Below are 72,089 nucleotides of genomic sequence, written 5' to 3' on the forward strand. Positions count from 1 at the left end.
GTGGAATGAAGAGGAGGCCTCTGTGCAATTAGGAAACGTCTGACAGGACGTGAGAGGTCAAATGCCACTCACGTCCTGTCAGTGCAATGATGTAATGAGGTCAGAGGTAAAATGGAATGACATTTAACTGTTTGGGCGGCATTCTGCTCCCCTATCCTCCTCTCCAATGTCTGCAGTGTGCACTTGCTCGACTCCATATATTATATTGGTGTAAGGTAAGCTTAAGCTAGTGGGGGTTTACCTTATTTCTTACACCAGACCATTTCAACAATGAGGGGAAATGCAGACCAGGAAGCGGGGTAGAGAATAGGACCTCAGCTTATGGTTTTGGGAGGACTCGGGTTGTGTCCCAATATCTGAGATGGCATATTTTCCTCATCTCCTTTCCTTCATGACCAAAAAGATCAAACTTGATCAATATAAATTCATGGAACATTGAGGACAACATACATTCTGTATTATCACATTTTGTGAGGATCGCAATTATGAGAAGTATAGAAGACGACACATTTCTGTCTAGGAATACAGAGAACTTTACACAGATTCATCTCTGGGACATGATGCTGCAGAGTGCAAACCGGTGTGTGTCTAGTCTGGCATCACGCCCCTCTCGTCTGTCAAATGGAAGGGGTACTCTGGAGTCACGCCCCGCTGCTCTGTCATATGGAAGGGGTACTCTGGAGTCACGCCCCTCTAGTCTGTCATATGGAAGGGGTACTCTGAAATCACGCCCCGCTGCTCTGTCATATGGAAGGGGTACTCTGGAGTCACGCCCCTCTAGTCTGTCATATTGAAGGGGTACTCTGGAGTCACACCCCGCTGCTCTGTCATATGGAAGGGGTACTCTGGAGTCACGCCCCGCTGCTCTGTCATATGGAAGGGGTACTCTGGAGTCACGCCCCTCTAGTCTGTCATATGGAAGGGGTACTCTGGAGTCACGCCCCGCTGCTCTGTCATATGGAAGGTGTACTCTGGAGTCACGCCCCGCTGCTCTGTCATATGGAAGGGGTACTCTGGAGTCACGCCCCGCTGCTCTGTCATATGGAAGGGGTACTCTGAAGTCACGCCCCGCTGCTCTGTCATATGGAAGGGGTACTCTGGAGTCACGCCCCGCTGCTCTGTCATATGGAAGGGGTACTCTGGAGTCACGCCCCGCTGCTCTGTCATATGGAAGGGGTACTCTGGAGTCACGCCCCGCTGCTCTGTCATATGGAAGGGGTACTCTGGAGTCACGCCCCGCTGCTCTGTCATATGGAAGGGGTACTCTGGAGTCACACCTCTCTAGTCTGTCATATGGAAGGGGTACTCTGGAGTCACGCCCCGCTGCTCTGTCATATGGAAGGGGTACTCTGGAGTCACGCCCTGCTGCTCTGTCATATGGAAGGGGTACTCTGGAGTCTCACCTCTCTAGTCTGTCATATGGAAGGGGTACTCTGGAGTCACGCCCCGCTGCTCTGTCATATGGAAGGGGTACTCTGGAGTCACGCCCCGCTGCTCTGTCATATGGAAGGGGTACTCTGGAGTCACGCCCCGCTGCTCTGTCATATGGAAGGGGTACTCTGGAGTCACGCCCCGCTGCTCTGTCATATGGAAGGGGTACTCTGGAGTCTCACCTCTCTAGTCTGTCATATGGAAGGGGTACTCTGGAGTCACGCCCCGCTGCTCTGTCATATGGAAGGGGTACTCTGGAGTCACGCCCCTCTAGTCTGTCATATGGAAGGGGTACTCTGGAGTCACGCCCCGCTGCTCTGTCATATGGAAGGGGTACTCTGGAGTCACACCTCTCTAGTCTGTCATATGGAAGGGGTACTCTGGAGTCACGCCCCGCTGCTCTGTCATATGGAAGGGGTACTCTGGAGTCACACCTCTCTAGTCTGTCATATGGAAGGGGTACTCTGGAGTCACGCCCCGCTGCTCTGTCATATGGAAGGGGTACTCTGGAGTCACGCCCCGCTGCTCTGTCATATGGAAGGGGTATTCTGGAGTCACACCTCTCTAGTCTGTCATATGGAAGGGGTACTCTGGAGTCACGCCCCGCTGCTCTGTCATATGGAAGGGGTACTCTGGAGTCACACCTCTCTAGTCTGTCATATGGAAGGGGTACTCTGGAGTCACGCCCCGCTGCTCTGTCATATGAAAGGGGTACTCTGGAGTCACGCCCCGCTGCTCTGTCATATGGAAGGGGTACTCTGGAGTCACGCCCCGCTGCTCTGTCATATGGAAGGGGTACTCTGGAGTCACGCCCCGCTGCTCTGTCATATGGAAGGGGTACTCTGGAGTCACGCCCCGCTGCTCTGTCATATGGAAGGGGTACTCTGGAGTCACGCCCCGCTGCTCTGTCATATGGAAGGGGTACTCTGGAGTCACGCCCCGCTGCTCTGTCATATGGAAGGGGTACTCTGGAGTCACGCCCCGCTGCTCTGTCATATGGAAGGGGTACTCTGGAGTCACACCCCGCTGCTCTGTCATATGGAAGGGGTACTCTGGAGTCTCGCCCCGCTGCTCTGTCATATGGAAGGGGTACTCTGGAGTCACACCCCGCTGCTCTGTCATATGGAAGGGGTACTCTGGAGTCACACCCCGCTGCTCTGTCATATGGAAGGGGTACTCTGGAGTCACACCTCTCTAGTCTGTCATATGGAAGGGGTACTCTGGAGTCACGCCCCGCTGCTCTGTCATATGGAAGGGGTACTCTGGAGTCACGCCTCTCTAGTCTGTCATATGGAAGGGGTACTCTGGAGTCACACCTCTCTAGTCTGTCATATGGAAGGGGTACTCTGGAGTCACGCCTCTCTAGTCTGTCATATGGAAGGGGTACTCTGGAGTCACGCCCCTCTAGTCTGTCATATGGAAGGGGTACTCTGGAGTCACGCCCCTCTAGTCTGTCATATGGAAGGGGTACTCTGGAGTCACACCTCTCTAGTCTGTCATATGGAAGGGGTACTCTGGAGTCACGCCTCTCTAGTCTGTCGTATGGAAGGGGTACTCTGGAGTCACGCCCCTCTAGTCTGTCATATGGAAGGGGTACTCTGGAGTCACACCTCTCTAGTCTGTCATATGGAAGGGGTACTCTGGAGTCACGCCTCTCTAGTCTGTCATATGGAAGGGGTACTCTGGAGTCACGCCCCTCTAGTCTGTCATATGGAAGGGGTACTCTGGAGTCACACCTCTCTAGTCTGTGATATGGAAGGGGTACTCTGGAGTCACGCCCCTCTAGTCTGTCATATGGAAGGGGTACTCTGGAGTCACACCTCTCTAGTCTGTCATATGGAAGGGGTACTCTGGAGTCACGCCCCGCTGCTCTGTCATATGGAAGGGGTACTCTGGAGTCACACCTCTCTAGTCTGTCATATGGAAGGGGTACTCTGGAGTCACGCCCCGCTGCTCTGTCATATGGAAGGGGTACTCTGGAGTCACACCTCTCTAGTCTGTCATATGGAGGGGTACTCTGGAGTCACGCCCCGCTGCTCTGTCATATGGAAGGGGTACTCTGGAGTCACGCCCCGCTGCTCTGTCATATGGAAGGGGTATTCTGGAGTCACACCTCTCTAGTCTGTCATATGGAAGGGGTACTCTGGAGTCACACCTCTCTAGTCTGTCATATGGAAGGGGTACTCTGGAGTCACGCCCCGCTGCTCTGTCATATGGAAGGGGTACTCTGGAGTCACACCTCTCTAGTCTGTCATATGGAAGGGGTACTCTGGAGTCACGCCCCGCTGCTCTGTCATATGGAAGGGGTACTCTGGAGTCACACCTCTCTAGTCTGTCATATGGAAGGGGTACTCTGGAGTCACGCCCCGCTGCTCTGTCATATGGAAGGGGTACTCTGGAGTCACACCTCTCTAGTCTGTCATATGGAGGGGTACTCTGGAGTCACGCCCCGCTGCTCTGTCATATGGAAGGGGTACTCTGGAGTCACGCCCCGCTGCTCTGTCATATGGAAGGGGTATTCTGGAGTCACACCTCTCTAGTCTGTCATATGGAAGGGGTACTCTGGAGTCACGCCCCGCTGCTCTGTCATATGGAAGGGGTACTCTGGATTCACACCTCTCTAGTCTGTCATATGGAAGGGGTACTCTGGAGTCACGCCCCGCTGCTCTGTCATATGGAAGGGGTACTCTGGAGTCACGCCCCTCTGCTCTGTCATATGGAAGGGGTACTCTGGAGTCACGCCCCGCTGCTCTGTCATATGGAAGGGGTACTCTGGAGTCTCGCCCCGCTGCTCTGTCATATGGAAGGGGTACTCTGGAGTCACACCCCGCTGCTCTGTCATATGGAAGGGGTACTCTGGAGTCACACCCCGCTGCTCTGTCATATGGAAGGGGTACTCTGGAGTCACACCTCTCTAGTCTGTCATATGGAAGGGGTACTCTGGAGTCACGCCCCGCTGCTCTGTCATATGGAAGGGGTACTCTGGAGTCACGCCTCTCTAGTCTGTCATATGGAAGGGGTACTCTGGAGTCACACCTCTCTAGTCTGTCATATGGAAGTGGTACTCTGGAGTCACGCCTCTCTAGTCTGTCATATGGAAGGGGTACTCTGGAGTCACGCCCCTCTAGTCTGTCATATGGAAGGGGTACTCTGGAGTCACGCCCCTCTAGTCTGTCATATGGAAGGGGTACTCTGGAGTCACACCTCTCTAGTCTGTCATATGGAAGGGGTACTCTGGAGTCACGCCTCTCTAGTCTGTCATATGGAAGGGGTACTCTGGAGTCACGCCCCTCTAGTCTGTCATATGGAAGGGGTACTCTGGAGTCACACCTCTCTAGTCTGTCATATGGAAGGGGTACTCTGGAGTCACGCCCCTCTAGTCTGTCATATGGAAGGGGTACTCTGGAGTCACACCTCTCTAGTCTGTCATATGGAAGGGGTACTCTGGAGTCACACCTCTCTAGTCTGTCATATGGAAGGGGTACTCTGGAGTCACGCCTCTCTAGTCTGTCATATGGAAGGGGTACTCTGGAGTCACGCCCCTCTAGTCTGTCATATGGAAGGGGTACTCTGGAGTCACGCCCCTCTAGTCTGTCATATGGAAGGGGTACTCTGGAGTCACACCTCTCTAGTCTGTCATATGGAAGGGGTACTCTGGAGTCACACCTCTCTAGTCTGTCATATGGAAGGGGTACTCTGGAGTCACGCCCCTCTAGTCTGTCATATGGAAGGGGTACTCTGGAGTCACACCTCTCTAGTCTGTCATATGGAAGGGGTACTCTGGAGTCACGCCTCTCTAGTCTGTCATATGGAAGGGGTACTCTGGAGTCACGCCCCTCTAGTCTGTCATATGGAAGGGGTACTCTGGAGTCACACCTCTCTAGTCTGTCATATGGAAGGGGTACTCTGGAGTCACGCCCCTCTAGTCTGTCATATGGAAGGGGTACTCTGGAGTCACGCCTCTCTAGTCTGTCATATGGAAGGGGTACTCTGGAGTCACACCTCTCTAGTCTGTCATATGGAAGGGGTACTCTGGAGTCACGCCTCTCTAGTCTGTCATATGGAAGGGGTACTCTGGAGTCACGCCCCTCTAGTCTGTCATATGGAAGGGGTACTCTGGAGTCACGCCCCTCTAGTCTGTCATATGGAAGGGGTACTCTGGAGTCACACCTCTCTAGTCTGTCATATGGAAGGGGTACTCTGGAGTCACGCCTCTCTAGTCTGTCATATGGAAGGGGTACTCTGGAGTCACGCCCCTCTAGTCTGTCATATGGAAGGGGTACTCTGGAGTCACGCCTCTCTAGTCTGTCATATGGAAGGGGTACTCTGGAGTCACGCCTCTCTAGTCTGTCATATGGAAGGGGTACTCTGGAGTCACGCCCCTCTAGTCTGTCATATGGAAGGGGTACTCTGGAGTCACACCTCTCTAGTCTGTCATATGGAAGGGGTACTCTGGAGTCACGCCCCTCTAGTCTGTCATATGGAAGGGGTACTCTGGAGTCACACCTCTCTAGTCTGTCATATGGAAGGGGTACTCTGGAGTCACGCCTCTCTAGTCTGTCATATGGAAGGGGTACTCTGGAGTCACGCCTCTCTAGTCTGTCATATGGAAGGGGTACTCTGGAGTCACGCCCCTCTAGTCTGTCATATGGAAGGGGTAAATCTCTGAAGACAGCATGACAGCAGCAGTGTTTCCTCTCCATCCTTTGAGAGAGAGAATCCCCTCCATTAGCACACATCCCTCTCTCATCCCCCTATCCTGTTCATTCCTCCTAGACAGAGCCCAAGAACTATCTATCTGCTGAGCCACATGACTTGGCATAAAGTGTCTGTGTGGTCAGCATGTGTGTATGGAGGAGAATGTTTTTAGTTACCATCATTATGGAACAGGTATCTTCTGTATGACATATGTATGATATTTAAGTCCTTTATACCCCTATGTATTAATAAAGTACAGTACTCTATATTCAAAAAGTGTGTTTGTATTGATGTGAAGATGTTGTACTTACCTGTGTTCTGTCTTTCAGGTGACATCCACCTGCGTCCCAGCCCCAGACCTGGGGAGGATTCATTTAACTCTGTCCTCCTGCCTTCATGTCCTTCTTGTTTTGGTTTGTTTTAACTCAGTTTGGCATTAGTAAGGTGTTCTCCACTCTGTCTTTACATTCTGATACTCACTGCGGTACTGTACTACAAAAGACCCAAACTAAAATAGTTGATCTCTTTCCCTCATTCTCAGCAGGGCTCCACAAAGTCTTCGTCCCAGAAGAAGAGGAACTCCCTTCCCAGGTACCAAACACATTTTTACTAGTGAAGGACATGTTCTCTTTCTACACTGAACAAAAATATAAACGCAACGCGCAACAAGTTCCACTTCATATAAGGAAATCAGTTGATTGAAATTAATTAATTAGGCCCTAATCACATGACTGGGAATACAGATATGTATCTGTTGGTCACAGATACCTTAAAAATTGTAGGGGCATGGATCAGAAAACCCGTTAGTCCCTGGTGTGACCACTATTTGCCTCATGCAGCGCGACACATCTCCTTAGCAAAGAGTTGATCAGGTTGTTGATTGTGGCCTATGGAATGTTGTCCCACTCCTCTTCAATGGCTGTGCAAAGTTGCTGGATAACGCGGGAACTAGAACACGCTGTCGTACACGTCGACCAGAGCATCCCAAACATGCTCAACGGGTCTGGTGAGTATGCAGGCCATGGAAGAACTGGGACATTTTCAGCTTCCAGGAATTGTGTACAGATCCTTGTGACATGGGGCCATGCATTATCATGCTGAAACATGAGGTGAGGGAGGCAGATGAATGGCACGACAATGAGCCTCAGGATCTCGTCACGTTATCTCTGTGCATTCAAATTGCCATCGATAAAATGCAATTGTGTTCGTTGACCATAGATTATTCCTGCCCATGCCACTTCCCCAGCACCACCATGGGGCACTCTGTTCAAACCGCTCGCCAACACAATGCCATCTGCCGGTACAGTTGAAACCGAGCAAACTTCTCCAGCGTGCCAGTGGCCATCGAATGTGAGCATTTGCCACTGAAGTCGGTTATGAGGCCAAACTGTAGTCAGGTCAAGACCCTGGTGAGGACGACTGTCACGCCCTGACCTTAGAGATCCTTTTTATGTCTCTATTTTGGTTTGGTCAGGGCGTGAGTTGGGGTGGGTATTCTATGTTCTATGTTTTGTAGTTCTATGTTTTGGCCGGGTAGGCTTCTCAATCAGGGACAGCTGTCTATCGTTGTCTCTGATTGAGAACCATACTTAGGCTGCCCTTTTTCCCCACCTGTGTTTGTGGGAAGTTGACTTTGTTTAGGGCACATAGCCTTTAGCTTCACCGTTTTGTTTTTGTAGTGTTTATTGTTTTGTTCGGCGTCATTTTTATTAATAAAAGGAAAATGTACGCTCGCCACGCTGCACCTTGGTCCTCTTCTTTTAACGGCCGTGACAACGACGAGCATGCAGATGAGCTTCCCTGAGACGGTTTCTGACAGTTTGTGCAGAAATTCTTCGCTTGTGCAAACCCAGTTTCATCAGCTGTCTGGGTGACTGGTCTCAGACAATCTACAGTTGTGAGGCCGGTTGGACGTAATGCCAAATTCTCTAAATGACGTTGGAGGTGGATTATGGTAGAGAAATGAACATTAAATTCTTTGGAAACAGCTCTGGTGGACATTCCTGCAATCAGCATGCCAATTGCATGTGCCCTCAAAACTTGAGACATCTGTGGCATTGTGTTGTGACAAAACTGCACATTTTAGAGTGGACTTTTATTGTCTCCAGCACAAGGTGCACCTGTGTAATGATCATGCTGTTTAATCAGTTTCTTGATACGTCACACCTGTCAGGTGGATGGGTTATCTTGGCAAAGCAGAAATGCTCACTAACAGGGATGTAAACAAATTTGTGCCCAAAATTTGAGAGATATTAGCTTTTTACATTTGGGATATTTTATTTCAGCTCATGAAACATGGGACCAACACTTTACATGTTGTGTTTATATTTTTGTTCAGTGAAGGACTTTATTAGGACGTTATATTTCTACTTAGTAGTGAAGGACGTGTTCTCTTTCAGTCAGTAGTGAAGGACTTGGGACAAGATTCAATCCGTTGCAGGTAGTGTATTATTTACTCAGGAGTGTGAGTGTGGAGTGATTCGATTTATTAGGATCCACATTAACCAACGCCAATGGAGACAGCTAGTCTTACTGGGGTCCGACACATAACGAAAAATAAATTACAGACAAAATACTTTACAATTTGCATGAATGTAAAAACATCAACGTGTGTATGTGTGTGTGTGTGTGTGTGTGTGCACATTTATCACGTACACATACAGTACCAGTCAAAAGTTTGGACACAACAACTCATTCAAGGGTTTTTCTTTATTTTTACTATTTTCTACATTCTAGAATAATAGTGAAGACATCAAAACTATTAAATCATTATGGAATCATGTAGTAACCAAAAAAGTGTTAAACAAATCAAAATATGTTTTATATTTGAGATTCTTCAAAGTAACCACCCTTTGCCTTGATAACAGCTTTGCACACTCTTGTCATTCTCTCAACCAGCTTCATGAATGATTCTCCAACAGTCTTGAAGGAGTTCCCACATATCCTGAGCACTTGTTGGCTGCTTTTCTTTCACTCTGCGGTCCAACAAATCCCAAACCATTTTAATTAGGTTGAGGTCGGGTGATTGTGGAGGCCAGGTCATCTGATGCAGCACTCCATCACTCTCCTTCTTGGTCAACTAGTCCTTACACAGCCTGGAGGTGTGTTTTGGGTCATTGTCCTGAAAAACAAATGATAGTCCCAAGCGCAAACCAGATGGGATGGTGTTTCGCTGCAGAATGCTGTGGTAGACATGCTGGTTAAGTGTGCCTTGAATTCTAAATAAATCACTGACAGTGTCACCAGCAAAGCACCCCCACACCATCACACCTCTTCCTCCATGTTTCATGGTGGGAACCACATCCGTTCACCTACTCTGCATCTCATAAAGACACGGCGGTTGTAACCAAAAATCTCACATTTCGACTCATCAGACCAAAGGACAGATTTCCACCGGTCTAATGTCCATTGCTCATGTTTCTAGGCCCAAGAAAGTCTCTTCTTCTAATTGGTGTCCTTTAGTAGTGGTTTCTTTGCAGCAGTTAGACCATGAAGGCCTGATTCACCCAGTCTACTCTGAACAGTTGATGTTGAGATGTGTCTGTTACTTGAACTCTGTGAAGCATTTATTTGGGCTGCAATCTGAGGTGCAGTTAGTTGCTGATTTCTGAGGCTGGTAACTCTAATGAACATCTTCTGCAGCGGAGTTAACTCTGGGTCTTCCTTTCTTTTGGCGGCCCTCAGAGCCAGTTTCAACATAGCGCTTGATGGTTTTTGCGACTGCATTTGAAGAAACTTTCAAAGTTCTTGACATTTTCCAGATTGACTGACCTTCAGGTCTTAAAGTAATGATGGACTGTCGTTTCTCTTTGCTTATTTGAGCTGTTTCTTGCCATAAAATGGACTTGGTCTTTTACCAAATAGGGCTATCTTCTGTATACCAATGCTACCTTGTCACAACACAACTGATTTGCTCAAACACAATAAGAAGGAAAGAAATACCACAAATTAACTTTTAACAAGGCACAGCTGTTAATTAAAATGCATTCCAGGTGACTACCTCATGAATCTGGTTGAGAGAATTTCAAGAGTGTGCAAAGCTGTCATCAAGGAAAAAGGGTGGCTACTTTGAAGAATCTCAAATATAAAATATATTTTGATTTGTTTAACACTTTTTTGCTTACTACATGATTCCATGTGTGTTATTTAATAGTTTTGATGTCTTCACTATTATTCTACAATGTTTGCTAAGAGCTGGCAGCAAACTGATAGGTCTGCTTTTAGAACCAGTAAAGGTTGCTTTACCACTCTTGGGTAGCAGAATGACTTTGGCTTCCCACCAGGCCTGAGGACAAAGACTTTCCTCTAGGCTCAGATTAAAGATAGGAGTGGCTATAGAGTCAGTTACCATCCTCAGTAGCTTTCCATCTAAGTTGTCAATGCCAGGAGGTTTGTCGTTATTGGTCAAAAATAATAATAATTGTTCCACCTCTCCCACACTAGCTTTACAAAATTCTAACTTACATTGCTTTTCTTTCATTATTAGTTTTTTTTATGCATGAGTATGATGGCTCACTTTTAGTTGTTGGCATTTCCTGCCTAATTTTGCCCACTTTGCCAATGAAGTAATCAAGACCTGGCCAGATGAAAAACACAAAGTGATTGTTTTTGTTTTTATGGTTTCACAGCAAGAAATGTGAATCTTTGAATGAGTGGTGAAGGAGAAATGAAGAGAGACAGCAGATGATGGAGAGATCGATAGAGTAATTGACACTCTTTCTCCTTTTTTGTCCTTCCCCTTTCTCCTCTCCTCCAGGAGTGTGAATCGTGTGATGGAGAGAGTGATGGCAAGGCACTATGACTTTGACCTCACCTACATCACTGAGCGGATCATCTCTGTCTTCTTTCTGCCTCACCTGGAAGAACAACATTACCGTGGCAACCTACAGGAAGTGGCTGCTATGCTCAAGTCCAAACATCAAGATAAGTTCCTGGTGAGTTGGGGGGGAAAGGATTACTGTATTTGGAAAAAAGCAATTCACACATCCAAAATGTGAACTGGGTTGGCAACTAAGCAGACTGAAACAGGAAGGGGGGAACTATGCTCGTTTAAATGTTCTTGCAAATTGTTTTCAAACTTTTGCGTGCGCTAATGAACATGACCCTGGTGCTGGGAACATCAGTCAATACATATGTATAAAAAGAAGCTCACATACCGTATTGCCACTCCACAAAGTTAATTTATTGTCTTATCACCCCACCATGAGAGGACTGGCATGGGTGCAGGCTTTTGCTCCTGCCAAGCAGTAACACTCCTAATTCAATTTATCAACTAGTCATTGTCTTCAATTAAGGCTTTGATTTTTGGAATGGGGCATTTTACTACTCGGGTGAAGCAAATACCTGCATCCACAACGGCCCTTACAAGGTAAGGTTTCCCACTTCTGTCCATATGGAGATAAAATGGACATTTAAATGGAATACATTTATTGTATAATCCATTTTATCAAACATTATACTCACAAATTGCAATGAAAAGATCACATTTAATTTGAAACAGATTTTAATTTCTCCCTTATACTTTTATGATACCAAAAACAAAGGTGTGTGTGTTTGTTTGTTTGTTTGTTTACTTGTTCTGGCAGAAATGTCATGATCCGTGAACAACAGTGTTTTGTATCGTAACCTGCGAACCATTGAGCTAATGCCATCTTCTTCCATTAGTCTTTTATATAGCTAATAAGTGACCATTAGTCATGCTTAAATTCCGTTTTGGTATTAACTACGTTACTGTGTGGTGTTATGAAGAAGCAATGCAAACAGTATATTTTCTTTGTAAACAAACGCTCATTGTTTTGTTTCCTCTAATCACATACGTGACGTGCATTTTTGCCACACAACTTGCAATCAACGTTGAGACAATGTTGTGTTGTGGTTGTGTGCTTGCTGGGTATGACATTGTTGATTGCCTCGTTTTTTTGTCTCAACATCTACCTCTCCCAGCTCTTAAACCTGTCTGAGAAGCGTCATGACATCACACGACTCAACCCCAAGGTAGGTTGACTACATACACACTAGGGCTGACCCCATTTAGTCAACTGGTCATTTGTTTGGTCGATAGGCTGTTGGTCGACCAAGATGTTTTTAGTCAAACAGTCGGAAATATATAAATCAGACAGGTGTCATGATGTCTGATTCACGCCTGTGTGAGTGGACTAATCCATTGTGGAGTCCGCGGGGATGGCACACTAGTATCACCAGTAGTACATTTACCGTTAATTGCCATAATTTCTAATCTACAATGTTTACCCTTCTCATTGTCAGAGTGGACACGTTGTTTTCAGACTGCACCACCTTGACATTTCATTCCATTTACGAGTTGTCAATTTATTAATTGTCTTTAATTTGTAGCGCTCCTGTCAGTGTTGAGTAAGGACGTGCACCTGATTATGCATAGAAGTAGGCCTCGGTACCTGGGCTGCGCGCAAATATATGCCTATAAAATGTGCCCATTTGGGGATCTGTTAAAAAAAAATTATATACTGTATATATTTTATTTGAAAGGATTTTCTTTTGCAATTTTGTACAAACAAAAGCACACAAGAAAAAAACGGAAAGAAAAACACAGCTGCCAGACATATGAAATGAAGTATTGCTTAGGCAAGACATGGGACAACAAGAGAAAAACAATGACAGTTACAACAGCAGTAAGTGTTCCTAGTCAGTTTTCAGTCAGTCTCTGTCCAGACGGTCCAGAAACAGAACCCAAACCTTGAGAAATCTGCTGGAGGAGTTGATCCTGCTAGCCATCTACTGAAGCAAGGGGAGGGGGTGACTTCCATTCTGTGAGGATTGTTTTTGCAACCACCATTGCAAACATCAGAGCCTGTTGTTCCTCATACGACGATCTTAGAACAGACTCTGAGCAGCCAAAGAGAGCGAGTTCTGCGTTTGGGTCAATGGCCCTCTCAGTTGAAGTCGAAAGTTTACATTAGGTTGGAGTCATTAAAACTTGTTTTCCAACCACTCCACAAATTTCTTGTTAACAAACTATAGTTTTGGCAAGTCAGTTAGGACATCGACTTTGTGCATGACACAAGTAATTTTTCCAACACTTGTTTACAGACAGATTAATTCACTTATAATTCACTGTATCACAATTCCAGTGGGTCAGAAGTTCACTAAATTGACTTTAAACAGCTTGTAAAATTCCAGAAAATGATGTCATGGCTTTAGAAGCTTCTGTTAGGTTAATTAACATAATTTGAGTCAATTGGAGGTGTACCTGTGGATGTATTTCAAGGCCTACCTTCAAACTCAGTGCCTCTTTGCTGACATCATGGGAAAATCAAAAGAAATCAGCCAAGACCTCAGAAAAAAAATTGTAGACCTCCACAGGTCTGGTTCATTCCTTGGGAGCAATTTCCAAATGCCTGAAAGTACCACGTTCATCTGTTCAAACAATAGTACGCAAGTATAAACACCATGGGACCATGCTGCCATCATACCGCTCACGGCGGAGACACGTTCTGTCTCCTAGAGTTGAACGTACTTTGGTGCGAAAAGTGCAAATCAATCCCAGAACAGCAGCAAAGGACCTTGTGAAGATGCTGGAGGAAACAGGTACGAAAGTGTCTATATTCACAGTAAAACGAGTCCTAAATCGACATAACCTGAAAGACTTGTTCCATATTTAGCCACTGCCCAGTTGCCAGTACGTTAATGCCCTGGCATTTGCAGCCCAGTCATAATGCTTGAAGATGGGTTGGCCTAAGCCGCCACTTTCCTTGGGCTTTTGCAAGTGGGCTTTACGAATACGGTGTTTTTTGTAACACCAGACAAATTACAAGATTGTAGAGTCCAAAGTCTTAAAAAATAATTAGGTAATACAAATTGGGAGATTCTGGCAAAAATAAAGGAACCTGGGGAGAGAAAACATTTTTATGGCATTAATGCGCCACATCATGGAAAGAGGCAATATTCTCCAGCTCTCCATGTTTTGATTTAGCTTTGCAACCAGTTCACTGTAATTTAGCTTGAAGATGAGCTTTGGATTTCTAGGTATTTCTAGTCCCTGGTAAGTGAAGTGGTCATGCACCACTCTAAATGGTATCCTCTGTAGCTCCCTTGTTGTAAAATTATCTGCGATACACACAAGATCACTTTTCCCCAATTTATTGAATAGCCAGATAGTTTGCCAAATGAATTGATTAAGTCTAGTAGTTTAGGGACAGAGGCTACTGGGTCCAAGAGGCATAAAAGTACATTGTCTGCATATAACGAAATACATCTTTCTATGTTTCCTACTTTAAGACCTTGGATATTAGGATGAGCCCTTATTTGTGTCGCCAGGTGTTCAAGGGTGACAGTGAAGAGAAAAGGACTGAGTGGGCAACCCTTTTGGACAGATCTATGTAGTTCAAAGGGACTGGATGTGTCATTGTTCAGAATAGAGGATGTTGGGCAGGCGTAGAGCATTTTGACCCAGGTGATAAATGAGTCGCCAAATCCAAATCTAGTGAGTGCTTCAAACATATATGACCATTCTATTTGGTCAAATGCTTTTTGAGCATCTAGCGATATAACAGCTGCCCTGGAGCACCCCCCCTGATTTGCATAAAGAATGTTCAGCAGCCTGCGCACATTAGAAAAAGAGAACGTGCCGGGGATAAACCCTGTCTGATCTGGGTGAATAATGGTTGTTACATGTTTGTTCAACCTATCAGCAAGCACTTTGGTGATAATGTTTTTATCAAAATTAAGCAATGCTATTGGTCTATAATTTGCAGGATCTGTTGCCTCTCTGCCTTTTTTCAACAGAACGCAAATAGTGACTTCATACAATGATTTTGGCAAAATATTATTTTCTGTTGAATCAGTGAACATCCTGAGTAAGAGGGGAGCGAGAGCTTCACTGAAGGTTTTATAAAATTCACAGCCAAAACCATCCGGCCTGCAGCCTTTCCAGGTGGGAGAGCTTTTATTGCCTCCATTATTTCCGCTGTTGTGAAATTTGAGTTCAATAATTTTTTGGCGCTATCATCAAGTTTTGGCATGCTGACGAAATCAAAGAAGGCTGATACATCAGAAGCAGAAGCATCGGATCTGGAAGAATATAACTCTGAGTAAAATTCTTTGAAGCAGTTGTTTATCTTTTTAGGGTTTGTCAGCAAAGTACCCGCCTTAGAGCAGATTTCATGGATTGCTCTATTTGCCCGTGCGCCCTTTAGTTGACTGTCCAGCAACCTTTCCGGTTTGTCCCCTAGTTCAAATTGTTTTTGTCTCAGCTTTAGTAGGAGGTTACTGACCTGTGAACCAAGAATAGAATTGTATTCATATTTTAATTTCAAAATATTGTTGTAGTCAACCTGAGAGAGTGAAGTTCTGTATGTCTCCTCTAACCGACTGTGTTTCCCTTTTTTTATGGCAGACTGAAATAATCTGACCTCTCATAACCACTTGAAACGTGTCCCATAGCGTAGAATCAGATACCACTCCTGTGTCATTAGTCTTGAGGAACTCATTCAACTTGGCTGTCATGCAGTCAATGAATGCTTGGTCTGTGAGCAAGGAGGGGTTAAAACGGCAACTGTAATTCTGTTTTGGTAAAGAAAGATTGAGGGACAACATAATTGGACTGTGGTTGCTTATTAAGAGGATATGGTGTTTAGAATTAAGCACATCAGTTTGGAATCTATTAGGAAGTAGTCGATTCTAGAAAAAGACTTGTGAACATGACAGTAGAATGAGTAGTCTGTCTGTGGGATGTTGCAGTCTCCAGATGTCCACTAGATTCTCGGATTTGATTATTTAGAACCTGGTCAGAGGTGATATTTGAAGGAGTACATGTAGACAGTCAGTCAAGATACGGAACAAGGTAACAAATAAAGTCACCTCTAATTATTAGATTAGTGGTACTAAGATCTGGGAGCAAATCAAAAACATCACGAAAGAAATGTGGGTTGTCAATGTTAGGGCCATAGACGTTCAATAGGGTGACAGGATAAGAATTAATGTTCCCTGATACATGTGATTTCAAGTGCTTAAATACCATGCCCCTTTTGCGCGCGTGCCCGAGACCGTTCACGTTCCTTGAGACTAATATGACAGCATTAACACCCCCCCCCCCAGAGAACCCCGCCCTCCCCACTGCTTCCCCAGAGAAGCCCGCCCTCCCCACTGCTTCCCCAGAGAAACCCGCCCTCCCCACTGCTTCCCCAGAGAAACCCGCCCTCCCCACTGCTTCCCCAGAGAAACCCGCCCTCCCCACTGCTTCCCCAGAGAAGCCCGCCCTCCCCACTGCTTCCCCAGAGAAGCCCGCCCTCCCCACTGCTTCCCCAGAGAAGCCCGCCCTCCCCACTGCTTCCCCAGAGAAACCCGCCCTCCCCACTTCTTCCCCAAATGAAGCATTGTTCTCCCCATCTCATGTAAATGAGGACCGCCGGGCATGATGGCTAGAACAGACCCAATACTATGCTACTAAGCTAACAACAGTCGAGACCTCTCCACGGTTGTAGCCATCTCCACGGTTGTTGGAAATCAAATCAACGTTACCGCTTATGAATAAACATTGAACTTTATCCTCACAGAACTTCCTCATGGCCAGAGTGTGTCTTAATTATTTAATCACAGTGTGCTTAAAGCATCAGACAAGCTCAGTAGCCTACATATAGTTGGTTTTATTAAAACACATAGGGTGTGTCTATATAGTGAAAAATACACATTTAAACATTAGACCAATCGATTTGTCGGAAGAACAGACCACTCCAGGTCTATCAAGATTTGTTTTAGTTGGGGACAGACCTAATAAACACACACTTCAGAGTGCTACTAGTCCAGTATTCATGTGTGAATAAGTCGATAAATAATAGCCTGGTCCACATCTGTTTGTGCTGTCTTGCCAACTACTATGGTCATATTGTCATTCCAAACATGACAATATACTGGCAAGAAAGTACAAACAAGTCTGGGAGCAGGCTAACTAAATAGCCTTCAGAACCTAAAATGTTCTCCTCGTCTTCAGGTTGAAGACTTTGGTTGGCCCGACCTGCACGCCCCTCCGCTGGACAAGATCTGTGCCATGTGTAAGGTCATGGAGACCTGGCTGACCTCTGACCCCAGCAACGTGATCGTCCTTCACTGCAAGGTCAGGGAGGGTTTAGTGATTGATGTATTGTGTTGTGTTTTCTGTTCAAATATGTCCAGTTATCTTACAGCTCTCTCTTGTATTTTTTTTTCTCTCTCAGGGAAACACAGGAAAGATGGGGGTCATTGTGGGTGCCTACATGCACTACAGCAAGATCTCTGCAGGGTATGTGATGAGTGTGTGTGTGTGTGGGGGGGGGGGGTAGCCTGTTTATTGATAGCCAGCCTGTTTGTGTGTGTGTAGGGCGGACCAGGCCCTGACCACTCTGGCCATGAGGAAGTTCTATGAGGATAAAGTCTCCTCCTCGCTACAGCCCTCCCAGAACAGGTAAGAACATCTCCCCTCTCTCTCTTTCTCTTATGCCATGCAACTTTCCTGCATATTCCTCCCATTTCTCCTCCTTCTTGTGTGTTTTACTCCTAATTTTATACCCCCGTCTCTCTCTTGCGCTCTCTCCTCCCCAGGTATATGTACTACTTTGGGGGTCTGCTGTCGGGGGCGATCAAGATAAACAGCAGTCCTCTGTACCTTCACCATGTTCTGATCCCCAGCCTGCCCAACTTCCAGGCAGCAGGGGGAGGTCAGTGTCCTACTGTACAATGTGATGTAGTACACTACAATGTCAAATCTGTGTTGTTTCAACTTGAAAATATAAATTACCACGACGCCTAATGGTTATAATTTAAGTAAACTCAGAAGATCAAATTTAGTTGAAAATGAAAGGTCAAATGTATGTAGGAACTCTTCTTTTCAAGTTGAAACAACAGAAAATGTTGAGATGGAAATTAGTTGGAACTTATTAGTTTAGTACTGTTAGGAGTATCAACATTAGTATTTTTAGAACGATCAACTATTCTTTTTTGTTTAGTACTGTTAGGAGTATCAACGTTAGTATGTTTTGTTTAGTACTGTTAGGTGTATAAACATTTGTATTTTTAGAATGATCAACTAGTATTTTTAGTTTAGTCATTTTTGAATTATCAACTAGTATTTTTATTTAACTTCAAAACTTTGGGGGGATAGATTTCAACTCCTTCTTCTTTAATGACATCACATCAACACCCTCTTTCTCCCCTTGCTGTCTCCTTCGTTCTCACACTTCTCCTCTCTGCGCAGGTTACTATCCTTTCCTGAAGATCTACCAGTCTCTACAGCTGGTCTACACCTCGGGCATCTAGTGAGCTAATTCATGTTGTTAACGGTGATTGTGGTGAATAATAGCATATGGTCTCTAGTGTGTTTTTCACTGTGTTCCCTTTCCACCGTCACACACAGTTGGTACTTGTGTACCTTTGTTGGGACTTGTTTATACTGTTTATACGTGCTACTGTCTGTGTTTACATGTGTGCTGGTTTGAGTTTACTCCAACTGAACATGGTTTACCTGTGTTTTACCATGTTGAGTTGTGTTTTGACTATGTTAGCATGTGTTTTGACAATGTTGAGGTGTGTTTTACTATGTTGAGGTGTGTTTTGACAATGTTTAGGTGTGTTTTACTATGTTGAGGTGTGTTTTGACTATGTTGAGGTGTGTTTTACTATGTTGAGGTGTATTTTGACTATTTTGAGGTGTGTTTTACTATGTTAGCATGTGTTTTGACTATGTTTACGTCTGTCTGTATGCATAGCGACCCCCAGGGCTCCAGGGCGAGGAAGCTATGTGTGACGCTCGAGCCGGCGCTACTGTTGAAGGGGGACATCATGGTGAGAGAGCACTGTTAGACACAAAATGGATGCCCAGTGGCGAGCTTTCACTCCTGTCAATCATACTCTACTATCTCCTATTTGACTTGTTCTCCTATTGGATTATAGCTACAGAAGTAAACAAACTATCCTCCATATTGCATTTGAATAAGAATGCAATTGATTAGAGCTTTTGTTGCCAATGTGGCGCAAAAATAAGCATTTACACTCCAAATTGTATTCTCTCCCTCTCTCCCTTCTCCCTCTCTCTATCTCGACCTTCTCTGTCTCTTCCTCTCCCTCTCTCTATCCCGACCTTCTCTGTCTCTTCCTCTCCCTCTCTCTATCCCGACCTTCTCTGTCTCTTCCTCTCCCTCTCTCCAGGTGAAGTGCTACCACCGGCGGTCGCGTGGCTCAGAGAGGGAGGCGGTGTTCAGGCTGCAGTTCCACACCTGTACGGTCCACGGAGCTCAGCTGTGGTTCGGCAAGGGAGAGCTGGACCTGGCCTGTGCAGGTACCTTTATCAGGGGTGGGATAGAGGGGATGTCATGGAGTTTAGGAAGGAGGGAGGGGGAGGGAGGGGAGAAGGGAGAAGGGAATGGTTGTGTTTCAGGATGATATGCAGTTGCTTATTATTGGAGGCAGTCAGATAGATAGACAGACACGCAAGCACGCAGTCTCACTCCTTTGCACACGCACTCTTGCTCGCTCACTAACACACACACAGTCACATACATAAATCTGACTTGTAGGCAAGACGCAACACAATCTGACAAGAAGCAACAATTTTTATGATAAAATTATTTATTTATTTATTTTAAATAGAATATTGATATACAAATAAACAATTTATTAGCAAACCTATACCTACCAATATCCTAACTGATAGCTCAGAGGCAGAGAGTAAGCCCATCTCCACTGCCAACTCCAACATCCCCAGAATGGTCTCCAGTTTCTCCATCTCCTCATCAGAAAAGAGCCACTGGGCCTCCCAAGTGTCGCAGTGGTCTAAGGCACTGCATCGCAGTGCTTGAGGCGTGACTACAGACCCGGGTTCGATCCCAGGCGCACATTTGGCCCAGCGTCGTCCGGGTTAGGGGAGGGTTTGGTAGGCTGGGATTATCTTGTCCCATTGCGCTCTAGCAACTCCTTGTGCTGGGCCAGTACAACACTTGGAGACTGGGGATGGCCTCCTGCACTGGAGCAGAATAGAGCAAGGCAGAAGTAGATAGAGGGGTATTTACTGAGCTGGTGAATTCAGGCTGAGCTGGTGAAGTCAGGCTGAGGTGGTGAAGTCAGGCTGAGGTGGTGAAGGCAGGCTGAGGTGGTGAAGGCAGGCTGAGGTGGTGAAGTCAGGCTGAGGTGGTGAAGTCACTTACTAAGCTGGTGAAGTCAGGCTGAGGTGGTGAAGTCACTTACTAAGCTGGTGAAGTCAGGCTGGGGTAGTGAAGTCACTTACTAAGCTGGTGAAGTCAGGCTGGGGTAGTGAAGTCACTTACTAAGCTGGTGAAGTCAATCTGGGGTAGTGAAGTCACTTACTAAGCTGGTGAAGTCAGGCTGAGGTAGTGAAGTCACGTACTCAGCTGGTGAAATCAGGCTGGGGTAGTGAAGTCACTTACTGAGCTGGTGAAGTCAGGCTGGGGTAGTGAAGTCACTTACTGAGCTGGTGAAGTCAGGCTGAGGTAGTGAAGTCACTTACTGAGCTGGTGAATTCAGGCCTTTGCCCTCAGAACAGCCTCAACTCCTCGGAGCATGGACTCTACAAGGCCCATGTTGACTCCAATGCTTCCAACAGTTTTGTCAAATTGGCCGGATGTCCTTTGGGTAGTGGACCATTCTCGATACACACGGGAAACTGTTGAGCGTGAAAAACCCAGCAACGTTGCAGTTCTTGACACAAACCTGTGCGCCTGTCACCTACTACCATACCCCGTTCAAAGGCACTTCAATCTTTTGTCTTGCCCATTCACCCTCTGAATGGCACACATACACAATCCATGTCTCAATTGTCTCAAGCCTTAAAAATCCTTCTTTGACCTGTCTCCTCCCCTTCATTTACACTGATTTGAAGTGGATTTAACAAGTGACATCAATAAGGGATCATAGCTTTCACCTGGATTCACCTGGTCAGTCATATCATGGAAAGAGCTGTTCATAATGTTTTGTCCACTCAGTGTATTTATAACATACCTAAACTAAAATGAAATGTGTATAAGATCTCTACAGTATCTTATACTGTGTATAAGATACACACACATTACATATTTCATGTGTGTATCTTATACAGCATATGTAATGTATATTTCATGTATGATTTATATGAGAGAGAGAGAGACATTTATATAAAACGGCTTGTTTGGATGCTGATTGGTCGATATGTGGGACAATTCCCGCAAAATACCATGACGTGTTAATGTCATAGTTCCACTGTCCTGCAGCCAGAATACAAAAACAAAGTTACTTGTTAAAATAATATTTGTAATGCAAAAATATCATGAATATTTTTTATGAATATGTTGGCAACCTTGGCTTCCCCTCGGGCCTCAGAACAGCCCTTGGCGTCCCCTCAGGCCACAGAACAGCCCTTGGCTTCCCCTCGGGCCTCAGAACAGCCCTTGGCTTCCCCTCGGGCCTCAGAACAGCCCTTGTTGGGAGTTGTCACAATAATTCTCAGGTTCTCAGGCATGATAGCTTAAATATATATAGTTTGGGTTGTTTAGTCTGGGCTGTTTGTCTCTCCGTAGATGACCGCTTCCCTCCAGATGCTACGGTGGAGTTTATCTTCTCCTACGGCCCAGAGAAAATTAAAGGTACTGAGAGAGAGAGAGAGAGAGAGAGAGAGCGAGAGAGAGCGAGAGAGAGAGAGAGCGAGCGAGCGAGAGAGAGAGAGAGAGAGAGAGAGAGAGAGAGAGAGAGAGAGAGAGAGAGAGTAAAACTGTGTGTGAGCGTACAAAGCTGTGTGTGAGCGTACAAAGCTGTGTGTGAGCGTACAAAGCTGTGTGTGAGCGTACAAAGCTGTGTGTGAGCGTACAAAGCTGTGTGTGAGCGTACAAAGCTGTGTGCACATGTGTGTGCACATCCTTGTTAGTGTGTTGTGTCTGTGTCTGCATTCCAGGTGTGTGTGATATCTAGTATCAATCTCTTTCTTCACAGGGCGAGAGTACCGTACGAATGACCCATCTGTTACAGTGGACTGCAACACCTCAGACCCAGTGATGCGCTGGGACTCCTATGAGAACTTCAATCTGCACCACCAGGATAGCACTGAGGGTAAGGGTGAAACACACACACACACACTCATACACATAGGAAGAGTGGGGTAAGTTGAGCCAAGGGGGTTAGTTGAGTCACCCTTGTTTCTAGGAAACCATACTCAAAATGAATCATGGAGTCTGTGAAGGAAGAAACCACATGGAAAAGTGGTAAGCAAGTTACATCCAAAAAACAGATTTTCAAATGTATTTATTCTGTTAAAGGTTTCATGATGCTTGTATCTAAACCTAAGTAGATCATTTTAAGATTGTTCTATACATAAGTTGGGGTCTCTATAAGCTTCAATATGAGGTCTTAAACCTAGCATGAAAGTGCATCCTTGTAGCTGTGTGGGTTAATATTATTAAAATGTTTGCCTTGGGGTAAGTTGAGCCAATTGAAACGTTTTCTTCACTGGCATAATGCAAGGCATTACCACTGAGTTATGAGGTAACAATGGCCTATGTTATGAGTGTTTAAAAAAGTACAAAATGTTTGTTATCTGTTGAGCCTGTGTTAAAATATGATTAAAATGATTAAAAGACAACGAAGCGATTGTGATTGTGTTGAATTGTGTTTGGGAAATAAAGATAGACATGGTTTTAAAAGGTAGTGGTAATATTTCATTCAGTACAGAAATTTGCAGGTGGCAAATAAGTTGTGCCAAAAGATCACTTTTTTGGGATAAGCTATGTTTAAAAATATGTCATGTTTACATGAATTCTGATTATTTCTAGAGATAACATAACATAACATCCTGAAATATATGTAGATATCTTTGTTAGAAAGAATACTAGATTTCCCTTGAAGGAGTGATGCTGAATGTAAAAAATGTCTCAACATACCCCACTCTGCCCTACAGACATACATAGTTTATCATGCACGCAACTACACCAACACATCTCTGGTGTATATACTCACGCCACCAAGACAACATTCCTGGACTCATACACATACACACAAGCTAACCCTGAATCCCTCTCTGGTTGTCAGACATCTCCCACACGCGTGGTCCTCTGGATGGCAGCCTGTACGCCCAGGTGAAGAAGCATCGAGGCCGGGGCTCTCCCAATGCATGCCCCACAGGCAACCCCACAGCCAAGCCCCCTCCACTGGCCCAGCCTCAATCTCAACCTCAGCCCCTGTCCCTTAGCTCTGACTCGGGACACTCCTCCACCCCCTCCGAACACATGGAGGGCCCCCCTCCTTGCCCCCTGTCCCGTCTGGAGAAAGAGAAGGAGGTGGTGGACTGTCTACTGCGGAGGGGGGAGGGTGGAGAGAGAGACAGGGCGATGGAGAGGGACCGGGAAACGGCAATTTTGGATGATGGAGACTCTGTTCCAGAAGGAGGGTTGAGGAGGGAGAAGTGGTCATGTTGCCTTCGAGCGGGCCACGGTCGAAGATGTCAGAGGTGTGGGGACGCATCGGGTTTTGAGAGGGAGCCGTGCTTTGCTAAAGGACATTGTATGGCCCGCTGTAACAGCAGCACCAAGGGGAACCCAAAGAGCCGAGCATTACCCGCCTTACCCTCCCAGCAGCCGGTGTCTCCTCACCCCCTGGAGCCCCATCTGGACATGTGCCATCGCCATAGCGCCCATCCCCTGCCCAAGTTGCCGTGGGAATGTCCCCCACCCTCTTTACCCTGTCTCCATCGGCCATGTTACCCCTACCCCGCCCCTGAACACGCCCACCCAAACTCCCACACCATCCTGGCTTCCAATAGGCTCTTCTGCGGTGGAGAGGAGTGTCGGGTCTTTCATTACCCCGCCCCCCGCCCTGCCCCACCTCGCCTTTCCCACCAATCCCTGCCTTCCAGCCCGTATAGGGAGATGTTTTTCAGCCCGGCGGCTCCTCCTCGCTCTGATGGCTGCCCATGCCAAGACTGCACCTGCAGGCGAGAGCACCAATCGGCTTCGGCCAGAGCCTTCCACCCGCTGTGCCTGGACCAACCAGAGAGCCTGCACTGGCCCCGAGGGCAGGACTCTGAGGTGTGGGACAGGGATGCAGGGCTGAGGCGGGGAAGGGAGGGGCCTTCTCAGCTCTGGGAGCCGGAGAATCCATGGGAGGCAGAGAGAGAGGCAGAGTTTTGGCAACGGAGGTCAGTGGGAGGGATGTCACCCTATATAGGCTGTCACTCCCCCCTGGGTCAGGGTACCAGGTACCCCAGCCCCCAACCCCTCCTGGACAACCCCGGTGGCAGCAGTGGGTACAACACACCCCAACCCCCCCGCCACTCCTGCCCTTGCTCTCCCTACCAGCAGGCCTCCCCCTCGGAGAGCCACGGGAGTCCAAACCCTGGTGACTCCCAATCGGAACCACCCACCGACAGGCAGCAACAGACTGATGGACACACTTGTAAGTGATGCAACCTCACACAGTGGTGAACCGTGACTATAGGACCTAGGCCTTCAGAGGGACCAAAAATCTTTCAATATGTGTTGCATCAAACAAAAAAATCCAGAAAATAACAGAAAACATAGCATCACTTAATGTGCCCGACATTACATCTAGTTGTAGTGAAGGAGGAGCAATACTTTTTGATGACATTAGGAATGAATTAAACAGGCCTGGCTGCGCTCCGGGCTGCCACACACACCGAGAAAGAACCGGCATGGACACAACATGACACACAGCATAAATTAATGCATTGTTTACACAATTTATGGTAGCCAACACCAGAGTTGGGACCAAGTCATTGTTTTACAAGTCACAAGTAAGTCTCAAGTCTTAGCACTCAAGTCCTAAGTCAAGTCTCAAGTCAAGACCATCAAGTCAAGTCTCAAGTCAAGACCATCAAGTCAAGTCTCAAGTCAAGACAGGCAAGTCTGAGTCAAGTCTCAAATCAAGACCGTCAAGTATCAAGTCATGTCTCAAGTCCTTAACTTTGAGTTTCGAGTCCTAAACAAGTCATAATGTGCTCTTCACCAAATGTAATACCATTTCATATTTTTAACAAGAGTAATAGTATATTACATTTACGCATTTCTTCCCGCATGTTTTGCAAGTTGCAATCCGTTTTTTGTTGATACAGCGTAGTCTTTATATCCGAAAATAATCATTTGGGGTATCATCTTTTCAAGGGCTCCATCTGAATTCACCCTCCGACTTTCCTCTGCACTGCCACACACAACTTTTTCTCAGCTGGCACAATTTGATTGGCTACAGTCCGATACAAACTGTAATCCGTTAAATGAAGAGTTGATGCGCTGCACACTTTTTTTAATAGCATAATTTTTTATATTTGGGCTTGGGAAGGGTATCAACTCAAGTCGAGTCATAAGGCTCAAGTCCAAGTCATGTCACGAGTCATTGGAGTTAACCTGTCTAGGACTGGGGTGCCGCTAGCGGCACCCCCCCCCCCCCCCCCCCACTGAAAAGCCAGGGCGCGAAATTCAAAAAAAATATTTTTTTTAAATATTTAACTTTCACACATTAACAAGTCCAATACAGCTAATGAAAGATACAGATCGTGTGAATCCAGCCAACATGTCCGATTTTTAAAATGTTTTACAGGGAAGACACAATATGTAAATCTATTAGGTAAACACCTTAGCAAAAGAGACCATTTTTTCTTTGTCCACCAACACCACTAGCTATCACCAATTCGGCTAAACTAAGATATTGATAGCCACTAACCAAGAAAAAACCTCCTCAGATGACAGTCTGATAACATATTTATGGTATAGGATAGGTTTTGTTAGAAAAATGTGAATATTTCAGGTAGATATCATAGTTTACAATTGCACCCACCGTCACAAATCGACTAGAATAAATAGATAGAGCAACGTGTCTTACCTAATTACTAATCATAAAACATTTCGTAAAAATACACAGCATACACTAATCGAAAGACACAGATCCTGTGAATACAGACAATATTTCAGATTTTCTAAGTGTCTTACAGCGAAAACACAATAAATCGTTATATTAGCATACCACATATGCAAACGTTACCCCAGCATTGATTCTAGCCAAAGAGCGCGATAACGTCAACATCGCCAAAAGATATTAATTTTTTCACTAACCTTCTCAGAATTCTTCAGATGACACTCCTGTAACATCATATTACAACATACATATACAGTTTGTTCGAAAATGTGGATATTTAGCCACCAAAATCGTGGTTATACAATGAGAAAAGTAGCCGAGCTGGTCAGAAAATGCCGTGTGCCATATTAGACAGTGATCTAGTCGTATACATAAATACTCATAAACGTGACTAAAAAATATAGGGTGGACAGCGATTGATAGACAATTTAATTCTTAATACAATCGCGGAATTACATTTTTTAAATTATCCTTACTTTTCAATACAGTTTGCGCCAAGCGAAGCTACGTCAAAAAAGATGGCGTCCTAAGCCACTAACATTTTTCGACAGAAACACGATTTATCATAATAAATTGTTCCTACTTTGAGCTGTTCTTCCATCAGAATCTTGGGCAAAGAATCCTTTCTTGGGTCTAATCGTCTTTTGGTCGAAAGCTGTCCTCTTGCCATGCAGAAATGCACATTGCGTTCGGCATGAACTGGAACGGTGCCCAGAGATTCACAGTGGCTCAGAAATAAATGTCCCAAAATCGCACTAAACGGATATAAATTGCTATAAAACGCTTTAAATTAACTACCTTATGATGTTTTTAACTCCTATAACGAGTAAAAATATGACCGGAGAAATATAACAGGCTACACTAATGCTTGGAAAAACAGTAGGTCGGTATCCTCCGCGCGCATGACGCACCTAGAAAAGAGGTCCTACCTACAGGATTTTTTCATTTATAGTGGCTGTGATTGGGCAATCGATACCATTCAAAGCGTCATCACGTAAAGGCATCCAGGGGAAGACGTAAGCAGTGTCCGTATACTCATAGGAATAACAGTGGCCTTAAAACTGACTCCAGAACAGGGGCCAAAATGTGTGAAATCTGACTCCATGTCAGGGAAATTGCTGTAGAATGAGTTCTGTTCCACTTAGAGACAAAATTTCAACGGCTATAGAAACTATAGACTGTTTTCTATCCAATAATAATAATAATATGCATATTGTACGATCAAGAAGTTTGTAGGAAGCCGTTTCAAAAATTACACGATTTCCATAAATAGTGACAACAGCACCCCCTAGCCTTAACAGGTTTAAAGTCAAAGTAGAGTTGCAAGTCATCGTACTTGTGACTTGAGTCTGATTTGAGTCCAAGTCATGTGACTCGAGTCCACACCTCTGGTCAACACCCCTATCACACAATCACCAACAGCGACAAGAACAGTGTCACATTAAAGGTGACAGGCTCATGGTGCTGAAAGTACAGCGACTGTAATACGTGTCCACTCCATGGTGCTGAAAGTACAGCGACTGTATTACGTGTCCACTCCATGGTGCTGAAAGTACAGCGACTGTATTACGTGTCCACTCCATGGTGCTGAAAGTACAGCGACTGTATTACGTGTCCACTCCATGGTGCTGAAAGTACAGCGACTGTATTACGTGTCCACTCCATGGTGCTGAAAGTACAGCGACTGTATTACGTGTCCACTCCATGGTGCTGAAAGTACAGCGACTGTATTACGTGTCCACTCCATGGTGCTGAAAGTACAGCGACTGTAATACGTGTCCACTCCATGGTGCTGAAAGTACAGCGACTGTATTACGTGTCCACTCCATGGTGCTGAAAGTACAGCGACTGTATTACGTGTCCACTCCATGGTGCTGAAAGTACAGCGACTGTATTACGTGTCCACTCCATGGTGCTGAAAGTACAGCGACTGTATTACGTGTCCACTCCATGGTGCTGAAAGTACAGCGACTGTATTACGTGTCCACTCCATGGTGCTGAAAGTACAGCGACTGTATTACGTGTCCACTCCATGGTGCTGAAAGTACAGCGACTGTAATACGTGTCCACTCCATGGTGCTGAAAGTACAGCGACTGTATTACGTGTCCACTCCATGGTGCTGAAAGTACAGCGACTGTATTACGTGTCCACTCCATGGTGCTGAAAGTACAGCGACTGTATTACGTGTCCACTCCATGGTGCTGAAAGTACAGCGACTGTATTACGTGTCCACTCCATGGTGCTGAAAGTACAGCGACTGTATTACGTGTCCACTCCATGGTGCTGAAAGTACAGCGACTGTATTACGTGTCCACTCCATGGTGCTGAAAGTACAGCGACTGTAATACGTGTCCACTCCATGGTGCTGAAAGTACAGCGACTGTAATACGTGTCCACTCCATGGTGCTGAAAGTACAGCGACTGTAATACGTGTCCACTCCATGGTGCTGAAAGTACAGCGACTGTATTAGGTGTCCACTCCATGGTGCTGAAAGTACAGCGACTGTATTACGTGTCCACTCCATGGTGCTGAAAGTACAGCGACTGTATTACGTGTCCACTCCATGATGCTGAAAGTACAGCGACTGTAATACGTGTCCACTCCATGGTGCTGAAAGTACAGCGACTGTATTACGTGTCCACTCCATGGTGCTGAAAGTACAGCGACTGTATTACGTGTCCACTCCATGGTGCTGAAAGTACAGCGACTGTAATACGTGTCCACTCCATGGTGCTGAAAGTACAGCGACTGTATTACGTGTCCACTCCATGGTGCTGAAAGTACAGGGACTGTAATACGTGTCCACTCCATGGTGCTGAAAGTACAGCGACTGTAATACGTGTCCACTCCATGGTGCTGAAAGTACAGCGACTGTAATACGTGTCCACTCCATGGTGCTGAAAGTACAGCGACTGTAATACATGTCCACTCCATGGTGCTGAAAGTACAGCGACTGTATTACGTGTCCACTCCATGATGCTGAAAGTACAGCGACTGTATTACGTGTCCACTCCATGGTGCTGAAGGAGAGCCAGTTTTGGTCTAACACATAGACAGGGCTGATAGACAGGCGACAGCAGTCACACACAGAATCAAATGATGTTAAAGGATAAGCAGCCCATTCATTACCTCTTACGCTCTCAGTAGTGACCTGTAGAGGCCTTGTCCCACCCATTGCAAGTCAAAATATGATTGGTTAATTCCACTGTCACTCCAAAATTCTGCTCTAATACAGTTGAATGGCAGAGGCCTTCTGTCCAGTTTCTGAAGGCCAGCCAATGGCTGGCTGAGCTAGCTAGTTTTATCTACCCAGAGACCACCAAAGAAAATCCTGATTGGATTATTTGTTCTATTCAGTATTAACCCTTCTCTTTCCAACACAAACTGAAGAGATGAAATCAGGAAATTATTACAATTATTGTAAAGATGAAAAAGAAATTAAAACATTTAATTTATAAAATGATACATTTTTATAAATCCTTAGACCTTCTCTGAAGGCCTAGAAGGCCCTGACGGTTCCACACTGATCTCACAGGTACTGTATTATGCACATGTTTACACTAGATGGATAAAATGCAACTGAACTTTCTTTCTTGAACTCTCCTCTCTCATTTACTCCCCCCTCTCTCCTTCTGTCGCTCTGTCTCTCCCTCTCTTTCTCTTAATTTCTCTCTCAGGTGCATCAGATGTGGTGCAAAACAGTGTGGGTATGGAGGACTCTTCTTCCCAGGGGTCATTGGGGCAAAGGTTAGTATTGGGAGAGTGGGAGTTGATCCTAGATCTGTATCTTGGGAACACTTCACCCGTATCATGGATCCATTTTCTTCTTGTGGTGTTTGCTTTAGGTTAGTGTTTTCAGTGTGAATTGTGTGACACATAGTGGTGAAGAAAACTCTGGAGCAGGAAATGTAATCTTTTTCAGCATCAGACCTGCCTAATTCTCACTTGAAACATTGTTTTTGTGTTTAATAAGCTAAATTACAAATTCTGTTAACATATGACCCCAAAGTGAACTGTAGTCTGAGACATTTCAGATTTACATATATATTTTTTTACAAAGTAGTTTGGATGTAGTGAACTACTTTTTCAAACTTTAGTTAAGTAAACTATATTTTTCTTAAGGGTCGCTTTAGTGTAGCTTAACTGCTTCCAGTGTGAAGTAATTGGTAGCTTGGTAAACTATATTTTCAGAGTAGCTTCCCCAACACTGTATACAGTTACATTTACATTTTAGTCATTTAGCAGACGCTCTTATCTAGAGCGACTTACAGTAGAGTGCATACATTTTATTAAATTTTACATACTGAGACAAGGATATCCCTACCGGCCAAACCCTCCCTAACCCGGACGACGCTATGCCAATTGTGCGTCGCCCCACGGACCTCCCGGTTGCGGCCGGCTGCGACAGAGCCTGGGCGCGAACCCAGCCCAGCCTGGGCGCGAACCCAGAGACTCTGGTGGCGCAGCTAGCACTGCGATGCAGTGCCCTAGACCACTGCGCCACCCGGGAGGAGTTATATATTAAACCAGTAATAAACCAGTGATATATTCTGCCAAAAACAGAAATGAGTAACTTCTGGTTTGTTCAGCCATTCCCATGGGGAAAATGAATGTGGAAAGAATAGGGTTTTGGGATAAACGCTGAAAATAAGGTCTGAGGTGAACACAGGGTTAGGAGATCTTATATGTTTTGTTCTATAAGATCATATCAGTCAGTTAACATGACCTTTATGAATTAGGAAGCCTTTGTGTGCTTTTTTTGATTACATAAATCATTCAAAATTCACCAAAGGTGACGTTAGCTGATGAAGATGATCTCATACAACAAAAAGTATAAGATCTCTTAAGCCTGTGTTTACCTCAGACCTTATTTTCTGAGTTTATCCAAAAACCCGACAAATTCAGCTAGGTCCGTCCCCATTTTGGCCCGCTTGCCTCCGTTTGGTTCTTAGTGAATACTGGAAAATCATTATGTACCTTTTCTACTATGTTGTCTTCAGCACTTTTGAAATGTGTAAATGAGCAGAAACAAATCTCTCTCTCTCTCGCTCTCACTCTCTCTCTCTCTCGCTCTCCTCCAGCGAGAAGAAGCCAGATGAACAGACATTTGACGACACTGTAGAAGGTTCCCCCCTGAGTCCTCCAGACGGTCCCCAGGAGCCAAGTCAAGGGCCCCAGCAGATAGAGCCCCTCAGTTGGACCCCAGTTTCTGCAGAGCCAGCCTCCACCTCCACCATCCTGGAGCCTAACACCAATAGTAACAGTAGCACGCCGGAGACCGAAAGGACACCGCACCAAGCCGTAAAATCCACAACGACACCGACACCATCGAAAGATTCACAAAACCAAGGCAGTGACAGCTGTTCTAAAGAGTCCATACAGATGCTGAGTGAATGTGTGAACCCTAGTGACTCACAACAAGTGCACATGGAAGTGCACACTGTAAGTGCAAGTGTGCATCCACCTCCCACTACAGCTGAGGATGGAGAATTGAAGGTCGTGGAGAGAGTACTAGAGATGTCCACTCAGACCGCTGCCGTCCCGAGCGCAAGGCATTCAATCGTCCCTGTCCAAGTGAAACTCAATGGCAGCGGCTCACCCCAATCAGAAAGAGGCTGCAGTGCATCACCGAGCCCTTGCTCTACCCTCAGCTCTGCCCCTCCCTCACCACACCTTTACATTGGCTCCCCAGAGCGACGTCCCTCCCCTCAGCCCTCTCCATTGGCCATGGACCCAGCTGGGCGGAGACTTACCCCTGTGAGTGACAGTGACCCCAAAACCCCATCCCCTGTCCCTGACGGGTACAACACCCCCACCTTCCCCCTGGCGTCCTACTACTATCCCCTTCTCAACATCCCCCACGTCCCATACTCGGGGTACACCGCTGTCACTATCCCCGCCGCCCAGCCCCCACTCCCCGAAAAGAGGCGCCTGTCTTCCATGCCAGGGTACCGCAGTGGGCATGGCTCCCAGTACATCCTGAGTTCCTCCCTGGGTGCCATAGGTACCTCTCCCCAATCTAGCCCCCTCCACGTCACCGTCTCCCCCTCGGTGGGGGTGGGGGGGCTCCCCCTGCCGGTCAGACGAGGACTGGCGCCCCCTATTGTCAGAGAGGAAAGCAGCAAAGTCAATGCCAAGTTTGTACAGGACAGCTCCAAGTTCTGGTACAAGCCTGGCATCTCCAGAGACCAAGGTAAGGGCACAGGCCTGGGTTAAAGTTTTGAAGGATTCCCCTTTATTTAGATAGCCTCCCCACAGATCTAGAGAAGCTCACTCTCAGTGTGAGTTGCAGTGTCAATTGCAACTGTGTTGACAAGCAAACAGGGTGGCAGGTAACCTAGTGGTTAGAGTGTTGGGCTAGTAACCGAAAGGTTGCAAGTTCGAATCCCCGAGCTGACAAGGTACAAATCTGTCTTTCTGCCCCTGAACAATGCTGTCCTAGGCCGTCATTGAAAATAAGAATTTGTTCTTAACTGACTTGCCTAGTTAAATAAAGGTTTAAAAAAAAATGTACGATCATCTTGATTTGAGAAATACTGTTGTAGTGTATACTTGAATTAACTAAGATAACTAATTTCTACTGTAGTAATACTTACTCTAGTGTTCCTCCTCCCCCTTGTAGCCATCGCTGTGTTGAAGGACAAAGAGCCCGGATCCTTCCTGATCAGGAACAGTAACTCCTTTCAAGGGGCCTACGGTCTGGCCCTCAAGGTGGCCAGCCATCCTTCAAACAACATCAACAACAACAAAGGTAATGAGGAATTAATTATTTATTTGACAAAGCATTGAAAAAAATCCATTCTATTTTGTTAGAAGTAATATCATATATATACACACAATTGAAGTCGGAAGTTTACATACACCTTAGCCAAATACATTTAAACTCAGTTTTTCACAATTCCTGACATTTAATCCTAGTAAAAATTCCCTGTTTTAGGTCAGTTAGGATCAACACTTTATTTTAAGAATGTGAAATGTCAGAATAATAGTAGAGAGAATGATTTATTTCAGCTTATATTTCTTTCATCACATTCCCAGTGGGTCAGAAGTTTACATACACAGTATTTGGTAGCATTGCCTTTAAATTGTTTAACTTGGGTCAAACGTTTCGGGTAGCCTTCCACAACCTTCCCACAATAAATTGGGTGAATTCCACCTGACAGAGCTGGTGTAACTGAGTCAGGTTTGTGGGCCTCTTTGCTTGCACACACTTTTTCAGTTCTGCCCACAAATTTTCTATAGGATTGAGGTCAGGGCTTTGTGATGGCCACTCCAATACCTTGACTTTGTTGTCCTTAAGCCATTTTACCACAACTTTGGAAGTATGCTTGGGGTCATTGTCCATTTGGAAGACCCATTTGCGACCAAGCTTTAACTTCTTGACTGATGTCTTGAGATGTTGCTTCAATATATCCACATAATTTTCCTGCCTCATGATGCCATCTATTTTGTGAAGTGCACCAGTCCCTCCTGCAGCAAAGCACCCCCACAACATGATGCTGCCACTCCCGTGCTTCATGGTTGGGATGGTGTTCTTCGGCTTGCAAGCCTCTCCCTTTTTCCTCCAAACATAACGATGGTCATTATGGTCAAACAGTTATATTTTTGTTTCAACAGACCAGAGGACATTTCTCCCAAAGGTACGATCTTTGTCCCCATGTGCAGTTGCCAACCGTAGTCTGGCTTTTTTATGGCAGTTTTGGAGCAGTGGCTTCTTCCTTGCTGAGCGTCCTTTCAGGTTATGTCGATATAGGACTCGTTTTACTGTGGATATAGATACTTTCGTACCTGTTTCCTCCAGCATCTCCACAAGGTCCTTTGCTGTTGTTCTGCGATTGATTTGCACTTTTCGCACCGAAGTACGTTCAACTCTAGGAGACAGAACGCGTCTCCTTCCTGAGCGGTATGACGGCTGCGTGGTCCCATGGTGTTTATACTTGCGTACTATTGTTTGTACAGATGAACGTGGTACCTTCAGGCGTTTGGAAATTGCTCCCAAGGATGAACCAGACTTGTGGAGGTCTACAATTTTTTTTCTGAGGTCTTGGCTGATTTCTTTTGATTTTCCCATGATGTCAAGCAAAGAGGCACTGAGTTTGAAGGTAGGCCTTGAAATACACCCACAGGTACACCTCCAATTGACTCAAATGATGTCAATTAGCCTTTGAGAAGCTTCTAAAGCCATGACATCATTTTCTGGAATTTTCCAAGCTGTTTATAGCTGTTTATAGGCACAGTTAACTTGTATGTATGTTAACTTCTGACCCAATGTAATTGTGATACAGTGAGTTATAAGTAAAATAATCTGTCTGTAAACAATAGTTGGACAAATTACTTGTATCATGCGCTAAGTAGATGTCCTAACCGACTTGCCAAAACTATAGTTTGTTAACAAGAAATTTGTGAAGTGGTTGAAAAACAAGTTTTAATGACTCCAACCTAAGTGTATGTAAACCTCCGACTTCAACTGTGTATATATATATATATATATATATATATAGATATATATACACACACACACACACACACACACACACAGACTACCGGTCAAAAGTTTTAGAATACCTACTCATTCAAGGGTTTTTCTTTATTTTTGCTATTTTCTACATTGTAGAATAACAGTGAATATATCAATGAAATAACACATATCAAATGAAATAACACATATGGAATCATGTAAAAAAAAAAAAAAAAAAAAGTGTTAAACAAATCAAAATATATTTAATATTTGAGATTCTTCAAATAGCCACCCTTTGCCTTGATGACAGCTTTGCACACTCTTGGCATTCTCTCAACCAGCTTCATCTGGAATGCTTTTCCAACAGTCTTGAAGGAGTTCCCACATATGCTGAGCACTTGTTGGCTGCTTTTCTTTCACTCTGCAGTCCGACTCATCCCAAACCTTCTCAATTTGTTTGAGGTCGGGGGATTGTGGAGGCCAGATCATCTGATGCAGCACTCCATCACTCTCCTTGGTAAAGTAGACCTTACAAAGCCTGGAGGTGTGTTGGGTCATTGTCCTGTTGAAAAATAAATGATTGTCCCACTAATCCCAAACCAGATGGGATGGTGTATCGCTACAGAATGCTGTGGTAGCCATGCTGGTTAAGTGTGCCTTGAATTCTAAATTCTAAATTCTAAATCACAGACAGTGTCACCAGCAAAGCACCCCCACACCATAACACCTCCTCCTCCATGCTTTATGGTGGGAAATATACATGCAGAGATCGTCCGTCCACCCACACCGCGTCTTTGAAAGACACGCCGGTTGTAACCAAAAATCTCACATTTGGACTCCAATTTCCACCGGTCTAATGTCCATTTCTCGTGTTTCTTGGCCCAAGCAAGTCTCTTCTTATTGGTGTCCTTTAGTAGTGGTTTCTTTGCAGCACTTTGACCATGAAGGCCTGATTCACACAGTCTCCTCTGAACAGTTGATGTTGAGATCTGTCTGTTATTTGAGCTCTGTGAAGCATTCATTTGGGCTGCAATTTCTGAGGCTCGTAACGCTAATGAACTTATCCTCTGCAGCAGAGGTAACTATGGGGCTGCGGTCCAAACACTTAAAAGACACACCATCGTCCACTTACCCTCACCTTATGCCCTTGGGGGAATCCCCGTCGCTATCTTGGAGGTCGGTCCAAATGATTAGCCAAGCAAGGGAAGTTTGCAACGTAAGCCCCTCAGCCCTCGTTTTTAGTCGGCTTTGCGAGTGTACAATTATGTTCACTTCGGGGCCTAAAACTCCCCATAATTCAATTTGCGACGATTGTACATCGGCTATAAAAAGTCAACGAAAACTTTAAAACAACATTAATGGAGAAGTCAACATACAATGTAAGTAAAAACGAATGGTTATCTTTGGAAATTGTAGAACTAAAACATTTTCCATCTTCAGAAGTTCCAGCTAGGCATCCTAATGTTAGTTAGATAATTAATTTGCTAGCTATCATACAGTATATTAATAATTCTATATTTAATATAAGTAGACATGCACTCATAATTGACTAACGCATATTAAGCTCCCACAATCTACCGGTGGCTGAAAACACAATCATGGCGGGATGAGCGAGTGACGAATTTCCGGCCAAGGGTGGTCCATTTAAAAATAATTCCTTCCTCCCTCACCCTTTGAGGGGATAAGGTGTGTTTTTTAAGTGTTTGGACCTCAGTCTGGGTCTCCCATTCCTGCGGCGGTCCTCATGAGAGCCAGTTTCATCATAGCGCTTGATGGTTTTTGCGACTGCATGTAACAGTATAACTTTAGTCTGTCCCCTCGCCCCGGGCGCGAACCAGGGACCCTCTGCACACATCAACAACAGCATCGTTACCCATCACTCCACAAAAGCCGCGGCCCTTGCAGAGCAAGGGGAACCACTACTTCAAGGTCTCAGAGCAAGTGACGTCACCGATTGAAAGGCTATTAGCGCGCACCACCGCTAACTAGATAGCCATTTCACATCCGTTACATGCACTTGAAGAAACTCTCAAAGTTCTTGAAATTTACGCATTGACTGACCTTCATGTCTTAAAGTAATGATGGACTGTCGTTTGTCTTTGCTTATTTGAGCTGCTCTTGCCATAATACGGTATTTTAGGGCTATCTTCTGTATATCCCCCTACCTTGTCACAACACAAATGATTGGCTCAAACGCATTAAGAAGGAAAGAAATTCCACAAATTACCTTTTAAGAAGGCACACCTGTTAATTGAAATGCATTCCAGGTGACTACCTCATGAAGCTGGTGGAGAGAATGGCAAGAGTGTGCAAAGCTGTCATCAAGGCAAAGGGTGGCTATTTGAAGAATCTCAAATATTAAATATATTTTGATTTGTTTAACACATTTTGCTTACTACATGATTCAACATGTGTTATTTCATGGTTTTGATGACTTCACTATTATTCTGCAATGTAGAAAATAGTCAAAATAAAGACAAATCCTTGAATGAGTAGGTGTTCTAAAACTTTTTACCGGTAGTGTATGTATATATATCTTTCTCACCCTCTCTCTCTCTCTCTCTCTCTCTCTCTCTCTCTCTCTCTCTCTCTCTCTCTCTCTCTCTCTCTCTCTCTCTCTCCCCCCCTCCCTCACTATTCCTCCCCCTATCCCCTGTCTCTCTCCCTGTGTCTCTCTCGCCCTGTCTCTCCCTATCCCTCGCTCCTCTCTGTCTTCCTCCCTCCTTTTTCTCTCTGTCTCAGTGGTTGATCAGGAGCATCTGGTCAGACACTTCCTCATTGAGACAGGCTCTCGGGGGGTCAAGATAAAGGGCTGTCAGAATGAGTCCTATTTCGGTGAGTCCTATTTCTGTCCTGCAGATGTCACTGTTGGCCTCACAATTAAGTCTATCATTGCTTTAATACCATTTTGCACACGGCTCAGATATTTCATTTCACATTATCCTTCACAGTACATTTCCAGTAACTATTGTGTATGCGTAACCAGGTCAGCGCAGTACAGCTCTGCCCGGCTCAGTAGTGGGAAGATGGTTAGAAAGTGACTTTCCTTCCTTGTCTCCGCTCCTTCACCTGTGTTGATCTGATATGCGTATGTGTTTTAGGAAGTTTATCTGCCTTGGTGTACCAGCGCTCACTCACCCCTATCTCCCTGCCATGCGCCCTATGCATCCCTGAGAAAGGTAAATCCCTGTGTTTCAACAGAATCACTTTGTATCAAACAGTATGGGGGCCGATACTATATGTATACTATACCTGTATCAATATGGCATGGGCTATGTGTGTGTGCACGACACAATATACAATAGATGCTGAGTGTACAAAACATTATGCAACTCAATATTAGGAAGGTGTTCTTAATGTTTTGTACACTCAATGTATATTTACATTAAAAAGAGTGTATGGTGTGCACGTGTATATGAGAAATGTGTATTGGGAGTGTGTAATGTATAAGTATGGATGCGTGTTGTGCAGGTACGTACACAGAGAGTTAGCATGGTTTAGTGGTGTCATGGGGAAATGTCCTAACGATATTGTGGTGTTCCAGATCTGGTCGGAGAGCTGCAGAGTGCCAGCAACACCAGTACGGCAGCTGACCTCCTCAAACAGGGCGCAGGTGAGAGAAAGTTCAAGGGTCAAATACAGCTGCAATGCAGGCTTTGGCCAGTAGTGGCCGCTCAAGGTCCCTGTAAAGAGATGGGTAAACAGAGTGGAATGCTAGCATGACTTAGTAAAATATACCCCATTTACATCAACGAACTCTCACATTCTATCAATGCATTGAGCTCGGCAAGCTTATCTCAAGTTCGGTGGGGCCTTGCCTGACCCATCCACATCTCGAAATACTGTTCATCCATCATTCCTAATCTCTCAGTCTCTCTCTCTCTCTCCCTCCTTCCCACCATCCTCTCCCATCCTCCCTCTCTCTGTCTCCCTCCCTCCATCCAGCCTGTAACATGCTCTACCTAAACTCTGTGGAGACAGAGTCACTAACGGGGCCTCAGGCTGTCTCCAAGGCGATCAGGTGCACTCTGACCCAGAGCCCTCAGCCCATGGCCACCTTGGTCCACTTCAAAGTGTCCACTCAGGGCATCACGCTGACCGACAGTCAAAGGAGGTGTGTTTTAAAACATTTTGCAACAGAACACTAAAATTAGCATTTCTTATTGGACCATGGTGTAAGTGTAGGCAGTCCCTCGTATGCCACGCCCTCCTTGTTTGATTCTGTTTTCTTCCGTTTGGTGCCTAATGAATACAACCACTATGCAGACTCTTCTTCAGGAGACACTACCCCATCAACAGTGTGACCTTCAGCAGCGTGGATCCTCAGGACAAGAGGTGGGCCCAACGTCAGGCAACGCCTGGAACAATGGGGTCTGATGCTCTGGCTTTAGGCCTATATGCAATCACTGCGACATAGACCTTGTGCACATGTGAATACCACCGAATGAAAGTTGAAATGTGACGTGTCGTGAGCAATGATTTATACGTGCTGTGTAGAGACGTTGACCTTGTATTTTGACATGGCTGCCCACTACTTCGTTGTGGTTCAGGGTTGGGTCAATTCATCTCTAAATTGTTTAATGTTAAAACAGCAATCAGCAGTAGTAACAATAACAAAGCGTATTCAGTAAAAAGCTGAGGGATGGGGCTGGAGGAATGTAATCACTCTCAAATTCGTAGCCAGAGCTATGGATGAAAGGACTGACCATCCATAATATCAAAATGATAGTTCTAACCATGTCTGTTGGTTTACATTTACTTGGTTTACAAACATGGGAGTAAAACAAGCTTATATTTTGGGCTCTGATGGGATACGACAGTTGAACTAATCTCATGATGCATTTCTAAGTTATTTTCTTCAAGAGTCATTGGGACATATCATGAATTTATAAGTCCAAAATGGATGTAGCAACTGCTGATTGCACCTTTAACTTAAAATGTATTTCAAATCTAATAGATCCCAACTCTGTTGTGGCTAAATGTTGCTATAGCCTACTGCAAATTAACCCTGGATTGCATCATTATGGCTGAATTCTGCTACATCTAGAAGGGCCTTCTATGGGTGTTTCTACTGTTCATACTGGTATGGTATAAACCTTTTTGTGTATTGTGCAACTATCGTATAGTATGCCTTTTTTGGTTAAGAACAACAACCATGACAGTATGACTGCTCTTCTTTCTCAATGCATCTAAGACATGTTGTCTTTATGTCCCTGTCTGTCTGTCTGTCTCTGTCTGTCTGTCTGCTTCAGGTGGACTAATTCTGATAACAAGTCAAGCAAGTAAGTGCTTGTTTCTCTGCTTCTGACTGTGTGTGGATATAATTGTGTGTGCTTCATGGCAATTTATCATAGTGTTCTCATTTTATAAAATGATGACTCTTATCAAATAGATCCCTACATTGAATGAACCTGAAGAGAACTACAATGAATATAAGTAATGTGATGCTCCAGAGTTTCTTGTAATATCTGTGCTTCTCATGAGAAGAGTGCATTGAAAAAACTGTTTTCTACCATCATAGATAAAAAAACACATCCTATTCGCTTTCACCGCCTCTCATCGCTCTCTCTCTCTCTTCATCCCTCACTCCTGCAGGGTGTTTGGTTTCGTGGCCAGGCGGACTGGCAGCACATCGGAGAATGTGTGTCACCTGTTTGCCGAGATGGACCCAGAGCAGCCGGCTGTGGCCATCGTCAACTTCATCAACAAGGTCATGCTGGGGCCCCAGCAGCAGCAACGCAGATGAGTTAGTACTCCCAGGGGCCACAGAGAAAGGGCATAACTGGGTGTAAATCGGTGTGTGGGAGGAAATTGGTGGTTTGGGTATGTGTGTCTGCAAATTGGTCTGTCTGTGTGTGTGTTTTTGCATGTTTGAAGACAGCTGTCAACTGGTGAGGAACCGGATTGGGCACAATCATGTCCATCAGGACGGTATATTACAAAGGTACAGAATAACTTTTGAGGTGATAGCTTTAAGCTTTTCCTCTACAATTGAGTGGATTAACACCACCTCTGCCTGGGGAGATTTTGCATTGAATTATTTTGTAACGTCCATTCAGTTACTGTTTGCCATCACCTTTCATTTAATCATGTTATTCATGACTATGAAGTATTTGTAATTTTAAATAGGCAAGCCTTGTCAAAGCCTGTACGATGTCAATGACTACCCAGTTTGCACACATGCAGATATGGAAAATCACTTGTTTTGTTGGTCAGTATTATGTTACCCAATGTCTGTATAGTCAACCTCTTTGAAGAGAAAACAGTCCGGAAGGGGGTTATACAGTAAATACACTGAGTGGACAAAACATTAAGAACACCTGCTCTTTCCATGACATAGATTGACCAGGTGAATCCAGGTGAACGCTACAACCCCTCATTGATGTCAGTTGTTAAATCCACTTCAATCAGTGTAGATGAAGTGGAGGAGACAGGTTAAAGAATGATTTTTAAGCATGGAGACAATTGAGACATGGATTGTGTGTGTGCCATTCAGAGGGTGAATGGGCAAGACAAAAAATGTAAGTGCCTTTGAACAGGGAATGGTAGTAGGTGCCAGGCGCACCGGTTTGTGTCAAGAACTGCAACGCTGCTGGGTTTTTTCATGCTCAACAGTTTCCCGTGTGTATCAAGAATGGTCCACCACCCAAAGGACATCAAGCCAACTTGACACAACTGTGAGAAGCATTGGAGTCTACATGGTCCAGCATCCCTGTGGAACGCTTTCGATACCTTGTAGAATCCATGACCTGACGAGTTGAAGCTGTTCTGAGGGAAAAGGGGGGGGTGCAACTTTATATTAGGAAGGTGTTCTTAATGTTTTATACACTTTGTGTGTGTGTGTAAGCTCACAATGTAAGTGATATTGGTCTCGCATTGAGAATCAGGAAATAATCCTTCCCCCGATAAACTTGTTTTTGATATGATATCAAACTATATTTCATATGCAAATGAAATCAACCTGCTAATGAACCATGCAGTCAAATGGAGCTTAAAAATAGTCCCAGCTCAACATGCTTCACAGAATGGGATACAGCAAGAAAAGAAGAACCATAACTGAATAGTTGTATGATGATCTTATTTTTACTGTGTTATCTTGGAGAAAGAAGTAGCTTACTGGTATCTGAGGACAACTATAATATCACATTAGAAAAAGCCTTCCATCAACACTAAAGGGGTACAAATTCGTATTGTCTAATTGCCTAGGTATGCAAATAACTTTCACTGAAGCCAAAGACAATAACCAAGCACTCATATTTTGTTTTGTATAGGTATACTGTATTATTGAGACTTGGTTATTTTATACTCTTTTTGCTGTTATCAAGTGTTTTATATGGGAAAACATTTTTTTTGTATTTTTCATATGGAGTTTATATGACAGAAATAATATATTTTAAGTGTCTGAAAAAGTTTATAGGCCTAACAAATGGTGTAATAAAAACATGTATCTTTTTTTTAACTGAAAATGTAGTAAATAAAAGGGTTGAAAATTAATTATGTCTGCCTTTATTGCAATTCCCTCTGAAAATGTGTATATTTCCTTGGGATTTTATTAGATCCATCAAAATAGGCCTGTGGTGGTAGACTATTTATGGGGATATCAGAGAATGGATATGAGACAATAAATTCACATTCATCCATGATTTAGATCTGAGATATAACCACAATTAATTGTAATGTTAATAAGATGGGCAATTTATAAATTGTGTGACTAAGGATATTTTAAATCAAAAGGACGAGGTCCTACCGAGATTTGAACTCGGATCGCTGGATTCAAAGTCCAGAGTGCTAACCATTACACCATAGGACCGCTCTCGGCTTAAACCTCTTCAAGTAGTGTTGTTATGCAGTCGTAACGATTCTACCCCGTAAAACAAGTTGCTAGCTACTCGTGTTTTAGTAACGCAATTCAAGTTTATAGTTGCAACTATGACAGCAACCATTTACAACGTGGAGTTGCAAAAACATGCAAGCCTAAATGAGGGCAAAAGAAAAAGACATGGATAGCTAGCAAACTAATTATCTAGCTGACCAGCTACTGAATAGAGCAGCAACAGTAGCAAGCTTTCCCCTCGTAGTTTTATGCTAGTTATCTACGTACAGCTAGAAAATAACACCATTCTTATGAATTAATTCGTCCTCGATTCTATTTTCACAATTTTAATAGCCAGCTGAGGGTTTCTCCTCCTAGCAAGCAAACGTTACCATCCAGCTAACGCAAGCATAGTTAGGCTATCTGTTAGCTAGCTAGCTACATTGAACCAATAAAGGCATGACGGTTCGTAAATGTAGAAGACGAATACTGGTTTCTGCTGGACATAATACCGCATACAACTAGGACAGTTCAATTAGCCTAGCTAGCTGCGCTGGAAGTGTGTATGCTGCATGTTCATGATGGCATTGCTTCCGGCCCTGGTTATGTTGCAGCTGACATATACAGCCCTTTTGAGTGGGATAGATGCCGCGTTCACGTTAAGGCCGTAACTATTTTTTTTCTATATATTGTTTTATTAACAACAAATCAATACAGGAAGTATAAATAATATACAAAGGACAATTGGGCTAGGGGGTACAATATCACGTTACACAAGGACCCTAAGGGACAACATTCAAATCAAATCAAATTTTATTTGTCACATACACATGGTTAGCAGATGTTAATGCGAGTGTAGCGAAATGCTTGTGCTTCTAGTTCTGACAATGCAGAAATAACCAACGAGTAATCTAACCTAACAATTCCACAACTACTACCTTATACACACAAGTGTAAAGGGATAAAGAATATGTGCATAAAGATATATGAATGAGTGATGGTACAGAACGGCATAGGCAAGATGCAGTAGATGGTATAGAGTACAGTATATACATATGAGATGAGTAATGTAGGGTATATAAACATAAAGTGGCATAGTTTAAAGTGGCTAGTGATACATGTATTACATAAAGATGGCAAGATGCAGTAGATGATATAGAGTACAGTATATACATATACATATGAGATGAGTAATGTAGGGTATGTAAACATTATATTAAGTGGCATTGTTTAAAGTGGCTAGTGATATATTTTTACATCAATTTCCATCAATTCCCATTATTAAAGTGGCTGGAGTTGAGTCAGTATGTTGGCAGCAGCCTCTAAATGTTAGTGGTGGCTGTTTAACAGTCTGATGGCCTTGAGATAGAAGCTGTTTTTCAGTCTCTCGGTCCCTGCTTTGATGCACCTGTACTGACCTCGCCTTCTGGATGATAGCGGGGTGAATAGGCAGTGGCTCGGGTGGTTGTTGTCCTTGATGATCTTTATGGCCTTCCTGTGACATCGGGTGGTGTAGGTGTCCTGGAGGGCAGGTAGTTTGCCCCCGGTGATGCGTTGTGCAGACCTCACTACCCTCTGGAGAGCCTTACGGTTGTGGGCGGAGCAGTTGCCGTACCAGGCGGTGATACAGCCCGACAGGATGCTCGACGATTGTGCATCTGTAGAAGTTTGTGAGTGCTTTTGGTGACAAGCCGAATTTCTTCAGCCTCCTGAGGTTGCGCCTTCTTCACAACGCTGTCTGTGTGGGTGGACCAATTCAGTTTGTCCGTGATGTGTACGCCGAGGAACTTAAAACTGACTACCCTCTCCACTACTGTCCCGTCGATGTGGATAGGGGGGTGCTCCCTCTGCTGTTTCCTGAAGTCCACAATTATCTCCTTTGTTTTGTTGACGTTGAGTGTGAGGTTATTTTCCTGACACCACACTCCGAGGGCCCTCACCTCCTCCCTGTAGGCCGTCTCGTCATTGTTGGTAATCAAGCCTACCACTGTAGTGTCGTCCGCAAACTTTATGATTGAGTTGGAGGCGTGCATGGCCACGCAGTCGTGGGTGAACAGGGAGTACAGGAGAGGGCTCAGAACGCACCCTTGTGGGGCCCCAGTGTTGAGGATCAGCGGGGTGGAGATGTTGTTACCTACCCTCACCACCTGGGGGTGGCCCGTCAGGAAGTCCAGTACCCAGTTGCACAGGACGGGGTCGAGACCCAGGGTCTCGAGCTTGATGACGAGTTTGGAGGGTACTATGGTGTTGAATGCTGAGCTGTAGTCGATGAACAGCATTCTCACATAGGCATTCACTTATAATTCTAACAGCTTTTTTGTTAGAGTATTTAATTGTCTTAAAATACAGTTCAATTTATTTTTGTAATGTAAGAAAATGTGGTGTTTTGTTTGTAAATTTATATTTGTGAATATGAAATTTGGCCAAAAGAATAACCGTAGGTAGGTAAAGCATCCAAGCAGTACATCTCTCCACAATAGTGTAAGATCATCTTAAATGTGTTCAGTTAAAAATCTACTGATGTCTTGCCACAGTTTTCTTACATGAATACAATGCCAAAAAAGATGCTACACTGTTTCTGGGTGGTCATTACAAAAGGAACATTTTGAGTTGATGTTTCCTTATACTTCTTCATATAGTGGTTGGCAGGATAATATTTATGAATAATTTTAAAGGAAACTTCCTTAATTTTGTTAACAAGTAGGTATGTGTGTGGCAACATCCAAACTTTTTTCCAATAGATATTATCAATAAATCCATTCCAATAAGGCATAGATACAACATCCTGCTGAAACAAGATTAGTAGCGCTCTGTTGTTAAATGGACCAAAAGAGAAACAAATCTTTCCTACTGATGAGTCAACAGGGTCAACGGAAGGTAGGCTCTGAGGGTCAGGTCTTGGCACGTTCCTGAATAATAAAGCAACACCTGAGGGAATGGCATCTAAAACAATTGCAAAATCTTTAGGTGTTACAGGGATCTTGTAAAGTGATAAGAATTCCTTATAATGAAGTAAAAGACCCTCTGCATTTACCAGTTGGCTCACCAATAGGATATTATTTCGGAACCAATATTCTAAAAACAAATAACTATTTTTCTACAATATATCCCGATTATTCCAAATATAATATCTTTGTGGAGAAAAATTATGCTTATAAATTAAGGACCATGACAAGAAAACCTGCAGATGAAAAGCAGAACGTTTCACTGGAACTTTGTCAATATTATAATTGCAAACCAACATGACGTTAAGGCCACAAAAAGTAGAGAAAACATGATGAGAAATAAAATTCCACATAGAAGTGGGTCTCCTTAGGAATTGTTTTATCCAATTGATCTTAAAAGTATTATTTAAGGTAGTAAAGTCCAGAAAATTCAGCCCACCATTCTCATAAGTGTTCATTACAACAGTTTTTCTAATGTAATGGGTACGGTTTCTCCAAAGAAAGTTGAAAAGCATCTGGTCTATTTCCTTACTTATTTTACCGTCAAGATATAAAGATAGAGCGCCATATGTTAGTCTAGAGATACCTTCGGCCTTGGTTATTAGGACTCTTCCTTTTAAAGATAAGTCCCTCTGTAACCATTGATTTAGCTTCTTCTGTCATTTTTTAATAAGAGGGTTAAAATTTAGTAAGCCTCTAGACTTCTGATCCTTTGTAATGGTTATGCCTAAATATGTAAGTTCTTCTTTTACTGGAATACCATAATATGAAGGTGTCACACAATCTTTGACAGCCATGAGTTCACATTTATTAATGTTAAGATGTAGACCAGACACTTTGGAAAAGGATTGAATCACATTGATCGATATGGGAATTTGGTTAGCGTCTTTCAGAAAAAGTGTAGTATCGTCAGCCAGCTGGCTTGGTCGTAACTAGGAAACTCGGAAATGTGCTAACTGGTTGTAGTTATACACGTGCCGCGTTAAACGAATCAGAAAGTCAAGGTGCAAGGGTAGGATGGCTCAAATTACTGTAATGCCATAGAGTTTATACTGTACTGTCTTTGGTCATGCTCAACCTAAAAACTGGAAACGAAACTGGTTTGTTCAGCCATTCATTCATTCTGGTTTGTTCAGCCATTCATTCATTCTGGTTTGTTCAACCATTCATTCCTATGGGATAAATTAACGGCGAAAATAAGCTCTGAGGTTAACACAAAAAGTGAAGTTAGCTGATTAAAAAAATATATATATTTCAACTTTATTTAACCAGGTAGGCCAGTTGAGAACAAGTTCTCATTTACAACTGCGACCTGGCCAAGACAAAGCAAAGTGACACAATCAACAACACCGAGTTACACATGGAATAAACAAACGTACAGTCAATAACACAATAGAAAAAGTCTATATACAGTGTGTGCAAATGGCGTAAGGAGGTAAGGCAATAAATAGGCCATAGTAGCAAAGTAATTACAATTTAGCAAATTAACACTGGAGTGATAGATGTGCAGATGATGATGTGCAAGTAGAAATACTGGTGTGCAAAAGAGCAAAAAAGTAAATAAAACAATATGGGGATGAGGTAGGTAGTTGGATGGGCTATTTACAGATGGGCTGTGTACAGCTGCAGCGATCGGTAAACTGCACAGATAGCTGATGCTTAAAGTTAGTGAGGGAGATCTCCAACTTCAGCGATTTTTGCAATTCGTTCCAGTCATTGGCAGCAGAGAACTGGAAGGAAAGGCTACGTGTGGGTGTTGTTACAGTGACCAGTGAGCTGAGATAAGGCAGAGCTTTACCTAGCAGAGACTTATAAATGACCTGGAGCCATTGGGTCTGGCGACGAATTTGTAGCGAGGGCCAGCCGACTAGAGCATACAGGTCGCAGTGGTGGGTGGTATATGGGGCTTTGGTGACAAAACGGATGGCACTGTGATAGACTGCATCCAGTTTGCTGAGTAGAGTGTTGGAGGCTATTTTGTAAATGAAGTCGAGGATCGGTAGGATAGTCAGTTTTACGAGGGTATGTTTGGCAGCGTGAGTGAAGGAGGCTTTGTTGTGAAATAGGAGAGTTTACAATCTAGCCAGACACCTAGGTATTTGTAGTTGTCCACATATTCTAAGTCAGAACCGTCCAGAGTGATGAAGATGATCTCATAGAACAAAACGTATAAAATCTCCTAAACCTGTGTTTACCTCAGACATATTTTCAGCGGCCCCCCGAATTGTATATTTTTGTTTTGTGTGCTGTTTGTTCTGTACAAGACCAAGGTAATGTTGATTAGAAAGTCTTTACTTCAGCATCACTCTGTAGCATGCATACAGCTCCATTCAGTGCACTGTAGGTAATGCCTAACTTGGCTCGCTAGTACTATATAGTATTTTTTTTTTTAATTTTAAATTCCACCTTTATTTAACCAGGTAGGCCAGTTGAGAACAAGTTCTCATTTACAACTGCGACCTGGCCAAGATAAAGCAAAGCAGTGCGACACAAACAACAACACAGAGTTACACATGGAATAAACAAACGTACAGTCAATAACACAATAGAAAAGTCTATATACAGTGTGTGCAAATGAGGTAAGATTAGGGAGGTAAGACAATAAATAGGCCATAGTGGTGAAATAATTACAATTTAGAAATTAAAAACTGGAGTGATAGATGTGCAGAAGATGAATGTGCAAGTAGAGATAATGGGGTGCAAAGGAGCAAAAAATAATAATAATAACAATATGGGGATGAGGTAGTTGGATGGGCGGTTTACAGATGGGCTATGTACAGGTGCAATGATCTGTAAGCTGTTCTGACAGCTGACGCTTAAAGTTAGTGAGGGAGATATAAGACTCCAGCTTCAGTGATTTATGCAATTCGTTCCAGTCATTGGCAGCAGAGAACTGGAAGGAAAGGCGGCCAAACAAGGAATTGGCTTTGGGGGTGACCAGTGAAATATACCTGCTGGAGCGCGTGCTACGGGTGGGTGCTGCTATGGTGACCAGTGAGCTGAGATAAGGCGGGGCTTTACCTAGCAAAGACTTATAGATGACCTGGAGCCAGTGGGTTTGGCGACGAATATGAAGCGAGGGCCAGCCAACGAGAGCATACAGGTCGCAGTGGTGGGTAGTATATGGGGCTTTGATGACAAAACGGATGGCACTGTGATAGACTGCATCCAATTTGCTGAGTAGAGTGTTGGAGGCTATTTTGTAAATGACATTGCCGAAGTCAAGGATCGGTAGGATAGTCAGTTTTACAAGGGTATGTTTGGCAGCATGAGTGAAGGATGCTTTGTTGCGAAATAGGAAGCCGATTCTAGATTTAATTTTGGATTGGAGATGCTTAATGTGAGTCTGGAAGGAGAGTTTACAGTCTAGCCAGACACCTAGGTATTTGTAATTGTCCACATATTCTAAGTCAGAACCGTCCAGAGTAGTGATGCTAGACGGGCGGGCACGCTCAGATATACATAAAAGCAGCGCCATCTATTGGCTTGGCGATATCTCGTAACAATAGCAATGTCAAGAAAGCAGAGCAATGCTTTATTACGGACAGACCTCTCCCCATCTTAACTACTATTGCATCAATATGTTTTGATTTAATGTAATTTCCACATTATTCATTACAAGATTTAGTTGAGATTTAGGGTTTAGTGAATGATTTGTCCCAAATCCAATGCTTTTAGTTTTAGAAATATTTAGGACTAACTTATTTCTTAGGAGTCCTAAAAATGCTTTCCAGTTTCACTGACTCAATGATTCGCAGCTCACTCACTGCTGATGCCAAAAGCCTTTCTCTCTCTTTTGTGAAACAATATTTGGAAGTTGATCAAATATTTTGATAGCCTACAGCATAGAGTTTTCACTTTTCAGCAGGAGCCATTTGCTTTCCAACCTGTGTTTTCCCTCGATTGGATTTGAAATATTGCAAAAGGTCTACTTTGTCTGCATGCTGTTTGTTCTCCTACATTGTAGTGCGTTCCCGACTATAGGCTATTCCTTGTTATTGGGCTACAATCCACAGCTAGGCTTTAAAAAAAAAGAATACCAGTAAGCTATTGATCCTCTGTGGGTGAATTATAGTCATTCTCATGGTGTAGTAGGCTATTCTGAATGGTTTTGTTTCTGAACAGACAGCAGTAATTCTATAATTTTGGCAAATGTATTTCAATTTATCAGGGGCGCTGCAGTTCCTTCAGAACCCTACGCGCAGCTATGATTCTATAAGAAAATAAATTAAGTGCAAAGCTAGAGAGATGAGAGTTGCAGGCTCATGTCTATCAGAGCAGATAGGGAGAGAGATCATAAAAAGTTAATCTCACTGTAGTTATGTAAGAGTTACTTGCGTGCTTCTAACACAGCCAAGACCAAGCGTTGGTCTCAAACATAGGTTACAATTTTGCGCAAACCATAATCCCGGGACCAAACCCGAATTGTAACGGTTTTCCTCCTCCTCTTCGTCCGAAGAGGAGGAGTAGGGATTTGACCAAAACGCAGCGTTGTGATACATGACTTTTATTTAAACAAGACGAAAACTAAACAAACTTGAGAATTTACAAAATAACGTAGACAGACCTGAACATGGAACTTACATAACTACACGAAGAACTCACGAACAGGAACAGACTACAACGAACAAACGAACAAACGAAACAGTCCCGTGTGGTGCGGAGACACAGACACGGAAGACAATCACCCACAAACAAACAGTGTGAACAGCCAACCTATATATGGTTCTCAATCAGAGGAAAACGTACAACACCTGTCCCTGATTGAGAACCATATAAGGCTAATTACAAACGACCTAAACATAGAAACACAAAACATAGAATGCCCACCCCAACTCACGCCCTGACCAACTAAACACATACAAAAATAACATAAAACAGGTCAGGAACGTGACACGAATCAACTTATAGAATATTAGGCTAGGGCTGAAAATCTACTTTTTCACATAACCTGTTTTGTGGGGGCAGGAGAATTAATGAAAAGTCAACTCGAATGAACTTTAATCACTTTAAATAAAAATGTTACTTTGCAAAAAGTGAAAATTATTTTTCATGCCACGAGAGGTACCGGATAGGTTCCAGAACAAAATAGTCCAAAACGGAGAGGTGGAACAGGATCCGGCTCAAATTAAGGACTGGATATGCTACCAGAGGTCACTTCACAGTCCCCAAGTCCAGAACAGACTATTGGAGGCACACAGGACTACATAGAGCCATGGTTACATGGAACTCTATTCCAAATCAAGTAACTGATGCAAGCAGTAAAATGTGATTTAAAAAACGGATAAAAATACACCTTATGGAACAGCGGGCACTGTGATGAGACACACAGGCACAGACACATGCATACACACGGATGATAACATATGCACTATACACACTTGTACACATGGATTTTGTTTTGTAGATATGTGGTAGTAGATTAGTGACCAGAGGGCACACACTTAATGTGTTGTGAAATCTGTTGTGAAATGTATTGTAATATTTTTTTTTAAAGTACAACTGCCTTCATTTTGCTGGACCCCAGGAAGACTAGCTGCTGCCTTGGCAAGAACTAATGGGGATCCATAATAAATACAAATACAGACCAGAAAATATTCTTTACATCTTCAACATAGGAATCACTACAAAACCTCTTGTATGATCTCTTCTACATTAAATTAGGCCCAGCCTTTGGAAGTTTGTTTTTCCTAGATATGGCTACTATATTATGATCACTACATCGGTTAGATGTGGATACTGCTTTAGAGCAGATTTCTGCAGCATTAGTAAAGATGTGATCAATACATGTTGATGATTTCATTCCTGTGCTGTTTATAACTACCCTGGTAGGTTGACTGATAACCGGAACCAGATTGCATGCACTGGAAACAGCTTGAAGCTTTTTCTTGAGTGAACAGCTTGATGAAAGACAGTCAATATTTAGGTCACCCAGAAGATATACCTCTCTGTTGATGTCACATACATGATCAAGCATTTCACACATGTTATCCAGCTACTGACTGTTAACTCTTGGTGATGGTCTACAGCAACTTCCCACATGAATAGGCTTTAGGTGAGGCAGGTGAACCTGTAGCCATATTACTTCAACAGCATTTGACATTATATCCTTTCTAAGATTTACAGGAATGTGGTTCTGAATATGAACACCAGCACCTCCCCCCCATTGGCATTCCTGTCTCTTCTGTAGATGTTAGAACCATATATTGCTACCACTGTATTGTCAAATTAATTATTTAAATGAGTTTCAGAGATAGCCAGTATATGTATGCTCTCTGTTTCTACCAAGTTATCTATTTCATTAACCTTGTTTCTTAGGCTACATATGTTAATGTGGGATATTTTTTGTGTTTTTCTGAGTTTCTTTATTATTTTTATTGTTTTACTGGGAGGCTTATCAGAGGTAGACATGACAGTGATATTTATATTTGAGCTGATAGTGCAGAGTGACCTGCTCACAGTGGGCTTCCTACTAGGGCAAACCGTCTCAGTGCTAACAGTATACCTCAGGTTCATAGGCCCATGATTACTGCTGACAGTAGCTGTCGAATTGACAGAGGCATTAAGAGGAACATAAATTAGGTTACTTACATTATGACTGACAACACTCCTGGGAAAATGTACATTTGCAGCAGCACTACAACAGCTCAGCGACACAATGATCAGAGCAGGGCTTGGGTCACTGATAAATCACTGAAAAATAATTGTCTCAACGCGGCCTTGAAATGCGCAGACAGGGTCCAGGCATCAAGATCAAGACATTCCTGTGTAGAGCATCTTCTGTTTCCAAAAGGTGTCAAAGTTATGTATAAAAGTTATGCCAACATAGCTACGGTAGTCTTTTAGCCAGATGTGTAATGCCAGTAACCTGCTGAATTTTTTGCTGTCGTGGCCCAGCGATGGCACAGCCCTGAAATAATCGGACACTTATTGGAGTCTTTCAGAGCTAGAATCAGTTCATTAAAATCCAGTTCTTTAACAACAGATGAGACTATTTAAGGCAGTGGTCACCAACCTTTTTGTGAGTCAACATCACTTCCTGAGTCAAAATGCATCCAATTAAAAACAGTTCTTTAGCAATTAGGCCCAATACGTTATCACTGCATATTGGCTACACTTGAATTGCCCTACCAATGTTGTTATTCTCTGACCATTTTGAAATTGTATTTAAAAATGTTAGATATATGATCACACTGGTAATAGATAATTTGTTGTATGACGTGAGGTGTTTTTTTACAGTAATGTTTGGTGATCGACTAGGAAAACCCATCTGGTTGTTTGTCTTGCGAGCAGTGGTGGAAAAAATACTCAATTGTCATACCTTAATAGAAAATAACTCAAGTAAAAGTCAAAGTTACTCAGTAAAATACTGCTTGAGTAAAAGTTTAAAAGTATTTGGTTTTAAATATACTTAAGTATCAAAAGTAAATGGAATTGATAAAATATATTTAAGTATCAAAAGTAAAAGTAATTTCAAATTCTTTATATTAAGCAAACCAGAAGTATTTTGTATTTATTTCAGATAGCCAGGGGCACACTCCAACACAATTTACAAACAAAGCATTTGTGTTTAGTGAGTCCGCCAGATCAAATGCAGTAGGGATGACCAGGGATGTTCTCTTGATAAGTGTATGAATTGGACAATTCTCCTGTCAAAATGTACTGAGTACTTTTCGGTGTCAGGGAAAATGTATGGAGTAAAAAGTACATTATTTTCTTTAGGAATGTAGTGAAGTAAAAGTAAAAGTTGTCAAAAATATAAATAGTAAAGTACAGATACCTCAAAAAAACTACTTAAGTATTACTTTAAAGTATTTTAATTAATGTAAGTACTTTACACCACTGCTTGCGAGCATGGAGAGGCCAGAGATTGCCTAGACTAGTAAATTGGGCTAAGGAACAGAAGTTGGTTATTGGAGAAAGGACATCAGTGCGTGTTATGCAAACAATATAGTGGATCAAGGCGCGGTAAGAGCGTGGTAAAAGGAAAGTTGTGGTAATGGACAGCTTGGAAGAAGGAGAAAGGCGTAGTGCAGAGGGAAGATGTGTGTTCAGGAAGAAGACCTGTGACTTGCTTTGCTCTCTGGAGCAGGGTACCTTTGAAAGGAGTGATTACTGGGGTGGCGGTTAAGTGTTGAGGTGGAGCAACTGAAATGGAAGATTCCCTGTCTCTGTGGCGCCCTCCGTTTGTGCTACACAGACCCGGTGGCAAGCATGATGAAATTCAGAAGACACTGTCTGTCCTTTAGAGTTTTGAAGCAGAGTCTTTACCTGACAAAGTCATGTTAGGATATGTCAGTTATCCCGTGAGAGCTTTTGTGCCGAACCCACTACGGTGTTTCAGATGCCAAGCTTATGGTCATGTTGCAATAGTGTGTAGGACAGAGATTCCCGAGATGTGAGAATTGTGCAGGAGGGCATGGGCCAAATGAATGTGTAGTATTGGTGGGGAAAAACGGTGTCAATTGTGGGGATGCCCATGTTGCTGGGGATCAGAAGTGTCCAGTGCGAGAGAGACCGGTTGAGGTTGCCAATGTCAGAGTAAAAGAGAAGGTGTCATATGCTGAGGCAGTGAACAGAGTACAGGATGATGGGTCAAGGGAAGAGATAAGTACTTGGGTGTATGAGATTTTACTGCAGAAGAGTTAAGACGTGTTGAAGAAAGAGTCCAGCCCTCCCAGGCAGTCAGCCAGGCGTAGTATCAGTTCGGGTTAAAGTAATGGAATGTTTTTGTTTTTATGGAATAGTGGGTGTTAGGGGAAAGGTACAGAGTGGAAAGTACATCATTTTCTTTAGGAATGTAGTGGATTAAAAATAAATAGTAAAGTAAAGTGCAGATGCCGCAAAAAAAACACTTAAGTAGTACTTTCAAGTATTTTTACTTAAGTACTTTACACCACTGTATTTTTGTGTCACAAAATGTAACATGGTCCTGTGCTGGTAGAGCATGGCACTTGCAACGCCAGGGTTGTGGGTTTGATTCCCACGGTGGACCAGTACGAATAAATATGAAAATGTATGAACTCACTACTGTTAAGTTGCTCTGGATAAGAGCGTCTGCTAAATGACTAAAATGTAAATGTAATCTCCCGCACAGTAGGTGGCGGCATGCACAAACAAAATGTGTAAGCGCCATAATGTCAAAGAAGAAGAAGCAGTTCCGCCCCCTGCAGGAAATGGGGGTGACTGGTTATTGGTTGAAATGTCATTCGGGAAGTGGTTGGGGCATATTCTACAACTTGTATCAGCTAAAAGTTGTACATACGATACGATGTAACCAACGTGCTACAACTACAAGATAGCAACTCTGAACAGAAACGGCATCAATACTGAGATTTGAAAGCACGTCTGACTAAACCAAACTGAAGTATACTGCTTCCTTCAGAGGCCATTAGAGAATATCGTGACAGGGTGGGATTTCTTAAAGAAAATGGCTTCCAAACATTCTCTCCAATAAGATGATTTATCCTGTGTCATCTTCAGGGATCCAATACTCTTGTAGAGTAGCCACATATTCTGTATAGACCGTCTGAAGGAATTATGGAGACAAAAAGGCATCTCGGGAATGTCCCGTTTGCAGTAGAAGATCCTCAAAGGTAGAACCTCCTTTTAACCTGGTTTTAAAGAAGATGTGTGTGGGCTTCTCAGATGAGAGGAGTCCGAGCTTCAGCAGGGTCTGAGGTGCTCTGCAGTCTGCATGGCGAGAAACTCAAACCTTTCTGTCTGCATGATAAACAGCCAGTGTGTTTGGTGTGTCATACTTAAAAAAAAACAAAAAAAACATGCAAACCACAAGTTCTGTCCCATCGATGAAGCTGCACAGAATTATAAAGTAGGGGAAGCTACTCTGAAAATATACTGTAGTTTACCAAAGCTAACAGTTACGTCACACTGGAAAAAGTTAAGCTACATTGAATGCTAAATAAAGTAATGTTTGAAAAAGTATTTCACTACTTCGTGAAATATGTAAATGTCATAGACTAAATTGCAAGAACAGATCACTGGAGTCAGATATTAGTTAGCCTAATATCAGTTTGTGACAAAACAAGCAAGTGTAGAAAATCAGTGTACCATCATTCTAAGCCGCTGTGAAATATATTTTCAATAAGTAACGTTAATCAACAAGAGGTTACGCGTTCTATGCAAAATAATGAACAATGTGGAAGGTGTTCCACGACGCGCCAGCGGAGTGTAACTAACCTTCCACGGAGTTGCATTATTTTCCAGAGAACGCACAGAGCCACGAATTTATTATCCCTTTCATACCTTGGAACACCTTACAAAATAATTTTAAACTGGAAGAACTTGTCCCGATTGGTGTTTTTAAATCACTGATGAAGGATTTTGAGGCTGATTCCCTGACCTGTCAATGTTTTTAATTTGCTGTTTTTGATATTGTTATACTCTTGTGAATTCATGAATGGTTTTTACTAGATTACTTGTAGTTTTTCATGTTGTCTGTCTGTAATTTTTTGTAATGACTTGGTGCTGCCTATCTTGGCCAGGACGCTCTTGAAAAATAGATTTTAAATCTCAATGAGCCCTTCCTGGTTAAATAAAGGTTAAATAAAAAAATTAAAAAAACCAATGCCTATAATTGAACACATTCAACGTCCACTGAAGTAGCTAGAAAGTTTACGAGATACACAGTAGTTGCCTTGGTAACCAAACAAACAGACTCGCTAGTTTAGCTAACCAAACCATCAGTCCTAGCTTGCTATTATGAACATCGAATTCAACAATGCCAATAATGTTTTCAATTTGACGTTTGCTTTCAAAAGCAGCTCTAACATGTAAGAATGAACTATAGTTATTGAATTATACCGTTCAAATATGCACGCTCTATAATGCCCTTCAAGCCAATCAGAAACGAGTATTCAACAATGCCACGGTATAACCAAAAATATAGTATTTTCAGTGTTTGAAGCTGGTGTACAAAACCTAAAGTAAAAGAAGCAAAAACTAAATTTAACGCCAGCCACCGCACCTGAGGGTATTTATCCCCCATAATCATATCACAATCAAGTTTTACCAGTTGAATGTAGACACAAATTTGATCGTTTTTGTATTAACATTTCTCTGAAATATTGTCAAATAAAATTCAAATCAAATGTTATTAGTCACATGCACCGAATACAACGGGTGTAGGCCTTACAGTGAAATGCTTACTTACAGCCCCAAACCAACAATGCAGTTTAAAAGAATACGGATAAGAATAAGAAATAAAAGTAAAAAGTAATTAAAGAGCATATTGTATTAAAATATGCACATTTGGTGATATCAGATTAAATATGCACATACAGTATTTGCATTTTGGCAAATCACTTTTTCTGGACACCGGATGAAGTCAAACAAAATAATTTTGTTTAATTTTGTTAAGACACTTCAGGACCGGACTTGTCCAGAACAGATTGGGGATGAATACTTTTTTCAGCTTTCAATCTGTAAAATACTAAAGACATATGTCAAATTGTTTCAAATAAAATCTCATCTAAAATAAATTGGGCAAGTCTGGAGAATATATAAGGATAAGTACACAAAATTGGACATTTTTATGTTTACTATTTGAGCATACTAATATTAATGGACCAAAATACCAACAAATCTCAGAATTGATAGGTAGATGCAAAAATGTCATTTCAGCCAGAACGAGAAGGATAGAAATAGCACACATAGAACAGAGCTACTGCTACTTAGACTTGCTTTCAATGAGAATGACAGATGTATAACTCACATTTCTATGTGAGTTTGCACAAAAAGTGAGAATTAGGCACACAGTGTTTCAAGTGAGAGAATAAGACAGGTCCGATGTCGAAAAAGAAAGGAAATTCTTGCCTACTTCACCCATATTACATTTTAGCAAAAAAAAAAGTTGTGTGTCGTTCTTGTAGTAGTTAGATACACCACTAAGTAATGAACTACTGAAAACACTACCAAGATTTGAATTGAGTTAAACTACCACGAAGCTACTGCAAAACGTAATTAAATTTACTAGTTGAATTACATGTAGTTCACTACTCACAAACACTATAAGACAATACATTTATGACTACAACCTCATTCTGCTGAGATTTGGACATTTTATACCAGCATATTTATGTAAAGTAATAAAAACCCAAATAGACTTTCTTCAAAGTAGTGTCCATTTTTCATTCCAGGCGGAACTCACAACTACATTGAAGCCTTTACAGATGAAGTTGAAGGTCTTTAAAGAAGTAAAACTAACCTGTGATGAAACGGCAAAGTACATTAAGGTGAGGTTGCTGAATAATGCTGTTCAATACAACTGCGCAGAAGTGAGTTTGTGTACTGAATGTAAGAATGGTAGTTATATTCAAGTATATTTGACATATTTCTCTCACGGCCTCCAGCTACAGGCCCAGGACACAGAGGCAGAATGAGAAGGAGTTTGAGAAGCTTCACCAGTTACTTTGAGAGGACAATGCAGTCAGACTAGCTACTCTGAAGAAGGAAGAGAAAAAGAAGAGGGAGATGAGCGGAGGGATATCGTCACTTTCAGATACAGAGCCGTAGAGAAGGAGCTGAAAGCAGAAGACGTCTCATTCCTGCATGTAAGAACCAATAACTTGTTGATATTATTTGAGATACATTTATTGATGAACTGATTTGATATCATGTATTGCACTGTTTACATGTATTATTAATTTGGTATTTTGTTATTCTGCAGAACTATAAGGCCACAGTGAAAAGGTAAGTGATCTGCCTCTTGTCTCTCTTCTCTGTGGTTCTTAACAAAGTTATGCCAACCCCACAGTACAGCTGATGGTGCACACTGCCGAATCCAGAGAAGGTTTCAGAACCACTGATCCATGTGGCCAAGCATCTTGGCAACCTGCATAGATCATGTGTGAAGATACAGGAAATTGTTAGAGGTTTTTCAATATAGTGAGTATGATTATGTAACAATGAAGGCATTTATTTACTAACTGAAGTGAATACATAATTCCCCTTTTTTTTAAGTATGCAATTGTGAAACGCTGCTTGGTCCTGGATTAAGACGAAAAATGTGTTGTGTGAAAGCCACCTCTAGAGTCTAGGCCTGAATCAATTACATATAATGCTGTGTTTCAATTAATGAAAAATATATGTTTAAAAAAGTATTTAGATCACAGGAGGTTGGTGGCACCATAATTGGGGAGGACGTGCTCGTGGTAATGGTTGGAGCGGAATGAGTGGGATGTTATCAAAAACATCAAACACATGGTTTCCTTTTGTTTGATGCCATTTCATTCGCTTCGTTCTAGCCATTATTGTGGAGCATCATTCTCTCAGCAGCATCCACTGATCTAAATATAGTGATTTGAGAATATTGGAATGTATTTGGAAACAGGAAAGTATTTGACAACACTTTCAAAAACCTTTTGGTAGAGTTTTACAAGTAGACATTCCAATACTTCAAATAGGGTAGTTGTTTTGAGCTATGTTTTTGAAAAAACTCAAATACATAAATCATGTATTTGAACCCAGGTCTGACAGTCTACTTTCTGTCTAGCTGCTGTGACTCTGAACCCCAAGACTGCTCACCCAAGTCTCATCCTGTCTGAGGATTTGACCAGTGTGAGATTCGGTGTGGCTCAAAAGCTTCCTGACGTCACAGAGAGGTTTGATCGTGCATTTGTCCTGGATTTTGAGGGCTTTAACTCAGGGACACACTTCTGGGATGTTGAGGTCGGGAAAACGCATGGGCTCTGGGTGTCTGTACAGAGGAAGGGGCGTATACGCAGTGGATTATAATTCTGAAGGTGAATACTCATCAGAATCCCCACCAAAGCCAACCATTCCCCTCACAGTGAGACAGACACCCCAGAGGATCAGAGTGAAGCTGGACTGGGACAGAGGAGAGCTGTCATTCTCTGACCCTATTAATAAAACAACTACACACAATCACACAAGTCTTTCCTTGCTTTTGTAACTTCTCTAAACGGAAGCCTCTAAAGATCGTGCCATGACAATGGAAAAATAGTTAGAGCTGATAATGTTTCTTACCATACAATGTTGAATCAACCACCTAGCTACTGCTTGAAAACAAGTTAAGATATTATAGTGACTTGATCGATTTGAACTTTATTCAAAAATGGACACCTAGTACTCTGCCCTATACCTTAAAGACAGTCATTGAACACTAGTCACTTTAATTATGCTTACCTACTGTTTTACCCACTTCATATGTATATACTGTATTCTAGTTAAGGCTCATCCTATATAACTACTGCTGTACACACCTTTTCTATTCATATACTGACTATACATACCATTATTTTTTATATATATGTATTCCGGACTCTGATATTGCTTAATTTTTTGGGGGAGCGGGATTTGTGTTTATTGTAAGGTATTACTGCACTGTTGGAGCTAGAAACATAAGCATTTCGCTGCACCTGCGATAACATCTGCAAAATATGTGTATGCCACCAATAACATTTGATTTGATTTAGTCTAAGCTTAGTGGAGTATAAACCTGTTATTTCTTTGTCTTAGATATGTTTGATTTGTTAATCATTAGCTCTTATTGTCTTAAGAATACAGTTATGTACATGACTGCTGATCAATTACATATAAATACAAAGCCACACTAACTGTCATTCCTTATTCTATGATTAAAGCAAATACATGCTATTGTTTTTTGTTTCTGTCTGTAAGTGTGGAACAGCTTACATGTAGCACAGTAAAAGCTGATCAAGTCTTACCATAATGTTACACCAAACTACTATCCTAACCCATTATTTAATCTTCTCAAACTAGTATAGCATACTTTTTGACAGCTGGAGCAAGCACAGAAAGTTTCTTCAGAAATGCAAGCTTTTCCATTTTATGTAGTTATAGCCTGTAGAGGGGGTTAGAGTCACAGGCCAGGGTCAGGCAATGGTCACCAATAACGCTCAACCAGCGAGGGATATTCAGGAAATAAAGCATCTTTGGCTGAACCTAACTGCATTGAATTCAAGGATTTTCCACTGGAGGATTTTCTATTTCCAAACATAGTGTGTGTTCATGTTTGTTTGTGTGGCTAGTGATAGGTCATCAAAATACTTCACATTTGACTTACTTTTTATGACAGTGGATTCATGCCAGCTGTCCTGGGTCAAGTCCCTCACACTGTAGCATTCTGCTTGCATCAGTTATAGGTGTAGTTTACCAGGGCCCGGTTTCCCAAAATCATATTACGGTGATTGAGATGATTTTAGGATCCTGTGGTTGTAACGATGAACTTAGCCTTTAAGATGACTTTGGGAAACTGGGTCCTGACATTGGATACGATATAGGACTCAAAGTTAATCTAACTTTTTCTACCATTACAAGATAGCAACTCTGATGAGCAGGAGAAAACTGCATCAATACTAAGACTTGAAAGCACATATGACTAAACAAGACTGAAGTATACTGCTCCTTTCAGACAATCAGTATTATAGAGGAGGAGCTGAAACCAGAATATTTCTCATTATTACATCATAGAGGAGGAGCTGAAACCACAATATATCTCATTATTACATCATAGAGGAGGAGCTGAAATCAGAATATATCTCATTATTATATCATAGAGGAGGAGCTGAAACCAAAATATATCTCATTATTACGTCATAGAGGAGCTGAAACCAGAATATATCTCATTATTACGTCATAGAGGAGGAGCTGAAACCACAATATATCTCATTATATGATAGAGGAGGAGCTGAAACCAGAATATATCTCATTATTACGTCATAGAGGAGCTGAAACCAGAATATATCTCATTATTACATCATAGAGGACGAGCTGAAACCAGAATATATCTCATTACTACAGGTAACAACCAACAGCTCTGTGACAACAAGACATTATTTGAGATACATTTACTGATTACTGATTACTGATTACTGATAACTGATTTCACCTCGTGATTTATTATTGGTCTTCAGTGAAAAGGCCACAGTGAAAAGGTAAGCGTCTTGTCTCCCTCTCTTCTTGCTGGTTCTTAACCTAGGGTGCTAAGATTATTCTTAACCCAACCCCACAGTAGAACTGACTCCTGAATATTCTTCCAGTGCACACTGTCGGATCCAGAGGGTTTCAGGAGCACCGATCCATGTGGCCAAGCACCTTGACAACCTGCACATATTTTGTGGGAAGATGCAGGAAATTGGTTAAATGTTTGCTGATTAAGCAAGCAGCATACCACCCTTCATCCCACTGCTAGCTTGCTTCTGAAGCTAAGCAGGGTTGGTCCTGGTCGGTCCCTAGATGGGAGACCAGATGTTGCTGGAAGTGGTGTTGGAAGGCCAGAAGGAGGCACTCTTTCCTCAGGTCTAAAAAATATCCCAATACCCCAGGGGGGACACTGGAAGAAGCCACTGCTGTCCAAAAAAACATTGCTCCATGTCTGAAGTTTGCGAAAGTGCACCTGGATGTTCCACAGTGCTACTGGTAAAATATTCTGGAAGTTGAGTTGTTTGGAAGGAACACACAACACTATGTGTGGGGGAAAAAAGGCACACCAACATCAAAACCTCATCCCAACTGTATGGTGGATGGAGCATCATGGTTTGGGGCTGCTTTGCTGCCTCAGGGCCTGAACAGCTTGATATCATTGATGTAAAAATGAATTCCCAAGTTTATCAAGACATTTTGCAGGAGAATGTTAGGCTATCTGTCCACCAATTGAAGCTCAACAGAAGTTGGGTGATGCAACAGGACAATGACCCAAAACACTGAAGTAAATCAACAATAGAAATGCTTCAACAGAAAAAAATACACCTTCTGGAGTGGCCCAGTCAGAGTCCCGACCTCTACCCGATTTGAGATGCTGTGGCATGACCTCAAGACAGCATTAAAAATGAAAAGCTGAAATTAGTCAATAAGTAGTCAAGCCTAAATATGAAAAGCAGACATTGAATACCCATTTGTGAAGTTATGAATTGCACTTTGGATGGTGTATCAATACAAAGATACAGGCGTTCTTCCTAACTCGGTTGCCGGAGAGGAAGGAAATTGCTCAGCGATGGGGCCAATGGTGACTTTAAAACAGTTACAGAGTTTAATGGCTGTGATAGGAGAAAACTGAGGATGGATCAACAACATTGTACTTACTTCACAATACTAATCTAATTGACAGAGTGGCGAAGACAGGGTTAAGGTGGCGAAGACAGGGTTAATCGAGCCATCCAACAGCCCTTAGTAGTCATTGTCAAGAAGAAGTACGGCTCATGGCGCTTCTTGGCGGACTACAGACAGCTGACCTATGTGGGGCAAGGTGGTTCAGTTCTCTCGACCCCCGCAGCGGTTATTGGCAATTGGAGCTTGCCCCTGAAGCCAGGCCGAACACCACCTTCTCGATTGGACAAGGACTGTGGCAGTTCACCATGATGCCCTTCGGGCTCTGCAACGCTCTGACAACCTTAGAGCGTCTTATGGAGCAACTGCTGGCCACAACCCCCCGCAACAAGTGTGTGGTCTACCTGGATTTCCTCCTTGTTCATGCAGTAGACTTCCATGGATCTCTGGTGAAGGTTCTACTGGCCATCTGGCAGGCAGGACTCAAGCTCCACCTCAAGAAGTGTCACCTACTGCAGTGGGCGGTCAAGTTCCAAGGCTATGTTGTCGGGGCACTGGCCAACCCCCAAGGACCTCTCTAAGTAGAGAAGCCTAATTTCTTACTACGGGTGGTGGCCTTTTACAGTCAGAGCCACAACCGTGCCGAGCGCAACTACTGTGTCACCTGGCGAGAGTTGTTGGCTGTGGTCGATGCACTCCATAATTTCTGACCCTGGCTGGTCGTCTCCACACAAACGCTGATGCGTTGTGTAGCCGGCCGTGAGAAGAGGAAGACTGCAAGCACTGCCCACGCTTGGAACAAAAGGAGAGTCTCCTGCCCACAGTGGCGGCAATTCAGGCGGCAGACAGGATCTCAGCACCCTTGGAGAGCTGGAATGACAAAGACCTGAAGAGGGAGTAGGAAGGTGACCCAACGTTGGCAACTGTTCGGTGCTGGTTGGAGACCGGCCAGCAACCTGCCTGGAACAGAGTCTCACCCCTGTGCCCCAAAGCCAAGGCCTACTACTCCCAGTGGGACAATCCTGCCATTCACAATGGGGTGCTGTTTCGAAGATGGAGGGAACCAACACATAACTCGGTGGCAGCGGCTGGTGCCTCGTTCCATGTGTGCCCATGGAACGAGCTGTCCATGGGTCGGTGGGGGCAGACCACCAGGGTACCACAGCCAATGCCAACAAGCTGGTGGAAGAACTCCAGAGTGATCAGGGGAGAAATGTTGATGCTAAGGTGTTCAACAGAGTCTATGAGAAGCTGGGTGTGTGCAATAAAAGGACCACCCCCCTGCATCCCCCAAAGCAATGGGCTCACGGTTTAGTCAGACTTTGACGATACAGCTGGCCACTCTCACCTCCAACCACCAGAAGGACTGGGACTGACATCTGCCATTAGGCTTGTGGGCCTATCGGTCAGCAGTGCAGGAGTTCACAGTCTGCACCCCAGCAGCGCTGATATTTGGCTGAGAACTATGCACTCCAGTGGACTTGTCCTTTGGAAGACCTCCGGAGCCCGAGGTTCCTGGAGCCGCAGGCTTGGAGTACCTCCACCACTTTCAGCAACACCTGGACACAGCCCACGACTTTGCACGGCATCGCTTGATGGAAGCAGGGGTAAAGAAGAGGGCACATTACACCCGCTGTCAAGGTCAGCCTTTCCAGCCTGGCCAAGAAGTGTGGGTGTACAGCGCCCGGTGCAAGCATGGTCTGAGGCCGAAACTAACGAGTCACTGGGAAGGCCCATGAATGGTTATTGAACGACTTTCTGACGTGGTGTACCGCATCCAGCTTCGGATTCGTGGACGAGTTTTGGTCCTCCATCAACCTCGTATACCTTGTGAAGTGGAAAGCGAGGATGATGTGGTGGTTACTCCTCCAGACAGCCCTGGACCATTGGACAATGCCACCAGGGCACCACTGACGCAGGCTCACATCTCGAGGTCAGGATTGCACCCCTTCACAGCAATCACGCCGCCGATTACCCCCGTCCAGGTTTCAGGACTTTGTGAAGGATTTCGGGGTTGTCGTGACAACTGACCCCTCAGGTGGGGGCTATGTAGCGGCAGCAGCCTATTAGAGGATCTGGAGGTGTGGCTTGTTGGAGGTGTGGCCTTACGTTAGCTTTGTTGTGAAAACCGTGGGTGAAAGTGTCATGTTAGTTCATCTATTATGTTGTAAATGTCAAAGTTGTACACATCCAGTTCTGCATTCTTAATAAGACTGACATAATTGCATGTGATACCAAAGCGCCTACGAGTGCTCCATTGTTAAGACAGTCACCATTTTGTTACAATATGATTATTGTATAGTAGTCAGAATAATATGAGTTTGATTTAAACGTCTACATGCTTTGCAAGAACAATGATTTCCCTGACATCTGAAATCCGGTTACCTGATGGGATTTTGATATATGCACAAACTTGCCAATCAAAATAAACATTCTACCACAGAGGCCATGTTATTTTGGGGTAGCTTATTTGATTTTGAGTTCAGAGATATAAAGTGTGTATGTGAAAACTTTGCATACTTTCAGGTTTTTCGAACTCACTTCACTCGTGCATAAGTATAAAGAGAGGCCTGCGCTGCGGCACATGCGTAGATCAAATACACTGCTTGTAGTTGACGTAGCTTCTCAACTCAATCGCAGAATGTGATGATAGAACTGAAGCAAATCCTACAATCTGTTCAGGTTAATATCAAGATTTTAATTTGGTAACAGCGCACAGTATGACGTTATCATCATAAAAGACTGAATCCGACGTACAGTCTGCAAATACTGAGGGGTAGTACGTAGCTAGATGTACCCAGGCTTTTCTGAAATTAGCTAGCTTCACATTCCAGCTCAGACTTCATTCGTACTACCATGGTCGATATTGCTTGTCCACCTGCTGCTAACTCTAGCAGGTTTGCAACTGCGCGTGCATGTCGCATGTGGCTAGTCGAAGGCCGAACTCTTCATTGAGGCAATGTTGAAACATCAATCCATTGGCAAGTCAGTGCCACATTTTCATTTTTGCCAAAATAAACATGAAATAAAAGTTATCTTGCAAATTCAGCAGACTATGACGTGGAATAGGCTTGTTGAAGTGCCGTACATTACGCCCTATTGAAGGCGTAATGCTGCGCCTTCTTCACAACGCTGTCTGTGTGGGTGGACCAATTCAGTTTGTCCGTGATGTGTACACCGAGGAACTTAAAACTTTCCACCTTCTCCACTACTGTCCCGTCGATGTGGATAGGGGGGTGCTCCCTCTGCTGTTTCCTGAAGTCCACAATCATCTCCTTTGTTTTGTTGACGTTGAGTGTGAGGTTATTTTCCTGACACCACACTCCGAGGGCCCTCACCTCCTCCCTGTAGGCCGTCTCGTCGTTGTTGGTAATCAAGCCTACCACTGTAGTGTCGTCCGCAAACTTGATGATTGAGTTGGAGGCGTGCATGGCCACGCAGTCGTGGGTGAACAGGGAGTACAGGAGAGGGCTCAGAACGCACCCTTGTGGGGCCCCAGTGTTGAGGATCAGCGTGGTGGAGATGTTGTTACCTACCCTCACCACCTGGGGGCGGCCCGTCAGGAAGTCCAGGACCCAGTTGCACAGGGCGGGGTCGAGACCCAGGGTCTCGAGCTTGATGACGAGTTTGGAGGGTACTATGGTGTTAAATGTTGAGCTGTAGTCGATGAACAGCATTCTCACATAGGTATTCCTCTTGTCCAGATGGGTTAGGGCAGTGTGCAGTGTGGTTGCGATTGCGTCGTCTGTGGACCTATTGGGTCGGTAAGCAAATTGGAGTGGGTCTAGGGTGTCAGGTAGGGTGGAGGTGATATGGTCCTTGACTAGTCTCTCAAAGCACTTCATGATGACGGAAGTGAGTGCTACGGGGCGGTAGTCGTTTAGCTCAGTTACCTTAGCTTTCTTGGGAACAGGAACAATGGTGGCCCTCTTGAAGCATGTGGGAACAGCAGACTGGGATAAGGATTGATTGAATATGTCCTTAAACACACCAGCCAGCTGGTCTGCGCATGCTCTGAGGACGCGGCTGGGAATGCCGTCTGGGCCTGCAGCCTTGCGAGGGTTAACATGTTTAAATGTTTTACTCACCTCGGCTGCAGTGAAGGAGAGCCCGCAGGTTTTGGTAGCGGGCCGTGTCAGTGGCACTGTATTGTCCTCAAAGCGAGCAAAAAAGTTATTTAGCCTGTCTGGGAGCAAGACATCCTGGTCCGCGACAGGGCTGGTTTTCTTTTTGTAATCCGTGATTGACTGTAGACCCTGCCACATACCTCTTGTGTCTGAGCTGTTGAATTGCGACTCTACTTTGTCTCTATACTGGGACTTAGCTTGTTTGATTACCTTGCGGAGAGAATAGCTACACTGTTTGTATTCGGTCATGTTTCCGGTCACCTTGCCCTGGTTAAAAGCAGTGGTTCGCGCTTTCAGTTTCACGCGAATGCTGCCATCAATCCACGGTTTCTGGTTTGGGAATGTTTTAATCGTTGCTGTGGGTACGACATCGTCAATGCACTTTCTAATGAACTCGCTCACCAAATCAGCGTATTCGTCAATATTGTTGTTGGACGCAATGCGGAACATATCCCAATCCACGTGATCGAAGCAGTCTTGAAGCGTGGAATCAGATTGGTCGGACCAGCGTTGAACAGACCTGAGCGAGGGAGCTTGTTGTTTTAGTTTCTGTTTGTAGGCTGGAATCAACAAAATGGAGTCGTGGTCAGCTTTTCCGAAAGGAGGGCGGGGGAGGGCCTTATATGCGTCGCGGAAGTTAGTATAACAATGATCCAAGGTTTTACCAGCCCTGGTAGCACAATCGATATGCTGATAGAATTTAGGGAGTTTTGTTTTCAGATTAGCCTTGTTAAAATCCCCAGCTACGATGAATGCAGCCTCAGGGTGTGTGGTTTCCAGTTTACAAAGAGTCAGATAAAGTTCGTTCAGGGCCATCGATGTGTCTGCTTGGGGGGGAATATATACGGCTGTGATTATAATCGAAGAGAATTCCCTTGGTAGATAATGCGGTCGACATTTGATTGTGAGGAATTCTAGATCAGGTGAACAGAATGACTTGAGTTCCTGTATGTTGTTATGATCACACCACGTCTCGTTAATCATAAGGCATACACCCCCGCCCCTCTTCTTACCAGAAAGATGTTTGTTTCTGTCGGCGCGATGCGTGAAGAAACCAAATGGCTGCACCGACTCCGTTAGCGTCTCTCGAGTGAGCCATGTTTCCGTGAAGCAAAGAACGTTACAATCTCTGATGTCTCTCTGGAATGTTACCCTTGCTCGGATTTCATCAACCTTATTGTCAAGAGACTGGACATTGGCGAGTAGTATGCTAGGGAGTGGAGCGCGATGTGCCCGTCTCCGAAGCCTGACCAGGAGACCGCTTCGTTTGCCCCTTTTACGGCGTCGCTTAGGGTCGCCGGCTGGGATCAGATCCATTGTATTGGGTGGAAGGCAAAACACTGGATCCGCTTCGGGAAAGTCATATTCCTGGTTGTAACGATGGTGAGTTGACGTTGCTCTTATATTCAGTAGTTCCTCCCGACTGTATGTAATGAAACCTAAGATTACCTGGGGTACCAATGTAAGGAATAACACATAAAAAAACAAAATACTGCATATTTTCCTAGGAACGCGAAGCGAGGCGGCCATCTCGGTCGGCGCCGGAAGTTGTGATTTGATTCATTATTAATTCAACAGCTACATTTCAGCAAAAATGCACATATTACCACAGTGAGGAAAAGGTGGCAGGTCATGAGAAAATAGAGGTATCTTTTGTTTCACTAGAAGCTCAAGTTCAAGTACATTGTAAGGATTTGAAGAAAATATTCTTAGGCTATAGATAAATCTTTCCCATCTCCATTTGCGACTGAAGTGTCTTCACTCCTAAGTTCACTAAAGACATGCAACACAATTGTCATGCCCTGACCTTAGAGATCCTTTTTATGTCTCTATTTTGGTTGGTTAGGGCGTGAGTTTGGGTGGGCATTCTATGTCTGGTGTTCTATGTTGTTCTATGTTTTGTATTTCTATGTGTTTGGCCTGGTATGGTTCCCAATCAGAGGCAGCTGTCTATCGTTGTCTCTGATTGAGAACCATACTTAGGTAGCCTCATCCCACCTGTGTTTTGTGGGTTGTTGTTTTCTGTCTGCACCAGACAGAACTGTTTCGGTCGTCTTTTTGTTATTTAGTGTTCTGAGTTAAATAAATTTAACATGGACACTTACCACGCTGCGTTTTGGTCCGACCTTGACTACTCTTCATCAGAAGAAGAGGAATATCGTTACAACAATAAAGTCGGTATTATACTGTGGCTGTGTTAAGGACTTTGATGTTTATAGGGAAGATTATGCCTTTTCTCCAAAGTCTATATGTGTTAACCATTCCGGTTTGAACATAGAAAACATGTGATGATACAATGTCACGTTTTAAAGACATACTTTGGAGACTACTTTGTTATTTTTAAACCTGCTTTGGGCTGGATGTGTCAATGTTAGTGATTTGCACGGTATTTGAATATTCAATATCCCAACAGACGTTAGTATGCAAATTCAGTGAGAATTAAAAAATATATCTGAACACTAATGGCTTTTTCTAAATTAAATTAAAATGTGACATTTTTACATACAAGGATTTACCATGACATTACAAATTATTAATTTAATAAAACAACAAACTTTTCTATGTAGTTTTTATAACGTGCGTCCCATAAAAAGGCCGGTAGCTGACCTGTAGCCTTCATGTGTGTAGCTTGTTTATGTTGGCCAATCAATGCGGCAAACAGGCTCAATGTCTAGCAAGTGGAGTGAGAGTTCACTAATGCAATGCAAGATGGAATAAAGTTACATAATTAAAAGTTAGCGGAAGGAGTAGGCTTCAACAAGCAACCAACAGGTAGGCTGATGTTTTATCTAAATGGGTTTGGGGAGAAAGCGCAGCATGTTGCCTCAATTAGTCTAGCTAGCTTCTTTGGGCTACTCCAGTCAAGATAGGCACTGTTATATGGGATTATAAATAACATTGTGGCTGCTACAGAGTAGCTAGTCTTGGCTCTAGCCAAGTTTCTCTCTATCTCCGATCGCTCCCATCTGATCACACACCGGCCCCTCCACAGAGCGCCAGCCTCTCTCCCGTGTGCAGCAGTCCTCAGGTTAAAACGTACGTTTAAAAAAAATATATCCAGATATCCAACAAAAATGTATGATACTATTTGAATAGTAAAATTATTTAAAATGTCCATCCCTAATCAATGTGTAGTTCATACATGCAGAATTACTGTTTTACCCCAATTAGCCACAAAATCCCTAGTTTGAAAGCGACTGTTTTTCTGGAAGCTGTGCTGTGCCATTTTCCTTGCATTTTCCCCCACGTGGGCCAGCCCCCTAGCAATTCGAGTTCTACCCAATGAGCTGTGACAGCTAGCAAGATGCACACACAGCAGAACGAGAGAGAGAGCGCAATGATGTGGTGCACATATCTGCACATATGTGACGTAGTACCACTTTTGGCTTGTGAGCCGCTATTTTCTGAAATACTGGCTAAAATGTATACAAAAGTACCGGAGAATCTCTTTAAGGATGTTTTCCCTGAAAAGACAGATATCCATATATCATAATGATATTACCATAGAGAGATACCTAACCTTAGTAAATGTGTCATGTGGTCATGTTTTCGCAGACCAATGCATGTCTACATATTGGTGCTTATAGGGGTATACAGATCTTTAATTCATAGAGTTCATTAATGTAATATCATTCCCCTCTCCTGAGGTTTTGATAATGTCCAATGCAAGACAGAGATTGTACTGTAGTATCCTCATTTTGTATGATTGATAAACCTAGAGATAAGACTCAACATACATATATATTTTCATACTCATTTATTTGAATAGGGACAGATACAATTAAAACGCTGACACATGGAAACAAGATGCATAACACCATAATGCTTTTGTAGTAATTCCCAGAGTCAGACCCTACATTTAAATTACTTTGAAAATAAATTGATGGTACCCTAGATGGGATTTAAAATATTTTTATTTAACCTTTATTTAAACAGGGAGTCACATTGAGATTCAAATCTTTTTTTCAAAAGAGCACTGTACACATGACAATAAAAACATAATATTAAAACATACACGTGTATAAAACAATAAAATTGAGCACAATAAAAAAAAAAAAAATCACATTCAACTACATACACAATCAATAATTTAAACTGCCTAAGTGGCACCAGCACATCTAATTGCAGTGAATTTTGCAGATTATTCCACACATTTGTGGCAAAAGAAGAAAAGAAAACAGCATGATATCAAATGGTTCACAGTGGCACATATGCTTACCATTCTTTAAAACCAGTTTTGTTCCCACTTTCTGTGAAAAATGTATCTAACTCTCGTAGAAGTTTGAAGTGATCTGGAAGTGATTTCCAGAAACAGACTCGATTTATATTTCCTTTCACACGTGTCCCAGCATTAGCCCCACCCATTCAACTCTGGCAAGCTAGAGCTTATTTCGTCACTCCATGCCACGTTAGGTTACTCCCTGCCAACCTGCTTAACGGCCAACCTGGCTACTGGGTATTTGAGGACACAAAATGGCTGTGCTAGAAAACATGTCTGACTGAGGTGGCATGGAGACAAATAAATCCCCATTAACAGAAAAGCTTGATCCTGAGCTGGTGCCAGTTTGAAGGCGACCCAAGCCTCAGGACAAGGATCAACTCTCCACTACACACTTTCCAAGGCTTCTAAACTTCAACACTCATAGTTATTAGATAAACCCCAATGTATTAACACACTCACTCAATGCCAGATCCAGTATTTCTAAAGTTTAGGATGAGATTAAAAATAATGAATTAATAGATCATTCTAAACATGTTGCCTACTTATAGGCCTAGTAGGTTGGCGTTGCACATCACATACGATCAATTATATCTATGGATGAAGTGATTCCATTTTATGATTTGAATTGACGTGATGTCCCTTCACTTTAAACCACACAGATGTCAGGCTGAGATTGTGGAATCTAATGGAATTTGTTATGTTGCAGAAAATGGCCCAGGTTCCAGATGCAAGTGGAACCTTCAGTCAGTGGGGCCCGAAGCAGCAGGGGGGACATATAGCCCCCAGTATTGTGCTGATGATCAATACTATCTGGGGTGCTTGGGACGTGCCTGCCCTTAAACCCTTACCCCAACCTTAACCCTTTACCTTAACCAAAACCCATACCTAACCCTAACCTTAACCCTTACCTTAATCATTTTACATTTCAACTTCAATGGAGTAGTAATGTCCCTAGGATAGCACGGACCTTTTGCTGATGGTTGGATCGTTCCTGAGATAAGTGGGAAGGTGATGAGGCTGCAATATACTTGATGGGTGTTGGAGAAACACAATATGGCACAAGTAGGTCCTCTGGAGTACATGGTGCATTAATAAACACACAATATGTTTACACTATCTTATTTGATTAGGTGAATATGTCATCAAAATAGACCCCAGAATAAAAATATTAACCAGTTTGATTAGGCCATGAAAGCTTCAATGTATTACTGTATTGTTACATTGACCTGGCATTTAAATGTAATAACATTTCATTGAAAGACACAATTCCCAACATTCCTTAAATATGTAGCCCCCTATTCCTTAACAAATCATACCTTCTAGTAGCACCTATTCCGTGCCCTGCCTTTAATTCCGTTGACTTTGTAGGGACTAGGGAGTTTAGATTCGAAGGGTATGTATGGGCCGATAATTTCTTTATGTCGCATTTGCTGTGTTTACACAGTCGACACACCTCAGACTTTCACCCCCCCCCCCCCCAATCCTGTCACACACAC

General features: G+C 43.4%; 1 protein-coding gene, 1 long non-coding RNA gene and 1 other non-coding gene across 3 annotated transcripts; 2 read left to right on the top strand and 1 right to left on the bottom strand.

The window, feature by feature from the left end:
• The first annotated feature begins 6,676 nt into the window (after positions 1 to 6,676).
• On the top strand, positions 6,677 to 40,820 carry LOC120065406 (tensin-2-like). Its single transcript, XM_039016395.1, has 23 exons — positions 6,677 to 6,720; positions 10,886 to 11,063; positions 12,073 to 12,123; positions 17,093 to 17,215; positions 17,316 to 17,380; positions 17,459 to 17,542; positions 17,680 to 17,795; positions 18,332 to 18,392; positions 18,843 to 18,918; positions 19,282 to 19,411; positions 21,642 to 21,707; positions 22,051 to 22,167; positions 23,143 to 24,504; positions 29,657 to 29,726; positions 31,061 to 32,172; positions 32,602 to 32,730; positions 37,180 to 37,272; positions 37,539 to 37,616; positions 37,982 to 38,050; positions 38,383 to 38,551; positions 38,704 to 38,772; positions 39,690 to 39,719; positions 40,033 to 40,820. Exons 2-23 carry the CDS (start codon positions 10,902 to 10,904, stop codon positions 40,181 to 40,183), a joined length of 4,383 nt encoding a protein of 1,460 aa, XP_038872323.1. The 5' UTR covers positions 6,677 to 6,720; positions 10,886 to 10,901; the 3' UTR covers positions 40,184 to 40,820.
• Positions 40,821 to 42,175: 1,355 nt separating this feature from the next.
• Positions 42,176 to 42,247, bottom strand: trnaq-uug. The gene has a single exon. It is a non-coding gene; the product is annotated as a tRNA-Gln (tRNA).
• A 12,126-nt stretch (positions 42,248 to 54,373) lies between these two features.
• On the top strand, positions 54,374 to 59,832 carry LOC120065407. The gene is made up of 5 exons (XR_005478670.1): positions 54,374 to 54,791; positions 57,354 to 57,449; positions 57,567 to 57,767; positions 57,884 to 57,906; positions 58,709 to 59,832. It is a non-coding gene; the product is annotated as an uncharacterized LOC120065407 (long non-coding RNA).
• The last annotated feature ends 12,257 nt before the right edge of the window (positions 59,833 to 72,089 follow it).

This window comes from Salvelinus namaycush, chromosome 20 (assembly GCF_016432855.1).
Source record: "Salvelinus namaycush isolate Seneca chromosome 20, SaNama_1.0, whole genome shotgun sequence".
Taxonomy (NCBI): Eukaryota; Metazoa; Chordata; class Actinopteri; order Salmoniformes; family Salmonidae; genus Salvelinus; species Salvelinus namaycush.

What these genes read in the sequence shown, in the direction of transcription:
- LOC120065406 (XM_039016395.1), top strand. Translation starts at nt 10,902, where the DNA reads ATGGAGAGAGTGATGGCAAGGCACTATGACTTTGACCTCACCTACATC. An exon ending in GTCTACACCTCGGGCATCTA is followed by an intron (nt 18,393 to 18,842) that starts GTGAGCTAATTC and finishes CTGTATGCATAG; the next exon opens with CGACCCCCAGGGCTCCAGGG. An exon ending in ACAGACTGATGGACACACTT is followed by an intron (nt 24,505 to 29,656) that starts GTAAGTGATGCA and finishes TTTCTCTCTCAG; the next exon opens with GTGCATCAGATGTGGTGCAA.